The following is a 72,089-nucleotide window of genomic DNA, read 5'->3' as shown; positions in this document are numbered from 1 at the left end:
AAGTTTCCCATTCTTCTTTGGGACTATTACAATTGGTGACAACCAATTCGTATGTTCTATCTCATAGATGAAATCCGCAGCAAATTAGTTTATCGATTTCCTCCTTTACAACAACTGCCGCATATTTAGGATTCATCTGGTACGGTTTTTGCCTAGTTGATCTTGATCCGTCCATGATTGGGATTGTATGTTGCACCACCTCAGGTGGTACACCCTTCATCGCTTTGTAGTTCCAAGCGAAACAATCCTTAAACTCTTTAAGGAGAGCGACAAGCTCATTTTCTTCAAACGAAGTCAAGTCCTTGTGGCGATATAAACAAGTTTGGTTTCATCCCCTGGTTTTGCAATAGCAACTTCCTTGACTTTAGCTCGCCGTTGTATGATGTGGACAACCCATCTTCCTTAACTCTTTTTGCTGTCCCAGTCGAACCACCTTTCATTCATCAATTGTGTAGGTTTTGAAATGGTTTGGTACTGAAAGCACATATGGTTTATCCTCATTCTCACTTATTATTTTAGCCATAACTTTCATGGCCTCTCGCTCAGCTTCTTGCAAAGCTTTGTTTCTTTTTGGGTGCCCAGCTTTTGTAAGCTTAGGCATTTCCAGTTCTTGAAGGACGACTTTCTCCCTATGTTTCCCTTCAAGGGATATCTTACTCAATTCCTCACCCCAATCTTTAGAAAACTCATCGTGTGTACCTTAGTAGCTTCGAGGTGTCTCAGCCCACTGGGCATCCGTAGTTTTTCTTCGTAGAAGGGCATTTCGTCGAGCGATATATCGTTTCTACTTTCGCCATCTTCTAAGGCGTTGGGCGATGGTACGGCCTTGTGATCCAATCCCTTCTATGCTAAAGACCTCCTCTTTTAATTACTCATCAATGGTTTGCCAATTGACCATATAGACAGAGGTAGTGGGAACAATTCCAAATTCCACATATTGGGTTCCTCGGGGTTGCATCACATCTATGGTAGCTAGCACATGCATCGAATTTTCACTGAAATTTGAAGGAGGAAGTGATGCATACATTTCCGTTCCTCTTCCTCTTTGGAAATTTGCATCGTGGACTGGCATATTTATACGGATGTGGTCCGCTCGGTTGTGACCGATGAATCATTACCAAACAGTTGCCCTTTCCATAGGGTGTGCTCTCCATGTTCTCAAATCTATCTTTAAAATTTGGGAATCCCTGCAAAATGCCCAATCGTGCACCAATTTGGATTCCCTCATGAAGGGTCTCCCCAATATTATCTCATATAAGTCTGGTTGGCATAGAAAGTCCATTACTACAAATGTATGATGGTAGCGAAACATAAAGAGTTTGAGTCTCGCATTCTCTAAAAGCCCAATGGGCCATGAAGATGTTCCATTTGCCATTTTAACGATAAGATCTGCTCTTTTTAGATCGGGTTTTTTTCCATTTTTCCCAACATCGTTTTGTGATGATGCTAACCCCTACCCCACCATCCAAGATAGCCAGTGCCTGGTATCCGTTATGATGAATTGGGATCATAGCATTAGTGTTGTCGCTTTCATAATAATGCCCCAATTGATTAACCGGTATCTTGACAACTCTGGTTATTCTTTCCTTGTGTGTTTTAAGGTTCTTTCTTCCAGAGGTGACAGAACATCCTCTATAGTGTCGATTGGCCTTAGTTCGCCCTCTACCCATTCCTTTATGTCTACCCATAATGTTGGTGAATTGTGTGGCAGTTGTCCCAATGGCATTTTCACAGAAGTGGACAGTACAGCCGTGAGGCTGCCTATGTCTCTAGGTTCTCTGGCAATTGAGAGTTCCTTCCATGTGTGCGTCTCATATAGGGAATGGATGGATGGACTCATCCTACGCATCTACCTCAAACATTCTTGACATCATGTTTCCTTGAGATCCCTCTTCCGTCTCCTCTGGAATTGGAGTAGGTACGTCTAATTCCCTTGTTTGTTTGTTTCTTGGATACATTGTATCCCTGACCCGGTTAGCCCCCGTAACTTGGCTTCGTGAAGTCATTGACACTCTTCTACTAGGGCCTAGCTTCTTCGAGCTTCCTCACCTCCTCTTCGGCATTTGGGTATTCACCGACTCCTTTAGGAGTTCATGGTCTTTTCACTTGCATCTCTTGGTCAGGCTCATTTGGTTTGACCGCTTGATCCCTCTCTTCTCTTGATTGAGTGGATCTAATGTCGATTGTATCTTCTTCAAATCCATCTTGAATTGTGACCCTGGTGTCACCCTTGTCCACTTTTTCACCCTCCTTGTCCTACAGTTCTGGACATGGTTGCATCTACTGGGTTCTTCCCTTTGTCCCCCGATTGGGCTTAGGTTCGTGTCACGACATTGAGTGGCATGATGTTTCGAGGTTGCACACTAATGGTGTGGACGGTGGCCTGGTTAGAAGTGGAAGTCGACTCGAACCACTTGAGCGGTATGGACAATCTTTGATCAAATGATCAATCCCACATTTAGTACAAGTAAGTACTGGCATGTCATTGGGGGTGCAGTCAATTGTTGAGGTTGGTGTGTATGAACCACATTCTTGTTTGGACATTTGGTGATTCAATGCGGTCCACCGCATTGAATGTTTTGGTTGCGGTCCATCACAACCAAAACATTGTAGCGGTCCTCTCCTCATATTTAAGTTTATGTCCTTACCCTTCCACTGTACCGTGGTTTGAAACACAGGTACTAGCATGTTATTATGTAAGACATAAAATTCTGGTGCAATCTCTGCAACTTCCTCATAGTACTCACAACTGATTTCTACTTCTCACACCATATCCATAGCTTCTGATGGCTCGTCAATCAATACTTGGTTTATTTTAACGTGTGGTGGTTGTGGTGGTAGAACAGGTGGCAGAAAAGGTGAAGTGTCATGTACCCGAAACATATAGGAAGAGTTGGGCTCTCTTGCAGCTCTGCAGTGATTTGCACAGGTGGTGCTGGTATGGCCAATGGAGCTCTAGGTGCCAGCAACAACTGTGCTACTATTTGGAACCTTGGATATCTGCACATGGAGGTGTCATGATTCCCTAATTTTACACAGTGCACACAATAGAGTAATGGCCTTGCTCTAATTGTGGGCATTCGGTGTGGTAGTGTGATTCAATCAGCACATAGAGTAATGGCCTTGCTCTTAATTATGGGCATTCGGTGTGGTAGTGTGATTCAATCAGCACATAGAGCACCATACCAATTCTCTATGAGGGTAAAGATGAGTATGCCCATGCCTAAATGTTTCTCTTCCATCCTTTACCTTCAATTTTTCCAGTATTGCATTACTGAGTTCATCCACAGTCATGTTACCGACTTTCTTGCTCCAAGTTCCAATCTCTTGGTGACTTGAAACTTGCAAAGTCATTGTTGTCGAAGATATTTTGACATCTTTTGGTTGTGGCAATTTGAGCAAATTGTCTTCATATTCAATCGCCAGCTTACAACATGCATCCAGAGTAGCCGGTCGGGCTAATACCAGATAATCATGCATCTTGTGGTCTTAGACTCCTCTCCGGAAGCAAGGCAATAAAACTAATCATCAATTAGCCTCTCCCGTAGTTTGCACCGTGAATTCAAATGCTTTAGCCGAGACACATAGTCTCACATCGACTCCATTTCCTTTTATTTGATGTTGTGCAGTTGTGCTACAGGACTCCATCTGTCGCCGCTTCTGGCAAAGCTTGGCACAAACACATTCTTGAGCCGCGTGAAATTAACCTTATCTTCAGGTTTAAGGTTTCAGAACCATTGATTCGCTTTTCCTTCTAGGGTGAGTGAGAAAGCATGAATCTTGGTTAACTTACTGACCTGCAGGTTTTGCATGTGGACTCAAAGATCTCTACATGTTGAATCGGATCCCCATCCCCATAGAATTTTTGAATGAGCTTTGAAATAATGTGTGGCTTCATTTGGGAGGGCGGGATTCTAGAGCAGTGCCTAGTTCCTTGACCATTCCTTGGCCCATCTCCACAGTCATATTCAACAGATCCGTCCTTGTGGTGGCTACATTAAGATTTATGGTTGGATCCGCCCTTGGTCCTCGAGGAGCTACTTCCTCCCTACCTAGACCTAGTCCTCTTCCTACGTTGGCTCTTCTAGGCATTTCTGGTCTATAGGACGGTTGGCCACTTCATTATGGAATGGCTTATCATTAGTCCCCTTCGTACGCCTTTGTAGAATTAAGAGCTCTATGTCTTGTAAGAATGTGGGATGATTGATCATTGTTATGGCTCACCCTAATCCCCCTTGAAACACATCCAACAAGAGATTACCTGGTGAACTACAACTGTTGTGAGGATCTTTCCAATGGCCGAGCTCATAACCCACCTTGAGGTCTCCAAGCTCTACAACTCCTTGAGAAGCAATTCCATCGCACCTCCCGTGAGCGTTGTCACATGGCCACGTTGCACTACAAGTACTCGTCCCTCCTCTCACCTCACTTCACTCACACACATTCACTAGCATGCATTAGGGAGAGATATTAGCAAGAGGATTAGCAAGAGCAAGACTCGTTAGGGAGAGAGATTATTACTCACTTAAATTGTGGCCGACCAGGCAATTTAGGCTCATAAGAGGTCTAATGCTATTACAATGACTACTGTCATAATACATCCATGAAGTACATCACTTAGGACTTCATCCTAACTTGTTACCACACGCTCTTGAAGCGAGCATCGCCATAAATACTTTGTCACACCATTATGGGCACCCGTCCAAGTTATAGCTTTGGACACCATTGCTTCATATCTTGAATGTGTGACCCTTTGGTGTATGTATCGTGACTCCTTTATGTAAGATAATAGCGGTAGATCTTGTTAATCCTAGAATTGGGTTAACAATCATCTACTCTATGTCCTTCTTGGTGTATAGGCAGTCTTCCACTTCACCCGCTTCTCTTGGTGTAGATTATCCCCTTCATCTAGGGTTACAAACCCTTCCTCCGCTCTTGGCTCTTCATTGATGGGTTCTAAGTTTGGAATTTCTCCCTCACTCTTGCCTATGACTATTTTCGGCTCTTTGCCACACATGATTGAAACAAGTTCATAGTTCCCATCTCCTTTTGTTCGGCTCTAGCCCTTCGAGTATTGAGCTCTTGTTTCCTTAAGCTCTACTTCAAACCTTTTCAGATCTAATTCTACTTCCTCTGAGGTTGGGAAGAATACTTGACCTGTCCTGGCTGCGGTTTCCATGTCTCTTCTCATTCAGGGGGTGCTAGTGTTTGATAACCTCAAATTTGAAGGTTGGATAGGTACTTCTTATCTTGGACCAAATCCAGCGCTGGTTGACGGACCCATGCCCGTAGATTGTGCCTCTTTATCGTTGCTGGTTTGGAGACCAAAAAATCCTCGGCCTATATCAATGATACCACTGGATCTAGCAGGGGAGGATGGTTTCTCCTCTTCCCCAAATCCAGAGTATTGCAGTCCTTCTTCCCTGGATTCTCCACTACTCGTCTTGACAGTAGCTAGATTCCTTAACTCAATTGAGTGCTTATTGAGTGGCCTGAACTCACACTCTTTTGATAGGAAGATCCTGGGTGATTTGATGCACTATCGTCAGGAGTGAGGTCGTCTTTGATGAGCTTTCCAGACCTCAAGTACATACGAATATGATTTGATAAGCTATTTTGCAACCACAATTAAATTTTGGTAAGATATTTTCGACTTGTTTTCTGAGGCCGTGAGATTACAGAGAATAGTTCATGGCGTGAACAATTTTATGCACTTTAACGTATTCAAAATTTTTGCTTCGGACTCAAAAATCCACATTACCTTATTATAATTTTTAATGGTCTCGAGAACTTCCTTAACCCTAATCTGACAATACCAAGGTCGTGAGTTAGATTTGATTAAGGCATGAAACTGCAGAAATAGTTGTAAACTAAAAATGGTTCACGTCGTGAGATGCTCTGAATCAGTTCACATCGTGAAGTGTAAATCATTCACGTCATGAACGTTTTCTGCTAATTCACGGTTCTTAATTTTGTCAGACCTATGGTGTCAGAGGTGTGAGAATAAGGCTACCTATTTTTCAGAGGTGTGAGAATAAGGCTACCTATTTTTAGTAAGGTAATCCCGTGAATTGTGGCGATGATGCCAAGAGCGTTCACACTGTGAAGTTGCAGAAAACGTTTCATGTCGTGAAATGGTCTCCTGTAGTTTCACGTGAAAAATTTCCACGTCTACTGAGATGAGTTTGGGTGCAAAATACCTTTCCAGATGCTTCCAAAATGATTGTGCCATGCATAAAGAATGTAATACGAGTTTAAGACACAATCAATGGCTCCTTATTTTTGTGATTTTTATAATTTTTTGCAAGGAAAGAAAAACATAACATCACCTTGCTCATTTACGTTAACAATTCTGGTGATACAAACATCAAAATTAACTAGAAAAAATAGTGGAGCTGTCTTCCAAAACCACTCCACCACACAACTACACAACAAAAAACAACTAATTTCTCATAATTTTTCACTTCCACTCTAATCTTATCCATTGTGTAAGTAGGCCACTCGTGCCTTGTTATGCACCTGGTAAGGTGTAGCAACCGCATCCCAAGTGTGCTTCACAATTTTATAGGAGCAAATATGAGGAATAATGCTCCACTAATACATGTGCATGTGCATCCTTTCCATCCCACTCGACTTGTTTGGATGTGGGAGGTATGGAAGCGGATGCCACAGTTACATCAGAACTTGTATCACCATCCAAAGTGCCTGTGCATCCTTTCCATCCCACTTGACTTGTTTGCATGTGGGAGGTACAGAAGCGGATTCTTTGATACCGGGAGTGCGGATGCCTTCCGGAATCGACCTTTGGTGGTTTGCAAAGTGGCAGACCTAGCACGAGACCCTGGCTATGTATGCATACATGAGGTTTCTCTCTCCGAGCGGGAGGCAGTCGCTATGGGACACAGCCACCACTGGCACCTGGTTCGAGACTCTTACAGCACACCGGGTGGGCAGATTTGTAGCCGCTCAGATGGGGATTACTCTCCCTCCAAGCCACTTGCGAAGGACCGCCGTATGGTTGAGACAGCCTCCACCTCAGCAGGTCATGCATGAGGATCATCTCATGGAATGTACAGGGCCTTAGCGGTGCACACTATGTACGTTATCGTGGTTGCTTCAGGCAGGAGCTTCAGAGATGCCTGGTTGGGGGAAGAATTGATATTCTAATGATGCAGGAGCACCATTTGAGTGAGAGCATGATTCGAAGATATGGTTCGATGATGCCTGGTAGTTGGGACACATTTTGATCTGCAGGTTTTGGCCCCTTGGGTGGGCACGGAGGAGTATGTATGGTCATTGCAGATGTATGGCGGCGGCAGGCCATTGTGGATCGCGGGATCATTGTGCCTGGTAGAGCGCAGTATGTTACTCTGAGGATCCACGATCAGCACTTTGGTGTGCTCAATGTCTATGCGCCCAATCATGCTAGTGCCAGAGCAGAGTTCTGAACCCTTGTTATACAGATGCATTGCCCGAGGCCGCACATTGGTGTGTCGGGGGAGACTTCAACATAATTGAGGACTCATATCGCTATCCAAAGTACATGTACTATGCTATTGTGCCTCAATGCTAATAACAACATTCCAAAGCCCTTTGACAACCAATACATGGTGCATTATATAGGACCACAATAGGTAGTTTGTCCCATCAAGCTTATCCTAAGTGGAAAGCATCCCAAATACATCACTATAGCTTGCCATTCAGCTTGCAAATAAATCTCCGACACAAAATGCAAATATCTCAACTACTTGCAGGTACTTTCAATGCCTACTAAATGTAACCAAATGGCTACCAGTAGATCATTAATGATAATGAAAACCTACAAAGTGTATGAAAAATTATAGTGTGTAAATGATACGAATACCAAATCGATGATAATGTTAACAAGCTGTTGAAGATGAACTCCCCTTCTTAATTGGAAGGAACTATGACATACTGCAGTCCCTGCTACACATAGAATCAGAGAGACTTATTCCCAACAGCAACCCCTTATGGCCCTCTTGCTTTTTCCCTTTGTGCTGAGAGAGAGAGAGAGAGAGAGAGAGAGAGAGAGAGAGAGAGAGAGAGAGAGAGAGAGTTATATTAACGTCTTTAGAAGACCTAAAGGGTCTATGAGACCAAAATGATATGTACTAGTGTCCATGAAATCTCGTCATGGATGAAATAAGAAAAAGCAACAGTAAACTAAAATTGAAAACTGAAAGCTGAAAGCTAAGATTTTTGACTTTAAGATTATACAAGATGAAAAATGTAGATCCTATCCACACACACACACACACACACACACACACACACACACACACACACAGAGGCCTTTGCCCATCTGCTCTACAAGGCTCCAAGAGAAGAAGCCCACATGCATGGGGAGAAAAATATGAGATATTATTTTATTGCCAAATAAAGGCCTTCAGTTCTCATTTTCAGCTTACTAAAGTTAACAATTATAAGGCTCATACTAAAATAAAGTCGTAAAACCAAATGTTCCTCTTACGTATTTCTAGGTAAGAACTAATTAAAAACACTATGGGTGCTTATTTTATAGGAAAAGGAAAGCCCTTTCCTATGTTAGGCACAACCCATGGCATTAAGGAGAGGGTACCATCTTTTTTCATCCACAAGAAATCTATTTTAAATCTAAATGATGTAGCTAAATAAGAGTCATGGGGATGTCCCCATGGGTGTAGTTATTAGGGCACCATGATAGCCACTATTTCTACATAACATGTAGCCAAATAAGAGTCGTGGCACCCATGGGGATGTCCCCATGGGTGTAGTTATTAGGGCACCATGATAGCCACTATTTCTACATAACATGTAGCCAAATAAGAGTCGGGGATGTCCCCATGGGTGTAGTTATTAGGGCACCATGATAGCCACTATTTCTACATAACATGTAGCCAAATAAGAGTCGTGGCACCCATGGGGATGTCCCCATGGGTGTAGTTATTAGGGCACCATGATAGCCAATTTCTACATAACATGTTTTTCTTTATATCATTAGAGATTTCCCGTTGGGTTTATTAACCAAAGCACACACAATGATCATTGTGCCCATATAACAAGTTTTTCATTGGAAATGTCATGTGATACCCAATGCATATATGAGACATTCCATATTTTGTGGTAAAAAGATTCTAGCTTTACACTAATACTTTCCCTTTATGAATGTTGTTGATCTCCATGATAAAAAAATAAATGCACAAATGTGCCATCCCCACGGATTTTTTAGTGTCTTCTTCCATGTTTTTCATTTTACTCGCTTACCTTGTCGAAATCCTTCCACACATCATCATTTGCATAGATATTAGACATATCCACATAAGATGTACCATTTTTTTCATTCAGTTATGCTACATGTTCAAAAGCTTGTGATAAAAGCTCCACATTGCCCCAATTTTGACAAGCTCCCAACAACAACGTGGAGCTTGTGTACAACAAAGTGCTGTTTTCACAAGATCGGAATGGAAAGGCATCTTCTTGATCATTACTACTACGTTTTCTAAGTGGATTGCACGATGACCAAGGAGATCAGCCAAGTAAGTGTTGTGCTTTAAAGCAAGGATGATGTGCCATAATCACTCATGGCCACAAAGTACCTCTAGACCTTGTCCATTAGACCTACATGATTGCATGCTAAAAAACAATGATAAATGTGATTGGATTTGGCTTTATACTAGATGGGGATAACATTTATCTAAGCATGTAACTTTGTCTATGGCTTCTAAGCTACCACAAGATTTCAAGGTGCAGATAACATATCTCGCATTGCTTGCATCTATTCAAGACAATTTAGTGGATATTTCCTCACCCAGATTCAACCATATAGAAAGGTTATCTTAATTAAAAGATAACCTTCACTCAAACATTATAAATGTGCAATAAGATGGAAACACACAAACATTATAAATGTACAACAAGACAGAAACACAAAAGGTTAACGTTGAGGGATAAAGCATTTTATTCATATTGAAGACAACATATACAAAGTAAACACTATGCAAGAAGAGGAATCCAAAAAACCTTTCCATAAAAAAATGAAACAAGAATGTGAAAGCTAGTAAACACTATGCAAAAAGAGGAATCGGAAAAACCTTTTCATAAAAAATTAAACAAGAATGTGAAATCTAATATATTAGAAAATCTTGAACACAACCATCCTCTCCCACACAAAAACACACTTCTCAAAGTAGTCTTCATCAACATGAACACCTTTATTATTAGATATGTTTATAAGGTTTCTCCTTGAGCCAGGCTACCCATAATCATGATGTTCTTCCAACTCTTCATTCGCATCTTCAACATGGGTAACTCTTTGTCACCAAAATCTCTATCGAAGAGGTGTGTCCATGAAGAAAGTTTGTTAACTTTATGCCATCCCAAAAGAAGCTGCTCTCTCTCTTAATATCCCTTCCATTCTTGGCCTTGGGAATGATCCATGAGTGCATGGTAATACTTCCAAGCCTATTCTTAATGTAGTTGTCAATGTTAAAATAGGTCCTCTCAAGTAAAGTAACAATTGTTAAACACACGGTATTCTTGAGGTCGGCCTAGCCATAACATGCATAGAGTTGTTAGCCATTATGAACAAAAAAAGAAGTGTAGCCATAGAGTTGTTAGCCATTATGAACAAAAAAAGAAGTGTAGCTTACAGGAGATCCTTCATACAAAAAAGGGCAATGCAACTTATAGATATCCTTCATATAGTACCCAACCATTCCTTCAAATGTATGCATACGGTACATTACTAATTGTCCATGTGGTTTATAGATGTCCCATGTCATGTATCCCTTTAGAAGTTTACCTATAACTTTTAATGATATGGCTCTTAATTTCACTATACCATTTGAAAGTGAAAATGGTGCAAAGTTCCTCCCTTCTTAAAGAGAATAAACCCTTTATACATTCCATCTTGAGATAAACTTCTTTATGGAGATGTCAAGTAGCTTTGTCTTTTTCTTTAAGAAATGTGAAGTGCTCTTCAAAGAAGAGAAAACTCTCATTTAACTTTGAAAGATTAGATTAGGCATACTATTGACAACAAGTGCTTTAGAAATGTGGAGTGCTCTTCAAAGAAGAGAAAACGCTCATTTAACTTTGAAAGATTAGATTAGGCATACTATTGACATACAAGTGCTTTAGAAGAACCTCCTAAAAGAAAAGTAAGCCAAAAATAAACATTAGAATGTTTGTGTAACACAAAAGAAGAGGGTAGATTATAAAGAACAACTTAGTATTTAGAAAAATTCTATTTAATCGAGACAGGAGGGGGATGCAAAAAACCAAAGGGCAAGCCTTCTTCCATGCAAGTTATGAAGATTAGAATCACCTTCAAGAGGTGTGATCATCCTCGGATAATTTGGCACAAGTGGATGCTTTCCACGAATTTTGGAGCATTCCATAGTAGTACGTGAAGTGTCTATCTGCTCGTAATAATGACACAACAAAGATGGACAAGGAGAAGAAGGACTAACTTTGATATTTGAGTTGGTGATATTTACCAGTGGACATCTTTATGCCACATACAGTATAATAATGATTATCAAACAAGTACGTGACATCTTTATGTCACATACTTGAAAGCTAGTGTATAATGATGATTATCAAACAAGAAAACACAAAAAGCTTATTAAATACACTTCAAGAGCTAAATTAATATATGAAAGGCATTACCATCACATGTAACACCTGTTTTGGCTGGGAAGAAGCATGGACACAAAGTAGGCTACTCGTAAACGTTCCAATATATCCATTGACAACTATGTGTAGAGATGCAATAAGGAAGAAGCATGAACAAAGAGTAGGCTACTCGTAAACATTTTAATTAATCCATTGACAACTATGTGCGGAGGTGCAATAAGGAAGGCTTGGAAATTTGCCTGGAAGTTCTACATGCAACAAGGGAAACCAAATGCAAGCCCATGCTAGTTTATTTTGAAGTGGACAATAACCTTATCTAACAATAACCTTCAAAGGTTAGCTATGGTTGTTATTTATTATCCAAAGTATTAATTAAATTGAGAAAAAACAGCATTTTGGGTGTTTATTATAATGCCTATTCACATAGAACGCTCATTTATGCACATTTCATTAATAAGGGATATTGCCCCAATTAATTAATGGAACAAGATTCACAAGACATTAGTATAAGCGAAGGTCAAGAGAGCGGTGAGCGGGAAAACTTGTAAGATCCATACGACAAACACTATTAACCCTAGGGCTATCGGCTGCAAGCCTCGGTCATCGCGCCGCCCACCCCACTTAGGAGTCTGAGTTGCAGTAACAGTTGGTGCATGCCGGCAGAGAGGATCCGATATTCTCCTTATGGCAAGCACACCCACGTCGCCTCCAGACTGGCACTGGCACAAACAAATGAACACCTCATTGGTCAGCATGCCACGGATCTAAATCCATTCGATCTTGCTACAACGCTTGTACCGATGCCATCATCTTTTAACACAAACCCTTAGAACCCTATGGCCCACTTTCGTTCTTATACTAACACATTGTCCTTCGGAGCAGTGGACGCAATGGTCACGCACAGAGCCTTCAGAATGATGTTGCTGCAGACCTCCGCACCACAAAGGCGACGCCCTCTACCCCCAAGAAGGTCTTCACCGCGCGAGTCACTCTCCCTATGCACCGTATTTATCTCGAGTTCAAACAAGCCACGGAGTGTAGGGCTTACCTGTATTTCACTGGGCGCATCCCGTCAGAGGAGGAGTTTAAACGATGGTTTGCCACAGTTTTCCAAGGTAAAGTTGCACTGGCTTGCTTTCACTTTGCTGGAAAAGGCTTCTTGCAGGTCCTAGTGGAATCAGGGGCATAAAGAGAGAGGATATGTGCAGTGGTCCCGTGCTACAATGGCAACTTGGTACACATCATCCCTTGGTACCCTGCCTTCAAACTTGAGCATGTTCTGCAAAACAAATGGCCGGTGTGGATTAGCTTTCCTAACCTGCCATATTACCTATGGATGGGAGGTCCCCACGGTGATGGGAGTTCTAGGCAAAGTGCTCTACACCCCTCCATTGGAACACAATGAAGGCCGAGGGCCAAGGCGGTCCTACATTCTCTAGGACAGAAGAAACGACATCTCGGATGTCCGGTGTGGATTAGCTTTCCTAACCTGCCATATTACCTATGGATGGAGGTCCCCACGGTGATGGGAGTTCTAGGCAAAGTGCTCTACACCCCTCCATCCATATTACCTATGGATGGAGGTCCCCACGGTGATGGGAGTTCTAGGCAAAGTGCTCTACACCCCTCCATTGGAACACAATGAAGGCCGAGGGCCAAGGCGGTCCTACATTCTCTAGGACAGAAGAAACGACATCTCGGATGTCCTGGCTCTTACAACATTGGAAGGCATCAAGTTCAATATCTTTGTATAGTTCAATACGTTCCCGGACTCTTGCCATACAAGTGCAAACAAGCCGGACTCTTGCCATACAAGTGCAAACAAGCCGGACACTTTGTCAAGGATTGTTCGCAACCTAGCTGTGGTACTAGCTCCAATGCTAGTGTGAGGAATCTAAGAAGAGTGACGACACGTCTCCAATCCCCTCTCATATAGCTCCAACACATGCGACCCCGATCCCAGTGGTAATATTGTTGAGGAAGGAGACCGAGAGCGGCCTTAGGACCAAGGTTCTGGCGTGGCAGGTAAGAACACCCCAACCCGTCCCCCTCTGTAACCTAGAAACCTAACATCCCCCCACAGGGCCAGAGGGGTTGCTCAAGAAAGAAGCTCATGCTAAAGGACAAAGTCTCATTCTGGGCAATAAGTATGATGCTTTGGCAGCCCTTGAGCTGATTTAGATGGACATGTCTCAAGATGAATAACATGACTCTACACACACATATAAAAATTATCTCCTAGAACATTCGGGAGATGTGTTCTAGTCAAAAGAGACGAGAGGTTTTAGACCAGTTCGATGCAATTGAACGCTGACATATTATGTTTGCAGGAACGGAAAACTGGCGGGCAACCACCCCCTCAATCTCGAGAGGGGTGGAACTTCTTTCTACACTAACACTCCGTGCACTCGAGCTGGTGGTACGATAATTCTCCTTAGAGCGAGATGGTCGTGCACGGAGGTGTTCATAGAAGAAAATGGTCATGCTCTAATTTTATAGGTAACTAATGGCTTCTATTCAGTTCACTCTGTGTAATGTTTACACTCCTAATGATTCTGCAGAGAGGGCAACTCTATGGGAAAGACTGGGCACATCACTGGAAGGGGTGGATGCAATCATGATAGGAGAATTCAATGTGGTTGAGACCGTAGAGGATCAGTCTCATCCGAGGAATGATACATGCCTAGCAGAAAGAGACACATGGAGAACATGCAATCAGAAATGCAATTGGGTCGATGCCAAGACCATATGCAGAACTGTAGATGCAGGCAGATACACGTGGACCAACAAGTAAATGGGGCAAGACTCGAGAGCGACTCGATTGGATATATGCTATGCCTCTAATGGAGGCTGGTGGGCGGTGCTGCCATGGGACCTATGCACCCTCCTTGATCGAGGATGCTCAGATCATTCCCCCATCATGGTCTCCTTTGATATGCCGACCTCTGCTCCATGCAAGAATCCTCCTCCCCCCTTCAAACTGAATATCTCTCACTTGGGGAAACCTCAGTTTGATGTGGGAGTGGTTAAAGGGTGGGAGGCTCTCTCTTTACTATCCATTAGTGGAGCCACATCCGTTCTCGAGAATGGATACTCGGAGCGACTGGATAACTTTTTGCTAAGAATATCCACTTCAATTGATTGATCATCCCTCATAGTGTTGAATAGCCTGTTCACACAGAGGATGAGTTAAGGTATGCTGCCAGCAAAATGGGCAAAGAAAAGACCTCGGGTCCGGACGGCCTGCCCATAGAATTTTATTGGCACTTCTGGCAGCTTATCAAGGTTGACTTATGTGCTATGATTAATGAAGCTTACCAAAGAGAGGAGCTGTCACGTAGGCTGTAATGCCTGTGACCGACGGCAGACCGGATGGCTATATCCGGGGTTCAGTGGGAGAGGACGCCCGTGCGGAGTCATGGGCGGCCAGGCTAGTGTGGACGGCAGGTCACACACTATATAGCCTGGGGGATGAGGGGCAATCCTCATTCTTCCTCTATGGCTGGGTGGTGAGCCAGAGGCCGTCCCCTCTTGTGGTAGTGCCCGTAGCGACGTTACGGGAATGTAACACTGGTATCAGAGCGTTCTTATATTAGTAAGAAGCAATCTAATTGGGAAGAGTACTTGCCCTTATTGGAGTTTGCCTATAACAGCTCCAAACACTTAGCGACTGGATTTACACCATTCATGTTAATGTATGGATTCCAGCCAAGATCTCCGATGGCTGTAGGCCTAGAAAAGGAGAAGATTCAATCTGTCAAGGATTCCCTTGAAGATATGAATGATATGCTCAAAGCTGCACGCAAGAGCATTCGTAGCGCACAGGATCGCGCTAAAACATTTGCCTATAAAGGACGCAGACAAGTGACCTTTGCAGAAGGTGACTTTGTATTTTTAAAGGTTCCTGCGCAGTCAGCAACCATGAAAACGGGAAAGTGTAATACTTTCTCCTAGATATTGCGGTCCTTTCAAGGTCCTTAAGAAGATTGGGGACGTAGCCTACAAACTTGAGTTACCGGAGAGTTCTCAAGTTCATCCTATCTTCCATGTTAGTAAACTGAAGAAATCAGTTCACGGGTTAGAGAACGTAGTTTCTCTAGATATTTTGGTAGAATTGATCACTCCACCAAAGATACCACATGAACCGGAAAGGATTCTTGGGTATCGAGACAGACAAACCCGCGGAAAGTGTACCAGGAGGTACTTGTTAAATGGATAGATAGTGATGAGGAGGTAGCTACCTGGGAATGCCGTAGTGCAATTTCCAAAAGGTTTCCCCAGTTTGTTTTCGAGGACGAAAACTCTTCTTAAGGGGGGGGGTAATGTCACGTAGGCTGTAATGCCTGTGACCGACGGCAGACCGGATGGCCATGTCCGGGGTTCAGTGGGAGAGGACGCCCGTGCGGAGTCATGGGCGGCCAGGCTAGTGTGGACGGCAGGTCACACACTATATAGCCTGGGGGATGAGGGGCAATCCTCATTCTTCCTCTATGGCTGGGTGGTGAGCCAGAGGCCGTCCCCTCTTGTGGTAATGCCCGTAGCGGCGTTACGGGAATGTAACAGGAGCTCTCCCCTGAGGTGAATCGGGGACACATAAAACTCATCCCAAAGAGAGCTCATAGGTTGACAATAGGGGACTGGCGGCCACTCACCATGCTTAACACCTCATATAAGGTGTTCGCGGCGGCCATAGCTCTCAGGATAAAATTTATACTTCCTAGAGTGGTTGATCCTAATCAATTTATACTTCCTAGAGTGGTTGACCCTAATCAATTTAGGTTCGTGCACGGCCGACAAATCCATGAGGCAATTCTTAATGTTCAATGTGGAATTGACTATGCACTTTCTCTCAACCAACCATACATGCTTCTCAATCTTGATCTAGATAAAGCATATGATAGGGTCAGACGGGACTTCATGTTGGCAGCCAGTTTTGGAAAAGATGGGATTTGGATGAACCCTGATTGGGATGGTTCGTTCTTTGCTGATGAATGCCAATGTAGAAGTCATAATCAATGGAATGGCAATAGGGGAGTATGCATTACAAAGATCTGTCAGGTAGGGTTTCCCTCTTGCCCCACTTCTTTTTTCCACAGTTACTGAGTCACTGCTGGCTAATGTTTGCTACTTTCAAGAGAGAGGTCTAATTAAAGGCCTTCCTCTCTCGGAAGGGGACAAGGAGATGACCACCTAATTATTCGTTGATGACGACAGTTCTATTTTGGTGTATGAAGAAACTAACATTGATGCGTTCCTGCAGGTAGTTGTTGGGCTCGGTGACCAGTACTGGAGATAAACAACTATGGAATCTCAAATATGACTTCAAATGGATTCCCCATGGCACCCCTCTCAGGCTACTGGGATGTCCTATCAGCAAAGACATCAATAACAAGCAAAGGTTCAATTGGTTTTTCTCGCGATTACAAGAAGGTAAAATGGTACACTGGAGCAAGGCCTCCCTATCATTCACTGGGCGTCTGGTGATACTTAAGCATGTACTGTCATCCTACACGACATATCTTGCCTCTTATTGTGCTTCCTACAAGACAAACTGGGGCAAGATCAACAAACTCTTCCAAGACTTCCTCTGGAACAGAGCAGAGGGAAAGAGCTGGTACTCAAATTTCATGGGCACAAGTCTGCTCCCCTAAACAGAAAGGAGGGTTGGGAATCACTAATCTTCAAGTGAGCTCTCAAACCCTCATGCTGCTGAAATGGCTACAGAGGATTGAAACAAGGCGCCCATGGGGAGTAATCACCAGATATTTCATTCAGAATGCTTCTGGCCTCCCTGGGTGATGGCTAAACCTGTCTTGGAAGCAAAGGATCACCTCAAGAGGCAAGTGCACGGTCAAACAATCAATGCTAGTGAATGGCCTTGTGACTGGGTTGCAAGACCTATTCACTAGGCTATAGTGGAATGGCCAACAGCCTCTTACTACAGACGATGGGGCACTGGGCGAAAGCATCTGGTGGTCGATGTGCAACATTGACAATGGCAAGCCACAAGCACTGTGAGGGATGTTAATCAGACTTAAAAACTGCACAAAAAGGGAGTGCAGACATGGAATGATTTATGGGACAGCAAAACTGCCCAATGGATGGAATGGAACTTTATAGCCCATCGGTTTAGTCTTACTCCGCCTGCTCTTGCTACCCTACAAGCTATTTGCAGAAGCTCTCTCATTCCCCTGGCCAACTGCATTGATTCTCAAGGCTGAAAATTGGCTTGCCATCTGGGCCACTAAGAAGGGCAAACCATTGCCTGAGCTGAAAGGAGGTGACCTGTATACGCCATAGGCGCACTTGTATAGCAGCTTGGCTCATCGATGGAAATGCCTGAGCTCTATAGCAACCTGGGCCTGTCGCACTATAGCTGTATGGTCAGAAACATCTTCCCTGCGGGTTAATGTATTTCTCTGGAGACTCCTGCATCTCAAGCTCCCTATACAAGAGACAGAATCTCTAGCCAGGCATCTATCTCGCTGATGTATCCGTTTTGCCACGCCATAATGAGGTCCCATTTCATATATTATGGGCATGCCCAACCACTCAAGCTTTATGGAGAGGCACAAAGAAGTGGTTGGACAGCAGGGGCACACAACATCAATTTACTTGGAAGCATGCGTTGCTGGGGGACACCACAATGGTTAACCTGGCACTAGCCAGTATCTGGCCTTGCATCCACTATGCAGTGTTGTAGCATATATGGCTCACATGAAATCAGATCGTCTTTCGATGGTGCCCTCATATGCAGCGCCCATAATGGAAGGAAGAGAGATTGGTAGCTGAACTGAGAATTCTCACTGCGGAGCTCCTGGGCTCAGCCAAGCGGTTAGTCCTCAGATCATCACAAGCGACACATTATCTTATCTTTTTTTGTAACTAACCGGTCGTAATAATAAAATTACCTTTCCTCTTAAAAAAAGACATTAGCATAATAATTATAGTTCAAAAACGCTTTTCAAGGGTAAGGTTAAAAGAAGAATTTGAGAGAATTTCACCACAAGAAAACCCTTTTTAAGGTTAAGGCTAAAAGAATTTGAAAGACAAAAATAAGTTCAGTCGGGGACACCCTATTTATCGTGATTTCCACTATAAGGTATTTTATTGGTGTTCTTTTTTTGATCCACTCCTGCGCAGGAACTTGGAAGAAGCCTGAGCTCGCGTCGTTTGTCGCGGCTGCGTCTTCAGTCAGGTGTGGACCTGATTTTTCTTTTCTTTTCTTTTCTTTCAGTTACAATCAGGATTAGGGTTCCCTATGGAACGTTTACGCCTTATAAGAGAGGCTTAGGGTTTAGGGCCTGCTTGGAAGTTTTGGGGCCTCATATGAATCTATGGCAAAGCGTCTTGAATTCAGGGTTAAGCTGTGTTTCAATCTGCTTGGTGCCTTTTTTTATTTTCTGTGCTGCTACATCCTTCTTGTTGAGCACATATTACTATGCCAAATCATCTTTCTTCATTTGATCTATAAATTTGGATGAGTTGCTTATACGTTCTCCTTTAAAATACAGCCTACTAAGCCTGTTTTAGGCAACAGGGCCCTTTGGCTACTGGATATGCTCCAAGGGGCTCCTGTTAATACCATGGACTTTTTTATTCCGCTTTCTCTAATTTATATAAGAGTCCTTGCAGAATGTTAGGAGCTTTTTCTTTCGCTTTCCAGAATTTTATTTGAAGTTCTGGCCTTTATTGCAATGAGTTTCTAATCAGAGGACAAAAGCTACTGGCCGACAGCAATTATGGCCGACTTGCATCCATGGATCCTATATAAGAAATGTTGGAGGAGAATGACTCAAACACAAGAGCTTGCAGCCAAGGAAGTGCAGAGGAGATAGAGAAGAGTGAGAGAGAGAGAACTCACACAATGCTCAAGAATATCTTGATGTCTTATTGAGGCTCAAGGGAGACCTCGTATTTATAGAAATACAAGGGTACAGTTAGGGTTAGGTCTAATATGGGCGGGCGCCCAACTTATGGGGCGCCCGGCGGACCAAATACAAAGAATGCCGTTACAAGGCCCAAATGGGGGCCAAATGTACAAGTAAATATATGGCCGCGAAGCTCTCGAAAAGAGCTACACGATGATCAAGGTCCGGAGGCGAAACTGGGACTTTATACCCAACAACCTCCCACTTAAAGGGCCAGTGAAGCTCCTCTAAGTGAAGCTATGTAACTCCCACCCGCTGTAGACACATATCAAGGTGTGCTTTTGGCAAACTTTTGGTGAGAGCATTTGCAGGGTTCTCATGAGTGCCAATCTTGACCAAACTGACCAAACCATCATCTAGCACCTGTCTGATGAAGTGGTACCGTACATCAATGTGTTTGGTACGAGCATGAAACATGGCATTCTTAGCCAGGTATATGGCACTCTGGCTATCACAACCAAGGACCGGAGCCCTCTCTGGCAATCCAAACTCTGTGACAAGGCGTGCTAACCAAATGGCCTCCTTAGAAGCCTCTGTGACGGAGATGTACTCGGCCTCAGTAGTAGAAAGTGCTACTATCCTCTGGAGTCTAGAGCACCAAGAAACAACACCACCTGCAAGAGTATAGATGTACCCACTAGTAGACTTGCGGGTATCAGAATCACCTGCCATGTCTGAATCACAATAACCCTGCACCTCAAGTGGACCTTTACCATACATAAGGCATTTCTTATGTGTCCCCTTCAAGTACCTCAAAATAGACTTTATAGCATCCCAATGTGCTTTGCCCGGGTTGGACATAAAACGATTGACTACTCCCACTGAATGAGCAATGTCTGGCCGTGTAGCAACCATAGCATACATAAGTTATCCACAAGCAGAAGCATAAGGGATCCCACGCATAGTACTGGCTGCATCATCATCTTTTGGGCAATCATCCTTGGATAGTTTAACATAGGGCTGCAATGGAGCACCCAAAGGCTTAGAATCAGCCATGTTAAATCTATCAAGGACTTTCTGGATATACTTCTCCTGCGAGAACTTCTGTGCTCTGTCCCGTCTAATCCGAAGACCCAAAATATGTTCAGCTGAACCCAAGTCCTTCATAGCAAAGGCTGACTTCAGCTGGTCCTTAAGAGCTTCCAAAACGCTCTTATTCTTCCCGGCAAGAAGCATGTCATCAACATACAGCACAAGTATCACTGGGCTGCCATCTGCATCAGTTTTAGTATACAAACAATGATCTGCATGGCTACGATTAAACTTCTGGTTAAGCATGAAAGCATCAAACTTTTTGTACCACTGCCTCGGGGCTTGTTTCAGCCCATAGAGACTACGCTTCAGCTTACAAACCAGATGTTCTTTGCCAGGAATGACAAAGCCTTCAGGCTGCTTCATATACAGCTCTTCATCTAAATCACCCTGTAAGAAAGCTGTCTTTACATCCATCTGATACAGTTCTAAATCCAAAACAGCAGTGAGAGCAAACAAAACACGAAGGGTGGTCATTTTGACCACAGGAGAGAAGACCTCCTGAAAATCAATCCCTTCCTTCTGAGCATAGCCCTTAGCAACAAGGCGGGCTTTATACTTAGGCTGGCCGTCAACTGTCTTGACTTTGTACACCCACTTGTTAGGAATAGCCTTCCTTCCTTTGGGCAACTCAACCAAGTCCCAAGTGTCATTTGCATGTAGAGACTTAATCTCCTCCTGCATAGCATGCTCCCACTTGTTTCGGAGTTCACAAGACTTAGCCTCTTTGAAAGTAAGAGGCTCACCCTCATCTGTAAGCAAAACATGTTGCAAAGAGGGATCAGAACGCTGAGGTTCCCTCCGAAAACGAGTAGACCTCCGTACCCAATGATCATTGGCTGGTTGGGGGTCAATATCGGGAGGAATCATAATTTCAGCATCAAAAGGCTGCGGGTTTTCACGAACAGCCTGATTTTCAGCATATAGTGGTTGCTGCCCTACACCTCCAGGAGCATGAAGCGGCTGTCCAACCTCTTCTGGCTCAAATATCACGGACTCATTATGTTCAGCCCTTGTGAAGCATCCTGGGGCTCATTTTCAGCATCAATGGGTGGCTGCCCTTGCTGAAATTTGACCTTTTTCTGATCACCATGAGAGGCACAAACATTACGGAGCAGCTTTGCCTCATAAAATACAACATCCCGGCTGCGAACCACTTTGTTGGTTGATGGCAACCACACACGGTAGCCCATCTCACCTTCATCACCGTAGCCAACGAAGGTGCCCTTCTCGGACTTAGCATCAAGCTTGTTCCGGTCTTCCTTGCGGATATGCACATATGCATCACAACCAAAGATGCGTAAGTGGTCATATGAGGACGGTTTGCCAGACCAAACCTCCTCAGGGATTCCACCTTTCAAAGCTGTGTGTGGAGATCGATTGCAAACATGGCAATTTTCAAGGCTTCTCCCCAAAAATCCTGAGAGAGATTAGCTGTGGACAGCATGCATCGAACTCTTTCACACAGTGTACGATTATACCTTTCAGCCACACCATTTGAAGAGGGGCTATAGGGGGGTGTAAGTTCCCTCTTAATGCCATTATCATCACAAAATTTCTGAAATTTAGTACTAACAAACTCACCCCCATTGTCAGTGCGTAAGCATTTAATCTTCACTCCAGTTTGAGTATGAACAAATGCATGAAACTTTTGAAATGCAGCAAAAGCATCATTTTTAGATTTCAACAAAGTGATCCATACTTTTCGTGAGTGATCATCCACAAAAGACACAAAGTACTTTGAACCACCTTTAGATTTAATGGGCATGCTGCATACATCAGAGTGGACCAAGTCCAACTTTTCAGCCTTGCGAGAGGCACGAGAGGAGTAAGAACTCCTATTCTGTTTCCCATACAAGCAATCATTACAAAAATCAAGCTTGCTTTCTTTTGCATCAAACTTGTTCAAGGAGGACAAAATGGAGAGACCCTTTTGGCTCATGTGGCCAAGTCTCTTATGCCAAAGCTCCATGTGGGAGCGTACCTCTGCAAAAGCAATAAACTTACCAGACAAAGCCTGACCATGAAGGCTATATAATGTTCCTTTCTTGCATCCTTTTGTAATCAGCCTTGTGCCTTAGGTCAATTTCCATGTGCCATTTCCAAATATGGCCGTGTATCCCAAGGCATCAAGCTGGCCCACAGACAGGAGACTGGTTTTCAAACCAGGCACATACCTCACATTTGGCAGCACAAACTCACTACCATCCTGCAAAGCCAAATTCACGGTGCCCATGCCTTCAATATTGCAAGCATGATCATTCCCCAAGAACACCTTTCCTCGGGAGCCTGCAGTGAAAGTTGCAAAACACTCCTTGATAGGAGTTACATGAAAAGAGGCACCCGTGTTAATAATCCAAGTCTGTGAAAGCACATCAGATTCATACATCAAGGCATGAATAACATCTGGTTCTGTGACATGCAAGTTATGAACATCAAGAGCATTAGCAGAAAAAACACATAGCACATCATCTGAGTCAGACAGTTCCTCTATGACAACACCAGAGGCCACATTGGCCTTGCTCTTGTCCTTTTCGAACTCTTCTGCTTTGCTGGAATTACTCTCTTTGCTGGAATTACTCTCTTTTTCCTTCTTTTTGTCATTTGAATGACTGGATTTCTTCTTCCGGTCTTGCTCCATCTTGTAAAACTTGCAATCTGGCTTCTTGTGGCCTTTACGACCACACTGGTAGCATGTAACATCAGACTGCTGGCCCTTGCTCTTGCTTCTACCCTTTGAATTGGTAGTAGTATTTCCCCGCTTGGTCGTCCTCCCTCGTGAGACATTTGCAGAACCGCTAGTCTCTGAGGTCTTCCTCCGGATATCTTCATTGAGAATAGCACCCGTGACTCCATCAAAAGTTAGGTTGGGATTTGTCCCAAGTGACACCACAAGTGTCTCCCAAGAGTCAGGCAAAGTAGTGAGCAAAAAGATAGCTTTCAACTTATCATCAAAAGCAGGCAATCCAGAATCCTGCATCTGATTAAGCACCCCTGTGAAAGCAGTAATATGCTCTACTGCATTCTTAGAATCATCAAGTTGCATATTCATGAGTTTCCTGATGAGATGTACCTGGTTCACTGGCGTGGTGATCTCATAGGTGCTTCTCAGCTTCTCCCAGACGGCATAGGCTGTTGTCAGCCCTTTGAGGTCAACAAGAACCTCATCAGCAACAGCCATCTGGAGATAGGCAACGGCCTTTCTGTTCAGGATTCCCCATTCATCATCTGTCATAGCAGCGGGTTTGAACTGCTCAAGTGCAGTATCACATTCCCGCAGATAGAGGATATTCTGAATCCTCACCTTCCAAAGATCAAACCCAGTGCCTGCAAACTTCTTAATCTCTAGTAGACCCTTAAGATCACTTGTAGACGCCATGACTTATCAAACTGACACTTCAGAAAGTAAGCAATAGCAAGATGTTATGTACCAGATACGGGTTGACAGTAGGATGCTCGTAGATTGATGAAACAACTTCAAGTGAAGAAGACGGCGGAAGAGAATCACCGGATGTCGATGTAAACCCGAGGGGCAGCCGGAGATACTGCAAAAGAGGACCGGGGCAGCTCTATATTGATGCTGAAGTGAATCCGGGGCAGTATGTTGCTGTCTTTGGGGCTGCTCGTAGTTCCTGGCTGCTGGAGGCAGCGTCGGCTGCTGCTAGTGGCCGTGGGGCTGCTGGCTGCAGCCCGGGCTGCTTGCTGGTGGCCGTGGGGCTGCTGGCTGCAGCCCTAGCTGCTGCTGGTGGCCGTGGGGCTGCTGCTGATGGCAGCCGTACAGGAGGCAGCCGTACAGCAGGGAGAGGAAAAACAGCAGACGCTGCTGATTGCAGCAGCACAGCAGCAGAAACGCAGCAAAGGGGGCAGCAGGGGAGAGGAAAACGCAGCAGAAGGGCAGCGTAGAGTGGAGCAGAAAACGCAGGAGAGGGGAAGAGCAAGAAAAACGCAAAACAGGCTCCTGCGTTAAAAAAAAACAGAGCAGCACTCTGAAAGAAAAAAAAAACGCACCAGATTGATGATAGAAGGGAGGTGTTTGACGCGAAAAACGCAGACAATCCCGTAGTCAAGTGGTGGAAGACACCTCTAACTCCATAGCTTTTGCATACTGCTTCCCTCCATAGCTCTGATACCAGTTGTTGGAGGAGAATGACTCAAACACAAGAGCTTGCAGCCAAGGAAGTGCAGAGGAGATAGAGAAGAGTGAGAGAGAGAGAACTCACACAATGCTCAAGAATATCTTGATGTCTTATTGAGGCTCAAGGGAGACCTCGTATTTATAGAGATACAAGGGTAAAGTTAGGGTTAGGTCTAATATGGGCGGGCGCCCAACTTATGGGGCGCTCGGCGGACCAAATACAAAGAATGCCGTTACAAGGCCCAAATGGGGGCCAAATGTACAAGTAAATATATGGCCGCGAAGCTCTCGAAAAGAGCTACGCGATGATCAAGGTCCGGAGGCGAAACTGGGACTTTATACCCAACAAGAAATGCTAAGCTTTTGTATCGTTTATCTGATTCTGTCACATATGCGGAAGCTCCGGGAGTCTTCTTTTAGCCCCTAACACCATCCTGGAACAACCTGATGCAAAATGCAAGCAAGGGAGAGAGAGAGAGGGAGTCTTCTTTTAACCCCTAACACCATCTTGGAACAACCTGATGCAAAATACAGGAGGACTTTGTCATTGCCTTAGCCTCTGACTTGGGGATAGTTGTATCTGGTTCCGTCCGTTTATCAGCAGGTTCTCCTCGAGTACAGCTTTTTGCTTCTTTTGACATTCCGGACTCTATACTTGTTACAGGCAGAGGATCTTGTCGTTTTACACAGCGCCTCCTCGTCATTGGCAGACCTGGTCAGTGTCTTCGGTGCCATGAGATGGGGCATCTGGCTGGGCAGTGTCCCACTCTCCCGTCGCCACGTCAGCAGCGTCCTACCACTGATCAGCATCGTGCCCAGCCGGAGCATAAGGGGAAGACTCCAGTGCAGCCAGATGTTCCTTCATCGAGTCGTCCACCACCCCTTTCTGCTCCTGCTCCTCCAGTTGATGAGTGGAGGCCCGTTCAGCGCCATCATAGTTTCCAGCAGAGGGAGCGGCGTGTTCCTCCAGTTCCGCCTGCTCGGCAGATCCCTCCGGCTAGACCTCTTTCACCGGCACTCTCTTCAGTCCAGGGCACTCAGTTTTCTGTAGAGCAGGGTCAGCAGACTCCACCTGCAGTGACAGGTCTTCAGACCTCTCACTTCCCTCCGCTACCTTCGCCACGGGCTTCCCAGCGGTCGGCCCAGCCGGCTGCCATGCAGGTTGATGCCCCACCCCCTGCTTCTCTGGCTCTTCCTGCGCCCATGGTTTCCATTCTGCCCCCATCGCGTCCTCTTCCACCTCCACCACCTCCTCCACTGCCTTCTAGAGTGTCTCGAGCATTTCTAGACTTCAGTCCGCCAGCTTGGGGTGCAGCGCGTGCAGAATGCAGCGGCCATGGCTTAGGCCCTTTCTTGATCAGACTCTATGTCTTACAGCCATCAGCGAGAGCAAGTGCTGGCATGCAGTTTGTTGGGGGCACTTCAGGTCCGATGCACTCTTTTGTCTTACCCTTCGGAGGCTCCGAGGTTTGGTCAGAAGAGAGTGTGTTACAGTTTGTTCGCTCCCATACTTTGTCCCAGTTGCAGGGTTGGCTTGGTGCACGTCTTGACGTTGACTGGCTCACTTCTTTGTTCCCACGCTGCTGTGGCGCGTTAGAGTGGTTGGATGCTGAGTCTTGCTTCTACTTGCCGGTGGTTATATGTTTACAGGACTCCTTCTCGATGCCATCCTCTATGCAGATTTGGGGCATCAAGAGGGTGGCTTCAGCCTTGCGATGTACATGCTCTTTCATGGGATGTATTGCTTCGGTCGACTTGTTGGTTGTACACTATTGTGGTTGCCTTATACCTATGGTTTGGGGTCCTCCGGTTCCTTGCTCGTGGGTGTTTGATTTGGATATACAGCTTTTTTCCTCCACCTTGGTGCTATGCATATCCTCTCTTGGAATGTTAATGGTTTATGTACTTTGAGGATAGTTGGGAACAGAGCTTCCCGACTAAAGCGAGAGATTACTAGCGCCACTTCGCCATCTGTAGACATCTTGCTGCTATAGGAGCATAAGCTGGCGCATCCCTTTGGTCACCTCCTGGGCTTTGGGTCCAGCTCTTACTGGTCGCCGTCCATTGGGGACTCCGGTCACAGTTGTGGTGTTTGCATTTCTGTTAGCTCATCCTTTGTGGCTTCGGTACTTCGGCATGGTATTCTGGTACCTGGTAGGGCGATGTATGTGATTGTGAGGATTGCGGATACTCGGATTGGCTTCTTGTCGATTTATGCCCCGACTCTTGCCAGAGCTCGTTCAGCTTTCTGGAGCCTCTTAGTGGATGCATTGTGTCCTTTGCTTTCTTCGGTGGATTCATGGGTTGTTGGAGGTGACTTTAACAACATTGAGTCTACCCGCGACTACCAGGTAGAGGTCGCCCCATGCTGATGATACTTTGCTTATGGTCCGTTATGCCATTGCAGTCCTTGATGTGACGCGTTCAGTTCTCGATGTTTATTGCTTGGCCAGTGGTGCTCGCATTAACTGGCACAAGTCATATGGTATGCTGGTTGGCTCAGAGGATGTTCCGACTTGGGGTGTGGCAGAGGGGTTTACATGGTTGCAGCAAGGTCAGTCTTGTCGCTATCTGGGTTTTCAGGTTGGGCTGGATATCACTCCCCAGCAGCAGTTTGCGCCGGTTTTGCAGTCGCTTCGCAGGAAGCTCTGCCACTGGTCTTCCCAGCACTTGTCTCTTGCATGGCGGGTCCTTGTGGCCAATCGGGTACTGTTGGCATCTGTTTGGTACATTGCTTCCTGTTGGATGCTTCATACGGGAGTGATGCGGCAGGTTCGCCGCCTGATTCGCAACTTCCTGTGGAGTGGCCACGATGGCACTGTTGACACTAGAGCTAGAGTCCGTTGGGAGACGATTATCCGGCCCATTGCAGAGGGGGGCCTCGGCATTATTGATCCAGAGATGCAGTGTCGTGCTTTGCTTACCAAGTTCATTGTCCGCGCCTTGTTTCCGGGCAATGAAACTTGGAAGCTACTTTTCAGATCGGTTTTGCACACAGTGACCCCGCAGTTGGGAACCCGCGATGGTCATACTTGGGCTGCGAGTATACGCTATATTTTTTCAGATTCTCCTCTGCATACAGCTCATTTGTCACCCTTCATGCGCTCCATTTTACAGATATGGATCTCCATGAGACAGGGCATGCATAGACGTCCTCCTGCCTCTCTGCCAGAGATTGAGCGTCAGCCCTTGATCTGGAATCCCCATGTGTTGGATACTGAGGGTCGCCAACTTGGCCAGAGGACACACATAGACTGGGCGTCATGGGATAGCGGCCCGGCTGCTTCGATGCATGCTTGGTCACAGACACGGCAACTTCTGGCAGATTTTATTGGGGAGGAGTTCTCCATAGGCAGGGGTATTCTGCCTCGGATTGCAGAGATTGATGCAGCTATTCCAGAGCTTTGGGATCGTGCCATTCGGGGTTTACATGAGATGCCTGAGCACTCAGGATGGTTATGCATGTTTGGTGCTGAGGGTACACCCTCTCTTGTTTGGAGCTCCCATTGTTATTGGCCTATGCTTTTTATCCCTATGGGCATGCCAGATGCTTTCGGCCACGTCAGATTACAGTTTCATGGTTTGGGTAGCCTAGAGGAGTTGCGACAGTCCGACTGGACTCCCATCCGTGTTGTAGGCTCTTACAGGAAAAGACGGGAGGTGGACCCGTCTTTTCACATTGGTATGGTTGCCCATTGGCGATTATGGATCTGGGAGGGACGGCCTCTTTCGCAGCTGACTTGGGACCTCGGGGAATGGGAGTGGCCTGCTGTGGAGACCGGCGCTAGGCATACTTCCTTTTTCGGGTATACTGTTCGGATTGGGAGACACTGCTTGCTTCGACGACAGTTACATAGACCTACGCGTTTCAGCACTTGGCTACATGCAGGTCTCTCTCATGCTTTCCTGACACAGTACTGGGCATCTATTTGGAGGCTGAGGATTGCTCGGCGGATCACTCTCTTTTTTTGGTTGACTGCTCATGCTGGTCTTGCCGTCGGCACTTGGGGTGCCTTGATGGGCCATGATCCCATATGTATATGCTGTGATCATCAGGTTCAGAAGTCTCAGGCCCACTGCCTCTGGTCGTGTCCAGTGGCTTCCTCTGTTTGGCGAGCAGTGGCTCTACTACTCAGCAGAGCTGGTCGGCATGCAGGTTCCCTCAGTTGGGGATCTGTGTTATGGCTCCTTCCTTGGCCGGGACCACATGTGTTCTTTGAGGGTGAGGGCACCGATGCTGTGCTCATGCTTACGGCGACGGGGTATTGGCGGGGGTACCTTAGTATGATTCCGCCAGACGCCTTGCTGATGGAGCATTGGCATAGGGATGATGTTTTTATGGTGATTGCTGCGATTGCGATGTGGAACATTTGGAGAGCTCGTTGTCTCCATGTCCTTAGTCACACGCGGCAATCGACACGTGATACTCTAGTCTTGATTTGGCTCGATCTTATCCGTGCATTGCGCTCCATGTATGATGATTCCTGTCGGCCTTCACAGACAGCTCAGGACAGACACCAGGCCTTCATTCGACGATGGGGGCGCACGGGTCTCTTCTTCAGGATTGTTGGAGGACATGCTAGATTACACTCCCCCACAGTGGTTCATATTGCACACATCACATCATCCACCGTGATGTAGCACTGACCGCTCACAGGCTACACGCCTCTCACTGCACAGTTTGTATGCCCCCTCAGTAGGCCACCACTGGCACTTCGGGGAATTTTTCATACTCAGTAATATAGCTCTGTGTTTCCTCAAGAAAAAGAAAAAGAGAGAGAGATAGTTGAGTTTCAGTATATTCATATAGTATAAAAAGGTGTACATGTCGAGCCTTTGGCTGCCCCTCAAAAGGTTATTTGACCCAAAAGAGTCCTACTCTATCAATCCTACTCCCTAGAGGAGTGAATGCCTACACAATGAGTAAATTGTGCCTTATATAGGCCTTGGAAGTCCTTATGGACTGGCCGACTTGCTGTCGGTTAGGTCCTTGGACAAATAATCGTCCTTAGCTCTGGAGCTGACATAAGCATACTCCTTTTTATATGCTGGCCGACAACCACTTGGTTCCTCCACAAGTCATCCCTGCCCACAGTAGCTGCACAAGCTCCTATATCTAGTTCTGAATTGGTTTTGCAAGGAAATAGCCCTAGGAATGAGCATGCCCGTCTTGCACATGACATCCCCCTCTGCTAAACTTGATTGACGGGATTTCAACTTCTGTACCTGGATGATTGTCATCATCCCTTTGTCTTTTCCTGGACTCCCAAACCTATCATCATTTCCTTCGTGGCAACCTTTTCACTGAAAACCCTGCCCGGTCTCCAAATCCAAGTCCAAATCTGGTGAAGATTTGGGCATTTGTTCCATCTTGTTTCCTAGCTTTTCATGCCCTACCCTTGAACACTTTTTGTGGTCTTCTGTTCCTGAGTATTGAGTTTGGCACTCTCACTCCATCCCTTGGAGGATCATCCTCCCTTGGAACTGTTGCGTGAAGGCTGAAAGCCTTTCTTGGTATGTCACAAGTGGCACCCGACTCACAGGACTGCCATTCCCCTTGGGTTTGTGGAACACCCTCCTTGGACTATGTACCTTCATTTGGTACTAAATCAGTGTTAAGTCTTGCTGGAGCCAAGCCCTTGAAGAACATGCTTGCATGTTGAATTTTTGACTTCTCAGTGAAGTCTTTATCACTAATGGCAATATACAATTGTGCTATAAAAGTAATTGTTGTCACCATTTGGCTGTCTAAGTGGTCTTCCCCTATTTCGTGCCAAGGTATGGGAGGCCAGGAAGCTTCATGTCGGTTACATGCGCGGAAGCTTTGTCTCTTCTTTCGGCCCTGAATACCTTTTATAGGAACACATAGATGCAACCATGTAGAAGTAATAAGGAGAAAAGGCAAAGTATTCACCTAATTCTATGTATATTAATAGTACCAAAAGTATTTATGTATATACAAAGCTGGAGGTGATGGGCACGCCCAAAAAGGTTGTCTTGACTCAAAAGTCCTAGTCTATGATCAAATCCCCAAGCTAGGAAATCTGTCATGTGCATGCTCATTCCCAGGGCTATTTCCTTGAAGGGCAATAGATAAAGAACCAGTTTAGAACCAGATACATGAGCTTTTGCAACTAGTGTGGGCAGGGAAGACTTGTGGAGGAACTAGGTGGTTGTCGACCAGAACATAAAAGGAGCATGCTTGTGTCGGCTGCAACTAAGGATGATTATTTGTCTAGGGACGTGGTCGATATCAGGTCGGTCAGTCCATAAGGATTTCCAAGGCATATATAAGGCACAATTTTCTCATTGTGTAGGCATTCACTCCTCTAGGGAGGGGCAGCCAAGGGCTTGCCAAGACATGTACACCTTTTTGTACTATATGAATATACTAAAACTCAGCTCTCTGTCCATCTCTCTTGCTTGTGTTTTGCATCGGGTTGTTCCAAGATGGTGTTTAGGGCCGAAAGAAGACTCCTAGAGCTTCCGCATGCGACATTGGTATAGCGCATCAGGCTCAAACATCATGGTATGCCTAAGTCCATTGTGGGGCATAGAGATCCTAGGACGACAAGTCTCTTTTGGAGGGCTCTCTTTGAGAATATGGGCACTAAGTTGGACTTTTCGTGGGCATATCATCCCCAAATAGATGGCCAGAGCAAGGTTGCAAATTTGCCTACAACAACACAGCGCATACCTTTACGAGAAAGGCCTTGTTTGAGATTGTGAATTTGCCAATGATCATGGAATGCAAGGCGGAATACAACTTAAATGTTTTGCTTGATCACTTTAAAAGGTCCATTGTACTTGGTAGAGAGCTTAGGACATGCTCCCACTTTCCTTGGCCTCTTATGGAGCCTTGCTTTCTCAAATTCCAACAATACTCCTTGATGTTCACCTCTCTTCTATGCTTATCGGCAGCCCTCTGATGCTTATTTTGAGAGCAAGCAATGGCTGTCCACACTTGTGTAAAGGCAACATCAAGATTCATTGGTTGCAAAAATCTCATCCTTAGTATGTAGGAGGGGTGTGAGGACCACTCTGCCATTAACAATGCCTTTCATGTGAGTCTTTTGTGAAAGTACATGGGGCTAGGTCTGGTAGAGCCTTCCACAGAAGATCCGCTAGATGTTGATGAGCTAGAGGAGATCCTCTAGCCTGAGTAGATTATTTTTCACAAGGAGAGAAAGCTTGCTTTTCTAGAAGATACCTTGTGAAGTTCAAAAACTACATGCCTATTGATACGAAGTGGGTTGATGAGGATTACCCACAGCTCTTGCAAGCATATCTAGAGACTTTTGAGTTGAGGTCAACTATTTAGAAGCCGGGGGGATGTCACCATTTGGCTGCCCAAGTGGTCATTTCTTGTTTCGTGCCACTGTATGAGAGGCCAGACAACTTCATGTGCCGGCCAGGATGTGGACCCGAGTGTTGGGGCTCCCAGTTCCGGGCTTCCCAATGAGCCAGTTCCGTGCTCAAGTAGACCTACGATTTACAGGTTCTATGAATGAGAGATTTATCCATTGCTGCATGCTTGAAATTGTTTTTGCATGACATGTTTTCGTGTGAATGCTTGCCATGACATGTCTTGTTCACAGGTAGGGGACACCTGCCCGCGGGGACCATGCGTGTGCTTGTGTTATGTGAACAAGTGGTAAGTATTAGTTTCTAACCTTTTATAGTTTTAGAAAGGTTTTATAACCTTATGTGTTCGCATCTCATTAAAAACCCAGATGCTCAACCTATTCTTTGCTCAGGGCTCAACTTATAGCTATTGTGTCCTTAAGCCTTAATCCAATCGTGTAGCTCATTGAATGAGCCCATTTTTGACCACCTTAATCAAAGGGGATTTGCCACATGCCATTATGCCCTTGGACCCCATTTGCAAAAAACTCCACGTCCCTCTCCCTCTGTGCAAAGCTAGTTGACTTCTCTTGGTTCTCTCAAGCTGCCCATCGTTTTTGATCATTCCAAGAGCTACAAGCATCCATTTACATTCTGAGACTATATCTATGATCCCCATCATGATCTTCATCATCTTTGTTGCTGCCTAGTACTATGCTCGGAGGTGACGATCGGTGCCTGTTTGTGGAGAACTAGCATGCTAGCTAGCCGTGGGATTGAGAGCCAAGTTCAAGTATGAGAGCGTGTGTGAGCGTGTGGTCTCGAAATGAAAGTGTTAGCGTTCATTCACATATGTCGAAGGTTTGACTGAGGCCGCGTGGCTACGACACTTTTCTACACCGAGCTTATGCTTTGGTTCACTAAGCGGTGATGTGTTCTCTATTCACGATACGGTGCCCAAGAAGCGTTCACACCTAGCCAGGTGCATTACACAACTAGTAAACTTTGTTGTGAAAGGGGGTTACATCAACACAACATGCAAGTGGTACATCCATCTAGGTATAGTTGGGTACAACCACAACTAGCATAGCATATTTACGACAAGAAGTACAAACGCCACGTCTGTGTATGGATGTACGGATTGTGTACGGAATTACACACATCAAGTTTAGGCATCAGGCTGCATGCGGGAGAGAGAGGAGTTGGCACTGCTGAACGAAAATCTCCCATGCGCACACAAATGGGATTTCGCGTGTATTTTCTATTGTTTCACGCTTTGTTTTTACCTGCTTTGCCCCAAATTATTAGTCTAAGGCTTCAATCCATAATGTATGTGTAATGTCCAAGCTGTCCCGGGTGCTCAAATAATAAATATAAGTGTGAATCTGTCACGTGCATCCCGCACTTGGATGCCATGTGGACATATTTGCACAAGCAAGTGCAGGACCTGGAGTGGAAACTCGTCCCTTGTGAGCCCTTATTCCGGGACATGTCAGCTAGGGTTCGACTCTAAGCATCCAAGGTCAGGTGTATGAGTCCCATACATGGTCTTGATCAGGTGTGTAAGTCTTGCACATGGAAGAGTGTGAGTCTGTATTGTGAGTCACCCTATGGAATAATGGCAGGTGTTCTTGGTATTCGGCTTGTAGCCAGATGCTAGGCACCTGAGAAGAACATGTAGTTGCATGTAAGTTTGCATGGACTACAGGGTGGAACCCTACACTTTGGGCCATGTGGGGCAGCCCATGGACCATGGCTTTGGCCCACGAAGCCCTAGTGCATGTGTGGCCAACCCCTTACAGGGCACAAGGCCTAGTCGGGCAGCCCTACCAATGGTTGGGCATCATGGCAGCCACCAAAAGGGGCTGCACAGCCAGTCGGCCAGCCCCTAGAGGCTGCACAGCCAGGTGGCCAGGCCAAGCAAGGCCAGCAGCAAGGCGGTCAGACGATGGGCTGCTTGGACAGCAGCAAGACCCAAGCGGCTAGCACATGGGCAAAAAGGCGCACATATAAAGAGCATAAAAACAGGCCAAAAGGCAGGCTGACCCCTGCTGAAGTCCACCGACCAGCATATGTGACACTATATAAGCATGGGCTTAGTCAAGGCTTTATTTATCTCATAATTCACAAAGTGCTGAAGTGTTCCAAGGGCAAGGACATCCAAAGGGAGCATAACGCAAAGGTGAACTTGAAGGTCAAGAACCGGATCATCTTCAGGCTGAAGGTTTACAACCAAGGGAAGATCTACAGATTTGAGTCTTTTTCTCATCATTCAATAAAGCAAATACACCATCCTTGGTGGGGGCCCTGCAAAGGGTATTTGGGACCCGATCGGGTGTACCGTGTCTTTATTGTGATTCTCCTCTCTTACTTGAGCGGCAATGCTTCTAGGCACATTTCCAGGAGCCCAAGACGAAGGGCTGGCTTTTTGACACCCTCGTCACACTAGCCTTGATGTATGGAGCAGCTTTCTGGGGGCCAGATTTATCCGATCCCGTATGATCCGCAGCAAACCATCAGTACCACACCAGATTATCCAGGCAGAGTTTGCTGCAGCCCCGATGGTAGTGGAGGCACTCTTCCAGACAGTCACGTACCTTCATCGCATCAGTCACATGGATCCCCATAGGTACCCGAGGCTTGCCCTGGAGTCCTCCAGATAGCTAGCACGTGAGGGACACTCTAGAGTATGGTATGCACTAGTTTCCACTTGGTTCTCAGTATATGGGCTTTGCATGGACCGCCTACCCCCCCTTCAGTACAGTTTGGACTCCCCTTTTTTCTGGTTGTCTCATGAGGATACCAACCAGGTTATTCGGTCAGATCTTCTTAGCCTCTACACACATTGCACATATGGATCACACCCCCGGAGCTCCCCACGAAGATGCACTTTTACAGAGACCACTTTCTCACACTCACTGAGGATGGATTCATCCAGCAACTGGGCTACTTGAGTGTTCACATGTCCCATGCCATGCGGATTGCGCTCGGCCAGATACGGGTTTCTTCCCACCGCCTCAGAGTGGAGACATGAGCGCATCTTCCCGGGAAGCTCGTACGGACACCCAGAGAGGAGAGGATCTGCCGAGTATGCCACATAGGTTGAGACGGAGGAGCATTACATATGCCGCTGCCAAGTAAACTATGAGATCCGCGGGAGGTTTCACTGTCTATTTCGTGAGGGATTCGGTCCACTCTCCAGGATCATTGACTTCCAGGACTAGCGTTGCTTGGGCCTCTTCCTGCTTGAGCTCCGCAGACACAGGGACACCTTCTTGAGACACAAGCCCAGCCACCCCGCCTCCTCCCTCGGCAGAACCATCACCAGTTTCTTCCGGACCCAGGAGGTGGAGGACGCCGGCATAGTGGATCTTGTGGACCCTCCTTGAGCTGCTCTGGACCAACCTCACCTGAGAGGAGTTACCTCGGACCGAGCCTCTACACTCCAGCGTGCCCGACGCCCTCGACCCCCCTGTCGGCCACGATCACCTCATCTGCTCCAGATCCAGGACATGCTCCACCGCCATCGAGCTTTCTTTCCACGTGACATAGCTGAGGGAGACCTCTCGGCCATACTCGTCAACCCCATCTTGACATTTTGGAGAGTGGTATACCATCTACTCGGAGCTGATGTTGCTTCCATGTTTTTATGTTCTTAGTATTCCATGACGAGTTTCCATGGATAGTATTGTATCACCCCAGTGAGATAGCTATATTTATGTTTTCATTCTGTTTTATTTTCCATTCCATGATGAGATATGCCATGGACATTATTGTACACTTTGGTCTCATAGGCCCATTGGGTCTTTAGTAGACCCTTAATATATCTTTCTTTCTTTCTTTCTCTTGCACTCTTACCCACTGTGCGATCGTCAGGAACCAGGGTGCTGAATATTCATTATCTAAAGCATAATCGTGTTTGTAAGCTTTCGCATATCACAGAAGCCTTTTAAAAACTCATGAGGGGCCCAAAAATTATAAATTGCCCGGCGTTCGTTAATAAACTAGTCCATCCTCATAATAATGATGTGAACACACGTAAATAACTAGTATTAAGCTTGTTTTCCACACACTTGGCCCTCCAATCGATTCATTGACATGTCGTACACACGTCCCGCCTAGACCAAAGCTTGAGTCTTGTCCTTGGTGCTTAGAATGACCTCCAGGTTTCCCGAAATTGGATAACCTCCCATACCGAAAGCTTGTCTAAGAGTCCATACATCCTCATAAATCAGTAAAATATTGATTTATATTATTTCGTAAATGGCTCATGGACCAATCACCAAACTAAAAAAAATTCAATCTCAAGAGTCAAGACTCAAGAGTCAAGCAGCAATCCCCAAGTGTCAACCCTCATCATCCATTCTGATTCTTGAAGATCCTCCACATCCTCAATCTCATCTCTCTCCTTCCTAGATCTATTTGACTTAGTGTCAAAGGAGACGATGCCTCAACATCGGTAGGATCAATTTCTACGTCTGCTACTGCCACTCTCGTAGATGCACCATCTGTAGATACATGTGCTTGTGTGACATGAGCTGGTGCCATCATCTCCTCGCATCCAATGCGGCTTATTGCCCTTATCGCTATCTTCGAATGAGGGGTACACACAATCAGAAAGGACAATGCACATTGTATAAAGAGCTTGGTTAACTCATTTTTTTGAATCCTTGCTCTTATGGTTGCCCTCTTAAGGCTGTGGCTACCGTCAGGGGCGACCGACAAAGATGTCCTCTGAGCTCGAGGAGTGGAGCTAGACTCAACTCCCAGTGTTCATACGTACTTCTAGGTGTATTTGCTTGGCTTTGCGTAGTATACTATGTAGGCATCCTCTATGTCCATGCCTGCAATGGCATCATCAGGCTGAATTCCTTTCACGTCTTCGATCTCTCTCCTCCATTGCTAAAGAGAGGGTAAAATAGGTGGTGGAACCTATGGATATGGTCCAATCCCTTCCCCTTTTAAACTCAAGAAATGGGCCTTCACACGGATAAGGGAACCACATGATATGTTCGTGCAAAAATTACATTTCCATCTGACTGTGTAAGAACTTCCATATTTACCTTGAGGAGTGATGTGAGCCCACATGGCATCTTTGTAGCGCGGCATTGTGAAGAGACGTAGAAAATTTGGGCAGCTTGGCAAAAATGTCCAAATTTCAAAATCTAAAATTTTCAGATTGCAAGCAAAAAAATCAAGGTACCAACCTTGAAAATAGGGTGGAGGAGTCTCAGGCAGAAGAAGCAGGGCAAATTCCAAGAAAAAAAGCAACATGTGTAGGAGCAAGTACAGGGAGCGTCGTTTTCGAGTGCTATGCAGGTACGTTTTTTTTGGGCAGTTGTAGTGGTTGCTTTCTTGATGAGACGTGTTTTAAAGGTTTAAAAAAAAGCCGTGAAAAAAACTTGGAAAAAACATTTCAAACGTTTGCTACGAGTAGGATTTATAGCAAACACATTTTTTGGCAACTATGATCTCTTGTGACATACCTCTTGGAGCCGTGGCGTGGTTAGTAATTGACTCAGAGAGTGTTGTGATGCCCCATATCATCTCTGATGGTACAGCTGAATTTTGTTGGCATGTGAGAAGATGTGTTTGGGGGATAGCGAAATCTAGCAAAGAAGTGATCTTTAGGGCCTTTAAGTTAGCTTAGATGCTTGGTGATGGACAAAGAATATATAGAATTAGATTGCTCCATTTCTAGCGTGGTAATGCACTTAGAGCACGGTGAGGTATCTGTGAACAATTTTTAGCAAATTTTTTCATTTTGATATCAATAATGCAAATATTCTACAAAGAGCAAGGGGAGGAGTGATGTTGGTGAGTGTGGATGATTCTATGGATCTCTTGTAAGTTCTCTCCTCAATTATGATCTAAATGCTTCAATGTACGAAAATCTTGATCATAAAGGAATGCGTATCCTTGTAACTTCCTTTGTGGTAGAGCATGCAGAGCCTCAAGGAGTTCATTGTGAAAGGCTCGCCCAATGCCTTTTTCATTTAATTTGGATTCTGTAACATAGCTACGAGAATGGCCGAAATGGTGTCCCTACATATATAGGAAACCATGTTTCCCCTTTGCTTGCAGCCTGAAAGACGTTTCTGTTAGGGAAACATTTCTAAGGTGGGAAATGGCAAGGGAAATAGGGGAAATTGGTGTTTACCCTTCATAACCCCCAATTTAGGGTAGTAATAGCTTCTCCTATTTCTTCTCCTCACTAAATCCCCTTTCCCCCAATCTTCAATCATATCCTATCTTAATTTTTTCTTCTCCCCCCTTTTTACATTGTCCTTGCTAACATGGCTTTAGGCTTCCTAAAATTAATGTTTCCGTTCTCGTTTCCATCCCCGTTTGTCGTAACTATGTTATGTGATGATGTGTTTAGTGTGTCCCGATATGATATTTTGAGCATCTTATGCTGTTGCGTGAATGTAAGCATGGGTATACAAGAATTCATTCAAATTTTGAAGTAGGTTTAAGATAGTTAACACCCTTGCAGCAGTGTGCAATTTTTGGTAGCTTAACATGGTACGATAATCTAGTTTCAAGTTGATGGGTCTAGATTCATTTGTTTAATTTTTTTTACTTTGATGCAGTTTTCCAAATCTTCCTACCGAGCTGATACAGTACAAGGAACATGGTATTAATTTTTTTTTTTGGACTTATTTTCAATTCTAGAGAATTGGTTGAAATCAAGAAAGGTCCTTCCATGTAAATTTGCGTGTGTTTTAAAAGTTCTCTACTTAAGTGCTGTAGCTTATTGATTTTATTTTGTTATGCGTGTGTTGTTTTTGCTCCCGAATAATTTTAATGGTCATCTTTTGCATTGCTTTCTTTATTTTAGTGTGCTTGTATTTCAAGAGTCCCTCGGTAAGTGCAAGAAAGATATCTAGATCCACTCATCATAGGGAGTAGCTCCTAGACATGGGAAGTTTGCCATGACACAGCCATGAAAGCTTGGGCCATAAGTTCCAAGAAAGATGATGTGTATAATGATCAAAAGATATGAAAGTATATCAAAAGCGTACAAAGTACATAGGCCATGTGCCTTTTATAGTGCCCTAGTCCCACATGGATAAAGATGCCCTAAGCCCCATATGCCTAGGCCCAAGCCCCATGTGCATGTGCATACTAAAATTCCTTCATTATAGGAAGTTCCACAGAAAGTCCCTTAGTAAGTCCCTCAGTAAATCTTCAAAAGAATAAAGGAATTTCAACACATCCACAAATATCATTGACAAATGGACCTGATTTCAAGCCATTAACACTACAAATAGAAGAGGCATCCCCTTAAGTATCTCTTGCTTGGCAACCTCGTGTGCATCCATAAATGGAACTAGTGATGTTCCACTCTTTGGCCAATGGTCAATGGAAGGATGTGTATTAGCTTCCCACTCTGGTTGCGCCTAAGCAGGTAACCGTGGTCATGTAAAATTCTCTTATTGGTTTTGTGCGTCTCCCTTTAAACTTGAACGAAGATGTTGTAAAAGGTAGCTCCACCACAGTGTGGGGGGGCTAGAAAACAAGAATCAAGGTGAATTCAGGGCATGGATCCTCTCAAAGATATTTTATACTAAGTTGACTTTTGAATTGTCTCCAAGCACTCTAGCTTTGATTCTTGAGGCATATGTGAAACAAGACAAATGAGAACACTAATGGTAGTCAGACTCCTCCATCTTTTGCAATCCTTGACCCTTAATTTCTTATTAGTATTAAGGAAGGGGTAGCTCCAAGCAACCCATTTTACTGCCTTTTTGTTGCCATATGAATTGAAGCAACCACACCAAGTCCACCATAGGCCATTGACAATTATTGTCATATGCGGAAGCTCTTGGAGTCTTCTTTCAACCCTAAACACCATCCTGGAACAACCTGATGCAAAATGCAAGCAAGAGAGATGGAGAGAAGAGAGAGAGATAGCTAAGTTTTAGTATGTTCATACAATACAAAAAGGCGTACATCATGGCAAGCCTTTGGCTTGCCCTCAAAAGGTGGTAATCACCTAATCTAGGCCTATTCTAATGACTCAGCCCATGAAGGATTGAATGATCATTAAGGAGCCAAGCGAGTGCTATTTATAGGCTTGGAAAACACTTGTGGGCTGGCCGGCTTGCTGTTGGCCAGGTCCCTGGACAAATCCCCCTCTTGCTGCAGTCGACATAGATATGCAGCTTCCTGGTTGATTCCACAGTCTTCTTGCCCATGCCTTTTTGCTGTAGCTCCAGAATATGGTTCCAAAACTGGCTCTTTATCTGTCGTCCTCTAGGAAATAGCCTTGGGAATGAGCATGCTCATGTCTTGCACATGACATCCCCCTCTACTAAACTTGATGACGGGATTCCAACTTCTGTTCTTGGATGATTGTCATCATCCCCTTTGTCTCTGTTGGCGCGTATATGTGCATATTTCATGCTGTATCTGGCCAGATTTATGAGGCCATGCATTCATCTTATTTTAGATATTTTTCTGCTATTTTTTAGACATTATTTTAGTATTTTTTGCATAGTCGACCAGCCCACTGTTTTTATACTGGCCGACCAGCTCTTGTCCAACCTATAAATAGGTGGCTTGGGTTAGCATCATTAGCACATCATTATTTAGCTATTGCTGTTGGTTGTATGCACCTACGGGCAGCCCTCGTGCTCTACTTCAGCGGATAACAAGTTTTCTACTTCAGTTCTTTTGCACATGTGCTTCTTTGCAAGATCTATTTGCTGTTTTTTCTGTTTTACAGCCATTCTTGCATGGTATCTGAGCCCAGTGTTGCAAAGGGACCTGCGTTTTCTACATCTACTGCTGCACGCAAAGATTCACTGCATCTTCATATACAAAGGAGCTGCATTTTCCACTGAGGAGCTGCGTTTTTTTTCTGCTGTGGACCCGCGTTTTCCATTGAGGAGCTGCGTTTTCCCCTGAGGAGCTGCGTTTTCCACAGAGGTGCTGCGTTTTCAGCCTGAGATCTGCGTTTTCAGATCTCAGTCCCGTATTTTGGTGCTACAACAGGGTTTTAACCCAGGGGAGTCATTTCTTACCTCTCTTTTTGGTTTCCCACCCTCCCATCCCTTCTTCTCCTTTCTTTCTCTTTGCTGCACTCAGCTTTTGAGGAGGAGTTTGTTGATTTTTTGATCAGCTCTGTTGAAGAGGAGGATTCTGCTGTGTTATCGGAGATATGGCTTCTGGTCATAGTCATTCTTCTCACTCGGGGATTCTCTTTTCTTCTCCCCAATCCCAAGCCCCAAATTCACAGGGTTCTTCTTCCCAGCTTCTTGTTTCTCTACCTTATTCCTGGATTCCTGTTTCTTTTCCTTCCATATTCCCCGCCACCACCACTTCTCTTGTTACTCCCCTCCCACAAACCCTCATCCCAATCCCTTCCCATGTGCCATCCTATTAACCCCCTTAAGTGAGTGATTCCATGAAGCTGACTCCTTCCAACTACCATACTTGGTCGTTTTATACGCAATTGCTTCTTGAAGGAGCAGGTGTGTGGCCCTCTGTCACCATGTAAACCGGCCTTCAGAAAGCAAAGGGCGGTGAAACAAACACTCGCACATAAAACACTTCAACACCATTGAGGACCTAGAAAAGGAAAACAAACAGGGGGAGCTAGAGTGCTCCTGCAAATAGTACACGGACACCGATTGGCCCCAAATCGCAGTGGCACCCCTTGCGGTATTTCTTTAATTGATTTTAAGAGCTTTGATTACAATATAAGGCTGGGAACTCAGCCGTCCCAGTAGATCTCCTGAAGCCTGCAAAGAACCTGCATCTGGCTTCTGATCCACACGGCATCCACAAACAAGTCCAGCCATTGTTCACATCGAAAGACTCTCTCACATTGAGTCTGCATACAGAAGCTTTCTCCCATGATCAAGGCTGCCACATCCATCCATAGCCTCTCACACTATGAACAGCATCACACCCTGACACATCCAGTGCTCCTGTATCACAACACAGACTCCCAAACTGTCTCTCAAAAGAGAACTCGCATCACAGCACAGCATACAATACAGTTGACACACCTGTACAAACCCTCTCTACCATCCAAGGGTACTATCCATCTCTGTCATGGATTTCCTGTCCCTTGTCCTATCAGTAGCAAGGCTGTACCATACATGTGTCCACTCCTGTACCTTCTTCCTGCATGTGACCTATCTCCTGGAGAAACCCAAAAACATGTTTCCTCGTCGAGAAACCGACGACCTGTTTCCACATGAAACCCTTAGGCCTGTTTCCCGTACATCTAGTTGCATGTTCCCTCATGAAACATCTGGCAACATAGAGATGCCCATAACTGTAGGTCCCACTGTTCCTTTCTAGCAGGAAGAAAACAATCTGCTCCATGAGCACGCAGCCATGCGAGCTTGCATCACTCCCATGCCAAGAAACATATTCAAGTGACGTGTACTTGCAGCCAGAAACCCAAGTACATAGCTGAATTTGCAGCCAAATAAAAACAGCCCATAAACTGTCCCAAAACAGTCCCGAATCCAAAGCAAAGAGAAGCTGAAAGTTCCATCAGATGAACGCCATCTACATGATGTCTATGTTCATGAAAAACCAGCCCTTGTTCACCTTTGTGTCAAGAAAAACCAGCCCTTGTCTTCTGCAAAAACACGCCCCCTCCAAAAAGCACCAGTGCTATTGGGTGTTTCATAGCAAGCAAGGGAGGGAAAAAGAGAGTTAAGGCGCATGTGCAGTCCCACTGCTTTCACCCAAAAAGCAAGCACAAGAAGACACTCAGCTGTGCCTATAGTCCCTGTAGCGCAGCCCGCCAGCAGTTCCTTCCTGCTGTCCGTACAGGCCTGCAGCTACCACCTGTACCAGCCGCCAGCCAATCTGCAGTCCAGCCCACCTGTTGGCATGGGAAAGAGAGAGGGCACACCCAGCTCTGTGCGCCTGCTGTCCTGCAGCCGCCTGCAAGGGAAAATCCCTGCTGACCAGTCTGCCTCCTTCTCCTGCAGTTGTACCTGCTCACAGATGCTGTAGCCAAGCTGTGAATCCAAGAAGAGAACCAGCCAGCCATGTATTCTCAGGCGACCAGCCCTCCTCAGCGAAAAAGCACACACGTCCACAAGAGATAGGCGCCTCTTTTTGCGTGCCAGCCCCTCTTTCTCCCAAAAAGCACACGTGGCCCCAAAATAGCCTAAGGGCCACAATTATCCCCAAAAAGGGGTTCTTTTATAATTTTAAAGGTTTTTAAACCTTTGTCCCCTCCAAAATCCTTTGTCCCCATGAGTTATGAGAGAGAACTTTAATCACTTGGCCCCCTTCACACTTTTGGGGTTGTCCACACATGGGCTTCCTCTTTCACTCCAACCTGATGCCATTCACACTGTCCACCATGTCCCCGTGCACACCTGCATCTTGTCCAGAGAAAAACACAGGGTCGTGACATACCCCCCTCTTGAAATGGCAAGCGTCCTCGATTGCACTCAATGGCACAGTAAAGCATCTTATGAGCAAAGACACCCCATATGGCAAAAACAATGGCCTTCCAATGCATCTGGGTGATAAAATAATCATCCTGCACAATAAGCCACACTGTCTTCTTGCTTGTTCCTTCAGAACCTACAGCAAAAGTCTAAAACCAAATGGAAACACGTTACCTGTGTTAGCCAAAAACAAAACCATGCATCATTCTACATATGACACAGATATGCATGACACACATATGCATTCGCAAACAATATGCTCCTCAAAATGCTCTACCTACTCCAAAGTAACAGTCTAAGGGCTGCTCGCAAGCCTTACGCCCATGGACATCCCGCAGGACCCACGACTGATGGTACAACATGAGCATATGAAAGCACTCAATGCATCCAAACACTACATCCACTAAGTACTTTCCCACATATGTTTCATGGCCATCCCGCAGGAGTTAATGGTGCATCCATGAACATAATAAAGCACTTGATGTATCATACCAACATACATGCAGCACATGACACAATGCAGAGTATTTCCCAATGTATTCTCAGTGGTACCAGGATCCAATGGCACCAGAATACAAAAATACCTCTACCTCAAAAAGTGTATGCATACATGCACAAACAGAGTTCGATCCATATTTCCATGAACCAAACCAACTCTAGGACTGCTCGCAAGACTTATGCCCTCCATAGAGTTATCCATAGTTGCAGTAGTTCAAGGTGCGCGCGACTGCCAACTTTACCATCTCATGTGACTAGTACACAATATCATAGAAGTCCCATAAGCAGATGTACTGTCAGCCTCAGTACCTTCGGGTGAATACAAAGATGTCACCAAGCGACTCCTAGATAACAAATGAGCTTGTCTGTAACAAGGGAGCGGAGGTGCTACCCCCCTCTTGAGCATCAGGCAATGCTCCAGACCCATGCTCTGCTGAACCTGAATGAGCCACAATAAGAGTCGGCTCTAACTCAAAGGCATCAAGATAAAGCTGCAAATCCTGAGGTGAATCTGCTAAGTCACCCTCCTCCATCCACTTCGCATCCATCAGTGAACCTCCTCCATCCACTTCGTATCCATCAGTGAACAGCTCTTGAACTTCACAGGATAGCGACGGGAAACCTTACCCTGTACCTTTCTTTCCTTATGTGCCAGTATATGCGCAGGAATAAGAACCTCGTCAAGTTCCTCCACTTCCATCTAAGCCTCATCTGATACATCCTCAGGCACCCAAAACCTGCTTGCACTCCACCCAAGTGGTAAGCACAAGTCCTCGATGAAGCATAGTAGATCACCACTGCTAAACATAGAAAGAAACTGTCTTCCGAACCCATGAAGCCTCTATGAAGATACCACCGGTGACAAACTATCGAAAGCCATAGCCTTCAACGCATCTCCTGCACCATAACACTTCAACTGCTTCTTGTTCCTGGCCGACTACTTCTTGTCCTTGGTGTCTTTTCTCCTGAGCTTCATCTTCAGCTCTTGCTCTTCACCTCATATAGGCAAAGACACAAAATCCTGTACTGTGTCCTGCACTTCCTTTTCACTTTCCTCATGTTGAAGCTTTTGATGTGACTCTCATGAGACAACCACGAGCTCGTCCCCTTGGGAAAGTTGGCGATTGTCCCAACCAAAGCAACCACGGACTCGCCCACTTGAGAAAGTCGACGATGTGTCCCGGCAAACGGAACCTTGTAAACCGGCCTTCAGAAAGCAAAGGGCGGTGAAACAAACACTCGCACATAAAACACTTCAACACCATTGAGGACCTAGAAAAGGAAAACAAACAGGGGGAGCTAGAGTGCTCCTGCAAATAGTACACGGACACCGATTGGCCCCAAATCGCAGTGGCGCCCCTTGCGGTATTTCTTTAATTGATTTTAAGAGCTTTGATTACAATATAAGGCTGGGAACTCAGCCGTCCCAGTAGATCTCCTGAAGCCTGCAAAGAACCTGCATCTGGCTTCTGATCCACACGGCATCCACAAACAAGTCCAGCCATTGTTCACATCGAAAGACTCTCTCACATTGAGTCTGCATACAGAAGCTTTCTCCCATGATCAAGGCTGCCACATCCATCCATAGCCTCTCACACTATGAACAGCATCACACCCTGACACATCCAGTGCTCCTGTATCACAACACAGACTCCCAAACTGTCTCTCAAAAGAGAACTCGCATCACAGCACAGCATACAATACAGTTGACACACCTGTACAAACCCTCTCTACCATCCAAGGGTACTATCCATCTCTGTCATGGATTTCCTGTCCCTTGTCCTATCAGTAGCAAGGCTGTACCATACATGTGTCCACTCCTGTACCTTCTTCCTGCATGTGACCTATCTCCTGGAGAAACCCAAAAACATGTTTCCTCGTCGAGAAACCGACGACCTGTTTCCACATGAAACCCTTAGGCCTGTTTCCCGTACATCTAGTTGCCTGTTCCCTCATGAAACATCTGGCAACATAGAGATGCCCATAACTGTAGGTCCCACTGTTCCTTTCTAGCAGGAAGAAAACAATCTGCTCCATGAGCACGCAGCCATGCGAGCTTGCATCACTCCCATGCCAAGAAACATATTCAAGTGACGTGTACTTGCAGCCAGAAACCCAAGTACATAGCTGAATTTGCAGCCAAATAAAAACAGCCCATAAACTGTCCCAAAACAGTCCCGAATCCAAAGCAAAGAGAAGCTGAAAGTTCCATCAGATGAACGCCATCTACATGATGTCTATGTTCATGAAAAACCAGCCCTTGTTCACCTTTGTGTCAAGAAAAACCAGCCCTTGTCTTCTGCAAAAACACGCCCCCTCCAAAAAGCACCAGTGCTATTGGGTGTTTCATAGCAAGCAAGGGAGGGAAAAAGAGAGTTAAGGCGCATGTGCAGTCCCACTGCTTTCACCCAAAAAGCAAGCACAAGAAGACACTCAGCTGTGCCTATAGTCCCTGTAGCGCAGCCCGCCAGCAGTTCCTTCCTGCTGTCCGTACAGGCCTGCAGCTACCACCTGTACCAGCCGCCAGCCAATCTGCAGTCCAGCCCACCTGTTGGCATGGGAAAGAGAGAGGGCACACCCAGCTCTGTGCGCCTGCTGTCCTGCAGCCGCCTGCAAGGGAAAATCCCTGCTGACCAGTCTGCCTCCTTCTCCTGCAGCTGTACCTGCTCACAGATGCTGTAGCCAAGCTGTGAATCCAAGAAGAGAACCAGCCAGCCATGTATTCTCAGGCGACCAGCCCTCCTCAGCGAAAAAGCACACACGTCCACAAGAGATAGGCGCCTCTTTCTGCGTGCCAGCCCCTCTTTCTCCCAAAAAGCACACGTGGCCCCAAAATAGCCTAAGGGCCACAATTATCCCCAAAAAGGGGTTCTTTTATAATTTTAAAGGTTTTTAAACCTTTGTCCCCTCCAAAATCCTTTGTCCCCATGAGTTATGAGAGAGAACTTTAATCACTTGGCCCCCTTCACACTTTTGGGGTTGTCCACACATGGGCTTCCTCTTTCACTCCAACCTGATGCCATTCACACTGTCCACCATGTCCCCGTGCACACCTGCATCTTGTCCAGAGAAAAACACAGGGTCGTGACACACCACTCCTCACTTGGTGGATCCCACGTTTCGTGGAGTTCTGGATGCACGGGTCCGTCTCATCATCATCCATTGTATGACACTATCTATTCAGGCACAATTCATATCTTCTCGGAGTGATGCCAGTCAGATGTGGAATGAGATTCAGAGGAGGTTCGGGAGAGTATCTTTCGTGAAGATCGCTAAGTTGGAGGCGGATCTTGAGAAGATTACCATCAGTGACTCAGATAATATCATTGATAAGATTGGGGAATTCACAAGGATCCAGAGGCAGCTTGAGGAGTATGGGAGCTCGATCAACAACCCGATCCATAAACTGTTTGGTAAGCTTCCATCATCCTTTGACTCTTTCAAAGATCACATCTACTTCCGTGAGTCTCTCCTCCCTTTTGAGGAAATCGTGAGTTATCTCCACGACAAGTGCATGCTTCGCGGAAAAGGCAAGTCAGAGTTTGCTTTTGTTGCCTCTAACAAGGGCAAGGACAAAGGCAAAGGTGGAAAAGAAAACTCCAACAACAAGCTGAAAGTCACCACAAAGTCATCTTCTGACGACGACAATTCTGACAGCAACAAGGATCAAGAGGCAGCTTGAGGAGTATGGGAGCTCGATCAACAACCCAATCCATAAACTGCTTGGTAAGCTTCCATCATCCTTTGACTCTTTCAAAGATCACATCTACTTCCGTGAGTCTCTTCCCCCTTGTGAGGAAATCGTGAGTTATCTCCACGACAAGTGCATGCTTCGCGGAAAAGGCAAGTCAGAGTTTGCTTTTGTCGCCTCTAACAAGGGCAAGGACAAAGGCAAAGGCGGAAAAGGGAACTCCAACAACAAGCAGAAAGTCACCACAAAGTCATCTTCTGACGATGACAATTTTGACAGCAACAAGGGTTCCAGGATGGAGGAATCTTGTGAGTTTTGTGGCCGACTTGGTCATTTTGAGGCAAAATGTTTTGGTAGCTAAAGCCAAAGCTAAAGCCAAAGCTAAAGCAAAACAGGAGTCCTCCTCCGATGGCTTAGACACTTCACCCACGACAGATGGTTCAGATACTTCGCCAATGACAGAGGAGGGTACGAAGTCTCATGCTAAGATAGCTTTTCTTGCTGTCTATGATCCTCCTGTTCTTTCATCTTCACAGGAGCAAGATGAGTCCATCCTGGTGGTCACAGAGGAGACTTCTGATTCAGAAGTCAATGCCCTATCCGCAACAGAGGATTATTTACAGGAGTTTCTAATAGAGACCTTATCAGTTTCTCTAATCCCTTTGGATGAGTATCTCCCTTCCCTTGTGTTGTTTCATGCTGATGCCATTATTGCAGATTTTCTCGTCTCTTTCAGAGGAGGATAGTGGTTCTTCTACTGGGCCGGTGGATGATTTTGCTGAGATATCCTCACATATTCTCGAGCTTCCTACTTTGGCAGTTGCTTCTCCTTCCTATGTTTCAGAGGAGGCATCTTCCACTATCTTGGAGCCTGTCCCTACTTTGAACTTGACAACTTCTACTATCACTGATGATTAGTTTGTTCCAATCGTTGTTTCATTTCCTTCTTCTTTAGAGGAGAAGTCTACTTCGGTCCCGATATTTGTTGTTGCAGATGCAGAGGAGGTACCATCTATGGTTCCATCTCGTGAGGGCTTCTCTCTTTAGATTGATCCTATTGTTTCGTCTTCGATATCTTCTCGATCTTCTCGGGGCTTCTTCTGAAGACCTTCTCAGTATTCAGATGTACCATATCTTCGCAAGCTTTGTGCCTTTTATGAGGAGGTTGTTCCTTCAGACTCTTTGGAGGTTTTCCTTCAGCGTGCTGGAGTCGGTCCGCCCATTTGGCGCTGAAGAGGAGGTGTTGGCATTATCATCTCCAGATTGGGCATATATGTGATATTTCATGCTGTATCTAGCTAGATTTATGAGGCCATGCATTCATCTTATTTTAGATAATTTTTTGCTATTTTTGTCTATTTTTTAGACATTATTTTAGTATTTTTTGCATAGTCGGCCAGGCCAGTCCACTGTTTTTATACTGGCCGACCAGCTCTTGTTCAACCTATAAATAGGTGGCTTGGGTTAGCATCATTAGCACATCATTATTCAGCTATTGTTGTTGGTTGTATGCACCTACGGGCAGCCCTCGTGCTCTACTTCAGTAGATAACAAGTTTTCTACTTCAGTTCTTTTGCACATGTGCTTCTTTGCAAGATCTATTTGCTGTTTTTTCTATTTTACAGCCATTCTTTCAGTCTCTTCCCGGATTCCCCAACTTGTCATCCTTCCCTTCTTGGCAACCTTTTCACTAAAAACCCTGCCCGGTCTCCAAATCCACTCCAAATCTGCAAATCTAATGAAGATCTATACATCTGTTCCATCCCATCCCCTAGCCTTTCATGCCGTCGGGGGACCCCCGAACACTTTCTATGGTCTTTTGTTCCTGAGTATTGGCACACTTACTCCACCTCTTGGAGAATCATCCTCCCTTGGAACCGTTGCCTGAAAACCTTTCTTGGTGTGCCCCTAGTGGCACCTGACTGCCATTCCCCTTGGGTCTTGGGTCTTGGGTCTTGTGGAACACCACCAACCAACCTCCTGGGAACTTATTCCATGTGTTGTGTTACTCTCTTTGAGCATGCACATGTCTTGCACATGACAATTATCCCATCTTGTTGGAGACATTTATAGTAGATCTGCTTGGCCCAGGGGCTAAGGGTTGGGCACCTTTTTAGCTCAATATGAATACATTGAGTGATTTTTATGACAAAATTTTGGGCTTGCAAAAGGATGGGGCAGTTTTATATCTATTAAAGCAAAGCTAGTGCTAATAATCAGTCATTTTGAGTTGGATATGTAAGTCTCAGCCTTGGATCAGCGGTTAGCAGTTACAAATTTCAATGACTAGATGGTGTTTTTTGCGTTTTTCAACCGTGTAACTGCTATATCCAGTGAATGCAAGCGAAGTGACCTTCATAGATTTAAACCTTTTCCATATCTCAGTGGCTTTGGGGTCAAGTTTCTCTTGCATCCAAACTTCTAGAAATGCTTTTCTTGTAGATGAAAGTTTTGCAATAGGTAATGCACAAGCCTACCATTAGGATCCTTGGGCAAGCATATTCTTTCTTTGATCTGTTTTGTCTTTCGAGCTTGACACTGTCTGGTTATAGGATGATCCTTTTTAGTCCATAATCAATAAAGCGATTATGTGTAAAGAGACTTTGAGTCACAATCTTGACATTGCCTCGCAATTAAAATAAGAACCCGCCTTTGGGAATATTATCGTTGTTCTATCTTTTTGCTTGGAATGTCAAATCCCATGTTGTAGCATCATTTTGGGAATTCCTTATCAAAATTTGCTTCCTTACGTTATATGTGAGGTTGAGTAGTTTTATGTCGCTCGGTATTGAAGAATCATGAAGTCTTTCTTTGATATATGATCCTGATTCTCTTGAGTTTCCATGTCAAAGGTATTCAAGTATCCGATGAATTTGTTTGAAGCATGTAAGACATCCATTGACATGTTGGAGAGTCCATCTTTTAAGTATTGTGAAGAAAGTCCTTCGGAAATTCTTTGATCACCTACTTGTATTGGCTTCAAGTCTTCAATGGATCCATTTATTGGTGAATCATCATCTTCATTTAATGAATCAAAAACTTATCAATTCCATCCATTTGGTCTTTGAAAGTCACGCTATCAATAAATGATCACTCGCTATTAGTACGAAATTGCTGTTGGATTATATCATTTCGAGAGGGTCTATATCATCTCCAGAGGGTCTACATCACCTTTTCATGCTTGTACTGGTCATTTTATTAGATCCTGCATTGGCTATTTTAGCAGATATTATTCAGCATTTTTCTACCATTTTTAGGCATTTTTAAAGCATTTTATGCTACTGGTCTGTCTGACAGTAGGTCGACTAGCACTCTGGGGGAGTATATTGAAAAGATGCAGGGGAGAAGAGAGCTTGAGCTCTTGCAAGCACACACACACACTCACAGAACCCTAATAGAGAACACACAAGGTGAGAGGCTGAAATCTCTTCTTCTTCTTCACTCAGCACTCAACACACCATATACAAAGATAAGAGTACTCATAATATGAAAGGTACTCAACCAATACATACACGGGTTCTCTATAGTGTGAACCCGACTAAATGAGCTGGCGCTATAACTATGCCAGTCTCTAGAATGGCTGTCACACAGCCTGTCATCCCACTGGCCGCATATCACCCAAGATCTCACCAACCATGCCAGTGGTGTAAGTGGGGCCTATCCCCCAGGCGGGTCATCAGTGTCCACCACCTCACTGGATGAGCTCGATATCTCAACACTCCCCCTTGAGCTCAACTCCATCTCATGTACACCAAGCGAAGCCCTGAATCTGCGGAGCTTCTCTGTACCCAATGCTTTGGTGAAGATGTCAGCTACCTGATCCTCTGTGCTGACATAAACAAGATCAAGGTCTCCTGCCAAGACCACCTCTCTGACGAAATGGTAGTGGACCTCTATATGCTTCGTGCGAGCATGAAATACTGGGTTCCTGGCCAACTGTATACTGCTAATGTTGTCACAGAAAATGACAACTTGTCTATCCACTGATAGATCCAAATCCGCAAGTAGCTTCCTCAACCAAGCTACCTCACATGCTGCCATAGCAGCTCCTCTGTACTCGGCCTCTGTACTGGATAGAGCAACCGTAGGCTGCTTCTTGCTGCTCCAAGTCACAGCAGCACTCCCCAAAGAAAACATGAATCCACTAGTAGATCTCCTATCTGAGATACTACCAGCCCAATCAGCATCTGTGTACCCATGTACACATATCTCTGTCCCAGTTTCATAGAATAGTCCACAATGCAAAGTAGACCTCACATACCTCAGTATGCGTCTCATTGCATCCAAATGCGGTTTCCGTGGAACCTGCATGAACTGACTCACCAACCCAACAGCATAGCTCAAATCTGGCCTGGTGATCATCATGTATATCAAGCTTCCTACTATGCGTCTATACATAGTAGGATCCTCCAAGATCTCTCCTGAATCTGCACTCAACTTGCCATTCTGATCCAATGGCACAGAAATAGGCTTACAGCCTGTCATACCATACTTGGACAACATGTCCAAGCCATACTGTCTCTGCAGTAATCCAATACCATGTGGTGACCTAATCACCTCAATGCCCAAGAAATATCTGAGCTCTCCTAGATCCTTCATCTTGAACTTCTGTCTAAGCAAGATCTTTACATCAAAGATCTCTGCATCATGGTCCCCCGTAATGATCAAGTCATCTACATAGATGACAATAAGCACAACCCCTCTATCACCATGTCTCACATACAGCGAGAAATCTGCATTGGCTACATGAAAGCCAATAGTGACAAGATATTCAGAAATCTTGTCAGACCATGCTCTTGGTGCTTGCTTTAAGCCATACAAGGCTTTCTTCAACCTGCAAACATGCTCGGGGTGACTCACATCCTCATAACCAGGTGGCTGCAACATATACAACTCTTCTTGCAAATCCCCATGCAAGAATGCATTCTTTACATCCATCTGATGTAAAGACCATTGCTTTGACGCAGCCACTGCTATCACAACTCTCACTGTTGCCATCTTGGCAACTGGGCTGAAAGTTTCCTCATAATCAATGCCATATGTCTGCGCATACCCTTTGGCTACCAATCTAGCCTTGTACCTGTTTATGCTTCCATCACTGTTATGTTTTACTTTGTACACCCACTTGCATCCAATGGCTTTCTTGCCTTCAGGCAATTGCACTAAATCCCAAGTCTCATTTCCATATAGTGCATCCATCTCCTCATCCATAGCTTTCTCCCAACACACATTTCCAACAGCCTTATCAATGCATGTGGGCTCAACAACCTGCACAACCTTTGCCATATATGCATAGTGATGTGCCACATAACCATCATAGGTAAATCTCTGCACAGGATTTTTCACTCTTCCAGATCTTCGCAGCTTTTCATTCATGGCTTCCATAGCCTTCTTTACACCAGGTGCTCTTATAGCTGGGATCCCAAGCTCCTCATCGAGGCTCATATATGAGCCACTAGACTCTCCATCAACGTGAGAATGCCCTGCAGAAATGTCAAGCATACCAAGGGGCTCAACCACTTTCTCTTTTCCTTTATGTGATGTACTAATCACATTTATAGGACTGGTATTATGACGCGGCCTGCCACTCCATGGTCTATCAACAGACCCACTATCTCCTGGTCCACTCAAAGACCGTGATTGCTGACCTGCATTTTGTGCAACCACACTTCCACTCACATCAGTCCCAACAGCTTCTTTTTCAGTAGCATACCAGCTGCTCATCTCATCAAAGACAACATCCCTGCTTACCCTCAACTCACGTGTAGCAGGGTTATAACACCTGTATCCCTTTTGCTCAAGGGAGTATCCAATAAACACACATTTTTTAGCTTTTGGATCCAGCTTAGTTCTCAGCTCATCTGGCACATGCACATATGCAATGCATCCAAAGACTTTCAGATGAGACAAATCTGGTTTTCTGTCAGTAAACCTCTCCTTTGGAGTTACATCATGTATGGCTGCAGTTGGAGTCCTGTTCATGATGTATACTGCTGTAGAAACAGCCTCAGCCCAATATCTATGCGGCATATTCTTCTCTTCCATCAATGCTCGCGCAATCTCAGCAATGTGCCTGTTTTTCCGCTCAGCAACTCCATTTTGCTGCGGAGTGTATCTGTATGTAAACTGTCTTCGAATACCATTCTTCTTCAAAAATTCAGAGAACTCATTGGAGAAGTACTCTCCCCCTCCATCTGACCTTAGGCACTTTACATATTTCCATGTTTGCTTTTCAACCAAAACTCTGAAATTCTGAAAGTGAGTGAACACCTCACTCTTCTCCTTCATGAAATATACCCACACTTTCCTTGTGTGGTCATCAATGAAAGTCACATAATACCTGCAGCCTCCCATAGATATGGTCTTCGTAGGATCCCATACATTTGAATGCACAACATCTAGTGCATTTCTGCTCACATATCTGTTACGTGAAAACACATGGTTTGTTTGCTTCCCAAATTGGCATGCTTCACATATTTTCTGCATACCTTCCACTTTAAATTTTGGCAGCCCTGTCACAATTCCTTTAGTCTGCATAGACTTCAATCTCTGCACATTCACATGTCCAATTCTTTTATGCCAAATGTCTGTGTCTGCAACAATTCCTGAACCGTTTGCAAACATCGCAGCACTCATTTCAGGCATGTCTACATTCAATGTAAACATTCTGCCCACTCTGTTGCCTTTTGCAACCAACTTGCACTTGTCTTTAAAGTCTTCAACATAACAACCATCAGGGTTAAACCGAACCTGTAAACCCTGCTCAATCATCTGGCCAACTGAAACCAGATTCTTTGTTATGTTCAGTACATGAAGTACATCTGCAAGGTACTTCACTTTGCCATCCTGCATAGACAATGGCACATCTCCAACATGGGCAATTGGATGAGCAGTGTCATCCCCTGTTTCCACAAAACCTGGTCTTTCCGGGTTTTTATCTCCTTGAACCACTCCCCATGACTTGTCATGTGGTTCGAAGCACCTGAATCCACATAACATACATTATCTTTTTGTGTTGCATCAACATTTTCAGACATGGCATTCACGACATGCTGCATAACAAACAACCTTTCATTATCCTCATTATTTCTGCTTGAGGATGCATAGTTGTTTTGCTGCACTTTTCCATTTTGCATGTCAGCCTGCTTCTTATAACATTCTGCCTGCACATGTCTAGGCTTACCACAATAATAGCATTCACGTGCATCATTATACTGCCTTTGCCAATTTCCACGGTCTCTTTGACTCCCCCTGCCTCTGAATTTGTCTCTTCCACCTGCGTGTTTTTGTTGTTGTTGTTGTGTATTTTGGGACTGTTGTTGTTGCTGCTGTTGTCCATAATTCTGATTACCTGTTCGGCCACCTCCTTGACCGCGTCTACGGCCTCCTCTACCTCGTCCTCTTCCTGAACTCGTGTAGAAGGCCTGTTGCTCTGAACTGTTTTTGCTTTGTGAAGATTGTTGGTCTTCACCCAAGCTCTTCTCTTCGATAATCAGCATAGACACCAAATCTGTAAAGTTGGGAATGTTTTCCCGAGTCTGAATAGACGTCTTGAACGCCTTGTATTGTGGCCCGAGACCACGTAGACAGACTTCCACCTTGTCATCATCATCTACTGACACACCAATAGATGCAAGGGATTCCACAATACCCTTTATCTTCAGCGCATAGTCATTCACAGACATGCTCTTTTTCTCCACAGTATGAAGTTCATTCTTCAACTGTATCTTACGTGCCTTGGTATTTGTTTCATAGAGCTTTACCAAGGTGTCTCACGCCTCCTTGGGGGACTTGGCATCCTGAATGTGCCCAATCATGGTACTTGTATACTAATGGAGAGCCAATACATAACCTTCCTGGCTCCTTGGTTCCAGTCTTTAAACTCTTTCACATCCGCAGCAGTCGGATTTATGTCCGGTATCTCCGGTGCCTCTTCATGCTCACCTTCTATGTAGTCCCAATAGCCCTTTCCCATCAGGAAATTCGTCAACCTGAACCTCCAAGCATGGAAGTTATTCTTATCAAGCTTCTCAGCCACAATCTGGGTTATCCCATCATTTGACATCTTTCCAAACACACAATTTTACCAGAAACAGCACTCTGGTTTTTCTGCACAAACTGCTGTATTTTCTGCAGCGGTACTGTAGTACTCTCAAATGTCACAACCAGTGACTTCAATGTGCATACATTCACCCAATGGCAACTGTAGATCTCTTTGCAGCACCCACAGTGTCTACACAGTCAATCTGTCTTCTTGCAGTTCTTATAACAGAGTTTTGCAGAGAATCAATGACTTACCCGCAGTGCTCGAAATCGCCTGCTTTCTGAAAAACGGAGGTCCAGATGCGCCCGAAACGCGTTTTCGGCCCAGAAAACTGGGTCCAATAGGACAGTATAGTTGCCCTATAGCTTTACTCCCGCGAAGAAAGCTCCTCAATCAGAGATCGTTTGCCGGTGCCTCCCGTAGAGCTCTCGACAAGGGTGTAGTCACCAACACAAATAGGGAAGAGTAGTTAAAGCTCTTACCCTCGTACTGCTTCCTGTGGTTCTCTTGCTTGCAGCTCAGCCCTTAGCACGAACCTAGCTCTGATACCATGAAAAGATGCAGGGGAGAAGAGAGCTTGAGCTCTTGCAAGCACACACACACACTCACAGAACCCTAATAGAGAACACACAAGGTGAGAGGCTAAAATCTCTTCTTCTTCTTCACTCAACACTCAACACACCATATACAAAGATAAGAGTACTCATAATATGAAAGGTACTCAACCAATACATACACGGGGTCTCTATAGTGTGAACCCGACTAAATGAGCTGGCGCTATAACTATGCCAGTCTCTAGAATGGCTGTCACACAGCCTGTCATCCCACTGGCCGCATATCACCCAAGATCTCACCAACCATGCCAGTGGTGTAAGTGGGGCCTATCCCCTAGGCGGGTCATCAATGTCCACCACCTCACTGGATGAGCTCGATATCTCAACATATATAAGGGCTGACCCCCCTTTCCCCCATTTCATCTCATTCTTTTGCATCTTGTTGAGGTCATTAGCAGCTGCTTCTGCTTCTTACCATTGTTTAGTACCTATGGGCTTCCCTCGTGCTCAGTTTTTAGTAATAAACATCAGTTTCCAGCATTTACAGGTCTTCTACCTGGGTCTACGTCTGTGTTTTCTATTTGCTTCACTTTCTTTCGTGGTATCAAAGAAAAACGCTGACCTATGAGCAGAAGAGAGCTGCGTGTTCTGTTTTGGAGTAGAGGCTTCGATAGTTTGCTGCATTTTCTGCAGATTTCAGCGTAGAAGCAATTTTTATGTTGATTGGATTGCTGAAGCCCTCTTCTAGGTGCTGAGGACAGGGATCTACGGCTTGGAGACATCTTCCTTCTTCCTCTCCTTTCAGTTTCCCACTCTCCCTCCCTTTCTTCTTGCTGTGCACAGCCTGAGAGGAGGATTTGCTGATTTTTTCAGCCCTTTCTTCAGAGAAGGTTTCTCGTCGTCAGAGGACATGGCTTCATGAGGTTTCTCTACTGCTGCTCCTTCTCTTCTTGATTCTCCAACACCATCACAGCCTGGATCCCCTGCTTCCGCTCCATAGGTGGTTCCTATTCCCAATCTTCCTCTCTGAGTTTCTCTCATCTAGGTCTTGCTCCCAGCCCTACCCATATACTGTCCTACAATCCTCCCCAAGTCAGTGACTCCATGAAGCTTACAGCAACCAACTATCATACTTGGTCTTTCTACACTCAGTTGTTGTTGGAAGGAGTCGGTGTGTGGATGACTATCTCCACACCTCACTCGGTGGACCCTTCTTTGAGAAGCATATTGGATGCTCGGGCTCGTCTTATCATCATCCATTGCATGACTCCATCTATACAGGCACAGTTTGTCTCTACTCGGAGTAATGCTCATCAGACGTGGATAGAGATCCAGAGGAGGTATGGGAGAGTTTCGACAGTGAAGATTGCCAAATTGGAGCCAGATCTGGAGAAGCTTACAATCACTGAGTCAGATAACTTGATTGAGAAGATTGGAGAGTTCACTTGCCTGTTTTATTTGATTCTTTCAGGGATAATATTTATTTCCGCGATCCTCTTCCTCCTTTTGAGGAAGTTGTGAGTTATCTCCACAACAAGTGCATGCTTCACGGAAAAGGCAAGTCGGAGTTTGCTTTTGTTACCTCTGACAAGGATAAAGGCAAAGGTGGAAAAGGGAACTCCAACAACAACAACAACAACAACAACAAAAACAAAGGCAAAGGCAAGGGTAAACAAGATTCTAAGGAATCCAAGGACCAAAACAATGCATGTGATTATTGTGGCAGGTCGGATCATACTGAGGCTTGCTGCTTTGCTGGTCGTGATGATTCTTGATCAGCCAAAGCCAAGTATAAAGCCCAGGATGCTTCTAAAGCATCTAACAAGGACAACACCAAAGATAAAGGCAAAGTTTCAGAGGAGGGATCTGCCAAAGTTGCATACATGGCAGTCACTGATTCATCCACTTCTTCACATGATGCACTCCTCTTGATCACAGATATGACTTCTTCTGAAGAGGTTAGTGACACACTTGAAGCGGTGGAATGGGTTGGTGATAGTGGTGCTTCTGCCCATATGACCAATCAGGCCCATATCTTGGAGGACTACCAGACTCTGTCTTCTTCAGTTCACATTGGCGACAACTCTTCACTTCCTGTTACCGGTGTTGGTAATGTTTCTTTGGGTTCCTCTGCCACCTTACATGATGTTCTTCATGTACCACGGATTTCCAAAAATCTGTTTTTAGTATACAAAGCTTCTCAGAAGGAATTGGTGTGTACTTTGATGATGAGGTCATCGAAGTAATCGACAGGAAGACTCTCTCGGTTGTTGCCAATGGAGTCCATGATGGAGGTCTCTACAAGATCACCAATTTTGCTTCTAAGATCCCTCGCATTGATTTCCATATTCATCAACTTTTCTCCCCCTTGATGGCAGCTTTGGTTTCTGAGGCAGATACTTCTTTGTGGCATTCTCGCTTTGGTCATGTACCCATTGCTGCCTTACAGAAGTTCTATTCTAAGCAAGTTGTCAGCGGACTATCTCAGCTCAGGTCTCTCTCACACATCTGCTCATCTTGCATGATGGGCAAGCATCATCGAGATGCATTTCCAGAGGAGGCCACTCATCGAGCAACCCGAAGACCGGAGCTTATACATGCAGATCTTGCAGGACCTATGGAGGTTGAGTCTCTTGGAGAGGCTCAATATTTTCGTCTACTTGTGGATGATTTCACTCGCAAAGTCTGGGTATGTTTTCTGGCTCGCAAGTCAAATGCTTTTACCAGTTTCAAGACTTGGATCGCGATGGTGGAAAATCAGTCTGGGGTAGTGTTTCATTCTTCCTGTCTGATAATGGTGGCAAGTTTTTACCATTTGATGACTTCCTTGCTTCGAAGGGCATTCATCGATAGAGTATAGTTCCTTACACTCCTTAGCAGAATGGAGTTGTGGAACGAAAGAACCGGACCGTCGAAGAGATGGCTCGTGCTTTGTTGCATCATGCAGGTGTCCCTCCTGCTTTCTGGGGTGAAGTTGTGGCTACCTCAGTTTATCTCATTAACCGCTCTCTCACAAAAGCGGTTGAGGGGATGACTCTGGAGGAGGCTTTTATAGGACACAAGCCTTCTGTTTCTCATCTACGTGTTTTCGGTTGTGTTGCTTATGTGCATGTCCCAGATAAGAAAAGGACCACACTCGCATCGAAGTCAAAGAGGATGATCTTCACAGGCTACAGTCTTAGATTGAAAGGGTACCTTTTTTGGGATCTGGAAGTTGATGACATCATCATTTCCCGTGATGCTCGGTTTGATAAGAGCTTGTTTGGCATTGATTCCTCTCCATCTGATGCATCTTCCGACTTTTTGGATGATCCATTCCCGACAGATGCAAGTGATCTTATACCTCTTCCACATCCAGCTCCTCCTCTTCCTCCTCCTCTCTCTGTTGCAACCCCGGCGCCAACTGCTACTTTACAGGTTCTCGTTCCTGTTGCACCAGCTTCTGCATCTCCCAATCCCTCTACGAGTCGTGCTTTGACTCCGGGAGTACCCTCACTAGTGCTTATTTCATCACCATTTCCACCAGCATCGGATGAGTCCTCTACTGTAGCTGGATCTTCTTCTTCACGCTTTGAGAGGAAGGCTGGCCTACCTCGGTGGGTTTAGCAACTCTTTAGAGATTCTAGTCTCACTGATGCACAACTCCATAATCAGATCTCTACCACCACCCCTTGATCTCACCGTTCATCTCAGGCTTCCACATCTCATCACACAGTGAATTATGCTCTCATGAGTTCTCTCCAGGAGATCGACGAGCGTGAGAGTCCAGAAGAGGCTCTTCTTTCACAGCCGCAGTGGCGGCAAGCCATGGAAGCAGAGATGGCCTCTATTGAGAGGAATAATGCTTGGTCTTTGGTGCCATGGCCTTTACATCGTCGTGTTATTGGTGTGAGATGGATTTTCAAAGTCAAGTTTCATGCAGATGGTACTTTGGACAAGTACAAAGCCCGCCTTGTTGCTCGAGGATATGCTCAGAAGGCAGGTGAAGACTTTGATGAGACATTTGCTCCTACAGCCAGGTATACTACCATCAGGATTGTTTTGGCTCTGGCTGCACACTTCAGATGGCCCGTGTTCGAGATGGATGTCAGATCTGCTTTTCTGAATGGAGATTTAGAGGAGGAAGTTTATGTTGAGCAGCCTCCTGGTTTTGTGATTCAAGGACAAGACACCCATGTGTATCTTCTGCAGAAGGCTCTTTATGGTCTCAAACAGGCACCCCGTGCTTGGTATCAGAAGATTGATGCCTTCTTGTTATCTCTTGGCTTTGAGAGGGCATATGCTGACAACAATCTCTATGTGCTTCTTTCTGATGGAGATATTTGTGTCATTGTTTTGTATGTTGATGACCTCATTCTTTTTGGCTTAGGGTTCGTCACACAGGTTCAATCCAAACTTTCAGAGGTATTTGAGATGACTGATCTTGGCCTTCTACATTATTTTCTTGGGCTGGAGGTTTGGCAGAAAGATGACTATATCTTCATTTCTCAGCAGAAGTATGTGAAGAAGCTGCTCTCATTTTATGGGTTGTGAGATTGTACACCTCTTTCTTGTCCCATGGATCCCAATGCCAAGTTATCCAAGGAGAATGATACACCCTTGGTGGATTCCACAGAGTACCGGCAGATTGTTGGCTCATTGCTTTACCTAGCCAACACCCGTCTAGACATCTCCTGTGCTATGAGTGTCCTTAGCCAGTTCTCATCAGCCGCTCGAAGGTCTCATTGGCAAGAAGCTTTGATAGTTCCTCGTTATCTTTGAGGTACTTAAGATTATGGCATCACCTACTCCAGTGGTGTTGTTTTGGCTGGCTTCATAGATTCTGATTGGGCAGGCTGTATTGATAGTCGGAGGTCTACATCTGGATATTGCTTCATGCTTGGTTCTAGATTGGTTTCTTGGAAGTCTCAAAAGCAGAGGACTGTTTCTACTTCTTCCAACGAGGCTGAGTGTAAATCCTACCTTCTCTCCTCCACTGAGGCACTGTGGATTCATGAGATTCTGGAGCATTTGTGTTCTGCTGACACTTCCTATATTCTCGGATTCTGAGAGTGCTATTGCTCTAGCATAGAATCTTGTGATATGGGGACGATCCAAGCATATGGAAGTGCATTATCATTTTGTACACGACTGGATCAAGACTGATCTCACCATGGATGGAAAGTATATCAGTTGGACATAAAGATTGCCTTTCTTAATGGGGATCTACATGAGGAAGTTTATGTGAGTCAGCCCATTGGATTTATGATACCAAGTCACGAAGACAAAGTGTGCAAGTTACGGAAGCCTTTGTATGGTCCCAAACAAGCTCCATGAGCTTGGTTTTTATAATTGAACTATCATTTGTGCAAGCTTTACTAATCTATTTTAATGGTTTTACTTATCTGTTGTAATGGTTTATCTTATTGTTTGGTTTTATTGCTGAATTATTATATTTTTTTGGCTGGCTAGTATTGCATCTCTCTGATTTGTTGCCGGAAGTTTAAATGTACTTGCAGGTTCGATTGGATCCTGATCCTTTTTTGAATGAGCTCACTAAGCTATATGAGCAACATCGAGAGAAGGGCTCAGTATGGGTTACACTCAAACGTGGTATGTATCTTCAAATCTCCCAGATTGTAATACTACTAGCTGCTTTATTTGTTTTGTATAGTGCAAAGGTCTACATTTCATGGGCTTGCAAGAGTTTCTGATGGGTTGTGGATCAACCTTTCTAGAACCACAAAAAACTATTTAATTTTCTTTCCCCAAGAAAAGATCCTTCTATCAATAGAAAAAAGGATGTCTGCATGTGGACGGACTACAATTTTTCCAAGGAGACAAAGGAAAAAAGAAAGGGGATGAACCATTGGGATTTGGCCATTCTGGGAGTTGCCCAAAGGTGCCCAATTGATACTTCAATAAAAGCTATGGAGTACCAAGCTTTGTGGGCTGAAAGGAGATTTCCTAAGACAGATAGAGCTTGAGAAGATCCAGGATACTCAAAGTTGGGAGAGAGACTCCTTTTGAGCTAGTATATGCTCGTGATGAGGATTTCTTTGTTTGGTATTTAGCCGGAAAGGATTTCAATAATACGAAGGGGCTCATATTAGCCCAATGTCTAATCTAAAGGGTTTTTCAAACTACTTGGCCTAATTTTCATGTCCTTCTTGGCTTTCACACACAGTCTTATTTTCGCCCAATCAAGTAGTAATACAAGAGGAGGAATATAGAAAGGTCTATAGTTGATTATTTAGCAATCTATCAGGTTAATGCTACATAAAGGCTTCTAGAGACTTTTCACCATGCACAATACTCCATAACTTACACATGGGCTAATGTTTAGATGTTTAGATGAGATTTTATCTGGTATTATATCGATGTTATTTTACTATCCTGCAAGAAAGATTAGCCCAATGTTCTACACATTTATATAGAGTACCCCCTCTTTTTTTTGGTGATCCAATGAACCGGCTTCAACATCACTTTGCTTGATCATTGTATTCATTGCTTAGTTGCACTGGAAATCTAGTGATCATCCACAAGCTTGTTCTACAAATACTCCTTTTGGTAATAAAATACCTTGTTTGGGTTTTGGGGTGCGGGGGGAGGGGAGGGGGTGTGTTGTCGGCCCATATTCCTATTATAGTGTTGGTGCTCTTGTTATTTTCCTTTGTGCCTAAATGTGTGTTTAGTCAAGTGAATCCTTAAGTGTGCTCTGCGATCCGTTCTCCCCGTTACATGTATGGCTTGTTGCCCAATTGTATTATATAGACTGTACGATACAAACTGTGAAGGCCCACCACCCATACAACCTGTTTTCAACTGTTTTTCGATTATCTTCATGCTTGTCATGGTGTTTGGGGCTGTTCCGGCCTTGTTGATCGTGTGGAGAATCAGGCTGTCCCAGGTGAGGGCAGGCTGCGTGGGACAGGCATTAATAAAGCTTATGGAGAACTAGGCTGTTTCTTCTGTGGGAGATTGCAAGGGGATTGTGGGAAACAGGTCTGTGACTGTTTTTTTGGGAGAGCCAAGTTGTCTGATGGGCAATCCTGTGATGGAGCTGTTATCACTCTAGGGTTGCTGTTGGGGTATTTCCAGTTGTGCTAGGGCTTTCGATTACTTGCCTCAGTGGTATCTAGCAAGGAGATCTTGGAAGTTTAAAACATCAGCGTTGGCAAGTCTTGCTTGCTGATTGTATTCATTGCATAGTTGGTCTTGGAAATCTGGCGTGTAGGCTGGGATTTTCCTTGGACACGGTTTGTATGAATTGATACTTCTTTTGGGTAATAAAATACAAGTGACCGGGGGGCTGGTGCGTGCGTGCATGCGTGTGTGTTGAGTTTGATCCGTCTTTGACCTTTAGTGTGGTGCACTGAGATCTATTTTTATGTGGCTTATTCAATGTGGTTAATTGTATTGTTAATGTGAATGATTAAGATATCTGAGAGACACTGCCCATTACAGTAGATTTCCCATAATGTTTTTTGTTCAGTAACATAAGGTTTATGCCAGAAATAATCTTGAAAGGTTCTCAATTCTGAATCTTTGCCAGAAATAATCTTGAAAGGTAATCTGAAATATGTTGTATAAACAAACGGATAGCTTTCAGAGCCTTCATTGACTTGTAATAGAAAGTGAAACGATTGTACGCAAATTGTATTATGACCTTGTGGCGTTCTAGGGACACATGAGATAAAATCCGTAATAATGGACTTTGAAGTACCATTTGGTACTGGCACAAAGTGCAACAATTTAAGTCAACTTTGTCTTTTGGCAAACCAAACATGACTACATTTTCAAATTTAGAACTATTGTCAATTGAAGTCCCATGCTCTTGATGTACAAAAGCACTAGGCAAGCCCAGGTAGATGTTTTTCCCTGCCCTCTCGTATTATGCTGGACTGCTACCAGAACCGTATCCTTGCAACAAGCGTTTGGGAAGTAAAAGCAATATCCTTATTTGAACAAAAGAAGAATCATACGGCTTCGTGATTAAGGAGAGAGAGGGCTATAGTTAAGCTTCTTGAACAATTCATTGTGGGCAATAATCCTCAATGATTTATAGATGTGCACTTTTGATACTCTTAGCACTTTTGGTCAGTAGAACGTCAAACAAGTAATAGCCATTGTTTAAAAAAAAGGATTTTCTTTTGGGTATGTGTACCCGACGGTGGGCCCTTTATTTGTGATGTCGCAGCTGCTGCAGTGAACAGGGGTTGAAGTCATGACTTGCATGTTGGGACTTCGACATCCTAATCACAAGAATCCAGGGCAGGAGACGCTTCTAGTAGCGACTTAAATGTCTAGTGCTTTGTCTAGTCTTGTGCGCTACCTTCTGGTCTGATGGGCTAGACTCACCTTTCTGCTACTTAAAAGTATGTTATGAGGGGTCATGGGAATTTTTGGACAGAGCACTTCACTTTGTTGTTGCCTTTAATGCTCTCAAAGGGGGGGGAAGGCACATCAAGGTTACTATTATGTAATTCTATTAAGGGGGGTAGGCACATCAAGGTTACTATTATGCATGATGTAAAAGTTGTGCTTTTTAAAGTTCTAATAAAAAAATTTGACTTCTATTTATTAATCCCAAGATTTAATTATTTTTGTGTGTTGTGTAGCACCTGTGGACTGGAAAAAGAAGAGAAAGGCTGCGCTTGAATCTCAAGATGAGACAATTGAGTACCGTTGCCTTGTACGAGCAACCGATGGCAAAAGAAATATTAGTACAATGGTATGTTTTGCTAGACTCCTGCTGCTCACAGTAGTCCTTGTTGTAACCATGCATCAAAAGTATGTATAGTTTTCTAATGTGGAATTGATTGATGTCATGAACTAAAATGCTCAGAAAATGAAAACCTACCTCTAGCTTAGTCCAAATGATTTTTCCCCATCAAACTCTGGATCCACATTAAGCTTGCTAACTTTGCAGGTGCCATATGAATGCGCTTGATTGAGATGTGCAAGGGGCTGCTAAATATGCTATACCAGATCACCCCAATTGACTAGGACTAGCGGGAAATCTATTTTGTAACCTTTGCATTTTCCGTGTGACATGCCATCAGCTTGTGTGCAGGTCCCTAGTTCAAGTCAAGCAATGCCTTGACCACTCACATCGGACCCTAGGCAATGCAACTTGGTTTTTTGTGGCAGTGTTGTCCTCATGTGACTCGGTCTTGCCGAGTTTTTCCAGAGCTAGCTGAGCTTAACAAGGTTTTTTGAGGCTCAAGCAGCAACTCAAAATAAGAGCTCGGCAGCACTGATGAAGCAAGGTTGAACCCTTTCAGCCAGAGGAGGAAATGGAGGAGCTGCATGGAAGTTTTAAAACAGTTGAGACGTCCAGATGACAGTGGAGACTAGTGTACACTGAAGTGTGCCAGCAACTGCAAGCAACATAGTGTGTGTTGACGGTAGGGCCTTTTCTTGGAGAGGTGGTTGATTATCTCCGCATGAGGTAAGTTTTCACCACATGGCCTACCCTACACACGTATCGATGTTTGGCTAAGGCCCACACAGGTGGGCACCCTTGGATGTCCACGTATTGTTCAATTGGTCTTGGCTACATTACAAGAGTTCATACTATCAAGTTATAAGTTGATAAAACCTTATTAAAATAGGCCTGGTTCTGTACTTACTACCTGCAAAGCACATCAAGTTGTCTTGCCAAAGTAAGCCTCGTCAAAATCTGTAAGGTGGTTTTGCCATAATTCATCTCGTCTATAGCTGTCTAGTGTCCGTACTAAGGTCAAAAGTCATCCTTGATTTCAGGTAATGTGATTCTTGTCTAGAAGAGAAGGTGCCTTTTTTTTGGGGGGGGGGGGGGGGGGGTGAGGTTCAATAATCTGCATTGAGCATGCTTTGGCTTTTGCAGCTATCAGCCAAGGACCATCAGCGATTTCAAATGGCATATGCAACTGTGTTGAAAGCTCACATGGATGCTCTGAAGAAACGCGAGAAGAAAGATAAAAAGGAAAAGAAATCGGCAGCGATTGTGAAACAAACAACATGATAATGTTAGGCTTTGTAGATACTTTGTATGCACTTGTATAACTTTTTCTGAGGGGAGCCCACATTTAATAACAAGGAACAGCTCATGTTGCATGTGCACATTGGTTTCTCATGAAGCTTTCTCTTTACGTACGGGTGTTCCCCATGCATGACTTAATTTTCTATTTTACAAATATGACAGTAAATATGGCTTAACATGGGTGCTTTGATGCGTTTGTTACTTCAGTATATACAGACCCTGGTAGGTAGGTTTTCAGCCTCTGGCAGTGACAAGAAAATTTCGAGTGCACCTTCCAATTAGAACATGGTTTGCAGCATGTTGAAGGATTATGTTAGAACATTCTCCAATCGCACATTAAGTAGCTCCGTAGTTGGTGGAGGTATTTTAGTACGTTGAAATAGCTAGTTTTACAGGTTTATATCAACTTGGCAGAGTAATGTTGGCCTTGATTTTAAAACATTTTTCTAATTTGGATGGATACATGGCCATGAAAAGGGGGAGAAGATGGCCTCTCAAATGAAGCAGAAGCTTAAGTGCCTTGCAAGAGAACTGAGGGTGCCCTTGGACTGGCCTTGTAGAAATGGAGTTTGCACTTATGGGGTATTGGCTTGATGCCATGAGTAACGCTTATTTGTATTGGCCAAAAAAAAAAAACCAAAGTTGTGTTAATTAATGTCATCAAGGAAATTGGTCCGACTCAAAAAGTCCCAAATTAGATACTAATAATTTTTCAACCAAACTCCATGAATCTTGAGACGTGCTTGTAAGTTGAAAGCTTGTTTGCCATGCAATATTATATAAATTTATACAAGCATAGAAAATTATTGGAGGTATATTGCTCTGGTATTGTAGATTGAGTTATGGTAGGTAAGGAGATTTCCGATCAGTTGGAGAAAAGAAGTCATATTAACCATCTTCAAAAGACCAATGGGTCAATGAGACCAAAAGTGGTACAAGAATTGCTTGTACTGTTGGGACATGGATAAAGACTAACAAAACTCAAAAAGAACTCATACAAAGATATACTAGCTGAATGTCTCTCGTCCTCATCATGAGAGAGAGAGAGAAAAGAAAGAAAGATAGGAAGATTTCAAAAGATCGAACTCGGCCTATGAGACAAATCAGTGTACCTATGTGGGGTATCCTCTATCATCCCAACAAAATGAAAAAGTACTGAACTAAAAAGCTGAATTTGGGTGTGCAGTAAGTACAATGAGTGGGGGAGGGGATGGAGCTCTACTATATGCATGGAGTATACAATCATGATATGCAACCTAGCTAGCTCCATCTTGTACCATACTGGGGGTATAAAATGGTATACATCAATGAAGGGGGTGTCCACAGCTCCCTGAAGAACATGCTTGGGTCTACTCTGAAGCGAGCCAGTCGTTTCGCACCCTCTCTGTGAAACTGAGCTCTGATCTCTGTCATCTCTCTCTGATATACGCGTGGTGTTCGAAAGCCAGGTGTCCTTTGTCTCTTGCGGGCTCTAGAGTGTCTCTGCTCTCTGGAGAGTAATTCCCTGCTGTGTAGGGGCTGGGAGGGGTGGATCTTTGAAAAAATGTAGTAATTTGTGTCTGTCGTTTCTCCTCTGGAGCTGTCTGAGCTTGTGATGTCTCTCTGTGACGTATGTCTAGAATGAATCTCCCTAGTATGCGTTGGTCTGCTGCCTTGAAGATCTGGCATAGGGAATGTGGCTCTCTAAATAAAATGGGATATCTCTCTCTGATGGTCATATATGCTCTGCATCTGCATACATAATGCTCCTCACTCTCCACCTCATCTCTACACAATCTACATACCCTCTCCTCTCGGGGGATCCATGCTGCTCTGCCAGTCTCGATCTCCAATCGATGTGATGAGACTCTAAACTGACCAATAGCTACTCGGGAGCCGTGTGGTAAAAAGCCCTCCATGCATCTAGGCCTCTCTATAAATCCATCATGAGTGATACTCATGAAGTGATCTCTGTAGTACAGCATCTTCGGTGGAAGAGGCTGTGTAGGCGATATCCATGTCTCTCGTGTATAGAGCTGCCATAATTAGGATCCTCCTATGTCATTACAGAGGACATGCAACAGGAGGAGACAGGAGCCTCGCCATACACTTGTCTGTCAGAGGAGATTTTGCATTATTCTACACTAGGGGAAGTATTTCTTATGGGTGACTTCAATGCCCACACACAGAGCTGACAGTGTGAGGTGTATGACTATGATGACATGGAGATCCTCCACCATGTGGATCCAGAGGAGATAGGGGCTAGTCGGGCATCAGAGGACACTCGACCAGACAGAGGACATTATGGGGACCACTTACTAGAGTTGGGAGCCAGGCATCGTCTCGTTATTTATAACGGATGCTATAGTGGCCGGGATCAAGAGGGATAACATGCTTCCCACATGGAGGTCATACACGGACCGGAGGCACGGTGGTAGACTACATTATGGGGTCTTTCGAGGCATCAGAGCTTGTCACCTCATTCTCCATCCCACCTCGTCCTATTGGGGCAGATCATACATACTTGGCATTTTCACTAGCCGGATCACCAGTATCACCAGCCCCCCACATACCGACGCCACACACTACCATCTACTTCACACATGACAGGGCAGACATATACACTGGCAGAGTAGAGGATGGGCTCCTACTCATGGATCCCCTGGCACCTATGGATACCATTACAACCCAGCTGGCATCACTCCTACACGGCTGCATTACAGAGCTTCCCACATCGTGTCCACTCAGGAGAGCCTGCAAGATCTGGGACTATGCCCCAAAACAAATGGTATGATGACGAGTGCACAGCCCTATACTCACGGCTCCGCATACAGAGAGCCTTGGGAGCCATCACAGAGCAGGAGTCGAGGAGAGAGATGAAGAGACTTACTTGCCGCAAAAGGCACGGCTTCGCAGAGATACAAGATCTAGAGATCTTCCATTTCTTCATGAGTAGAGATAGCCCTATCTCATGGCGGCACTTTCAAAGAGCCCCGGACACTGACACCCATTGCAGACCCACAGACATGGCACACATATGCAGAGGGCCTATACCATGCCCCACAGCAACCACCTATACCTCACCCACAAGAGCCTCGACCTACCATAGCTAGCTTCTTTACCCACTCGATGGCAAAGGAAGCTATCCGCCACCTACACCATGGGCGGGCCGTCAACCATATGGGCCTACAGGGTGAGCATCTCATATATGCAGTAGATTCTTTGGCTCCTTTTCTTCCACACAGAGGGTTTGCCTGCGGAGTGGACGATGCACACCATTGTGCCGATCAACAAAACAGGGGATATGCTCGATCCGAGCAACTACAGGACGGTTATGGTTGGCCACGTGTTGGCCAAACTCTATGGTGTAGTGTTGGAGCAAGAGCTTAGCTTATATGCTGAGCGAGTCTCCAGGAGGTCTACAACAGCATCTACATGCACTCGATGATTTCTGCACATAGAGGGGTCTTACTATGAACCTTGGGAAAACCAAGGTTATGGTCTTTCATACATCGAGACAGGGCAGGAGTCAACTGACATTCACTCTCGCAGGACGCCAGGTGGAGGTGGTTACATCATACGTGTACCTAGGGGTTACCTTCTCTACAACAGCCACGTGCTTCACCATGGGTTCAGCAGCCAGAGCTAGATTGACACGAGGAGATGCAGCATTGGCTATGCTAGAGAGACAGTGCCACCACGCACATTTTCAAGTGCCCGGACGAAGGGGTGGCTATTTGACACATTAGTCACACTGGCACTGATGTATGGAGCAACGGTATGGGCGCCAGTCCTTGCTACCCATTGGTGGACATAGATAGAGAGACCACAGGCCCTCGTGATGGCCCCGAATGATACGCAGCAAACTGTCAGTACCTCATGACATTATCCGAGCTGAGTTTGCTGCGCCTCCTATGATGGTAGAGGCCATATTCCAGACTATATGCCTGCTAGACACATTGAGAGAGATGCCACAGGACATATTGTCATACAGAGCTTTTGAGGCATCTAGACAGCTGGCTGAGGCAGGAGACAGAGGATCATGGTATGCATAGGTCACACATTGGTTCTCATAGCATGGAACCCTGTCTTGTGAGAGCTGTAAGCTGATCCACATGTATCTGGGCTCTAGATCCTGTGCTACCACTCTCAGTCTCCCATGTAGCTCCTGTCTAAATAGAATTGCTACTCCCCCCGACCCTCTCGAGGTACCATGGCATGTGGTCCTCCTGTATGCTGACTCCCACTGGAATCCCTCTACTCGAGGTAGTCCTCTCTCTGGGCTCTAATGTGTCTCTGTCAGAAGTATGATGTCTCTCCTCACCATAACATGCTCCAGTCGTCCAGGCTGCACCCATAGTGAACCATTACAGTTCCATACTGCCATGTGTATCTCTGTCAGTGGCTTGGTCTGTGTCCCAGAGAGAGAGCAAAAATTTTGCAGCCTTGTGGTTCATTCATCTTTTCTCAAGCGATCGTATAGATTGTGCTCCAAAAGGTATTGGACTTATCTGCAAACCAATGTAGTGCAAAAGGCTAGGTTCCAAAGTTTGTGGTTCCTTAAGGTTGGTTACACATGTAGAACAAATTGTTTTACAAGTATTGTGTGACCATTAATTGTGCCATATGCTATGAGTTCATAAATGGTTGGTTGCCTTTAAATGTATCGTGGGCATATCTCCTAGATAATTAGTACATGATAGAGTAAGGTAATTACAGTGACATTTAAAATTAAAATAAATTAGAGAAGGGACTTTCAGGAGAGTAACATGTGGATGATTTGAAGGCCAAATAAAGATGGATAAGGTGCTTCCCAAAAGAATAGATTAGTGTAATATAGCGAGAGAAAGAGATGATCAACATGGGAGTAGTAGTTGGATATCGATGCTCCACCCTCACTCATGGTTGTATGGTTCCCAATTATGAGGAGCCGCTGTGTTGAGCAATTCGAGAGCGCTCATTCTCATATCACTTAAGAAGGTAGCCTACAAGACTAGATGGTTTAGAGATGGCTTCGATTAGATTTGGCATAATGCCGAATAGGCTATAGGCTATATTGGACCGTTATCTTACAATGGTTCATACATGGAGTGGATAGACTTTACTCTTGGACATCTTGGTTGACATTGTGAGGTCCAAATAAGGTCCAAGATGAGCTCGGGTGGTCGTGTAGCAGGTTCTAGTCCAACTTTGTAAGATTCCTCCCTCCGGCTTTTGAGGTTTGCAGGTGTAAGAACCTCCCTTTCTGATCTTATAATTATTTCCTTGTTTTTACCCTGTTTTAGCCTAGACAAAGAAAATGTCTAGAGAGAGGTAATTCAAAATTGAGATATTTTTGGATATAAAAATCCTCCTAGTGTCTAAAATGGTTTTCCTTGAAACAGAAATTCAAAAAGAACTTCCAATGTGCAATTGGAATTAATTAAAAATAGGTATAAAAGACCTTAGCTTAAGGATCCAGGATTTTTTAAAAATTTTGAATTATGCTCCAATTAAGGTTCCTATGGACCAATAAGATTAATCCAAATGTAGGGAGGAGATAAATTGAAGAATAAAAGAAAATCTCTCAAAAATGAGTAAATGCTCACATAAGATGAAGAGTTGACTAAGAACAAGGTTTATTAGTTAAAAAAGAAGAGATATTTAGAAGAAATGATGCATTTTTTATACCTCAATGTGGGGATCTCTCTTAATGAAGGAGACGCCTATTTCACATGTGTGGAGGAGTTTTAAACTAAAAAATAATGAGATATTTTCATCTCTCCTGTTTCAACTAGATCCAAAAAGTAAGCTAAACTGACCTAAA

General features: G+C 44.8%; 1 protein-coding gene across 1 annotated transcript; it reads left to right on the top strand.

Moving 5' to 3' along the window:
- Positions 1 to 18,699: 18,699 nt before the first annotated feature.
- Positions 18,700 to 66,384, top strand: LOC147622785 (Signal recognition particle, SRP9/SRP14 subunit). The gene is made up of 5 exons (XM_086822408.1): positions 18,700 to 18,835; positions 38,673 to 38,716; positions 61,797 to 61,890; positions 64,899 to 65,011; positions 66,149 to 66,384. The coding sequence occupies exons 2-5, from the start codon at positions 38,714 to 38,716 to the stop codon at positions 66,284 to 66,286; spliced, it is 348 nt and encodes a 115-aa protein (XP_086678534.1). The 5' UTR covers positions 18,700 to 18,835; positions 38,673 to 38,713; the 3' UTR covers positions 66,287 to 66,384.
- The last annotated feature ends 5,705 nt before the right edge of the window (positions 66,385 to 72,089 follow it).

The sequence above is a fragment of the Cibotium barometz genome, chromosome 28 (assembly GCF_041138505.1).
Source record: "Cibotium barometz isolate CiBa-2024 chromosome 28, ASM4113850v1, whole genome shotgun sequence".
Taxonomy (NCBI): Eukaryota; Viridiplantae; Streptophyta; class Polypodiopsida; order Cyatheales; family Cibotiaceae; genus Cibotium; species Cibotium barometz.
The sequence above is the reverse complement of the archived record's forward strand: the minus strand, read 5'-3'. Positions and strand labels throughout refer to the sequence as shown.

Excerpts from the sequence above, each read along its gene's own strand:
- LOC147622785 (XM_086822408.1), top strand. Across the intron at positions 61,891-64,898 it reads ATGGGTTACACTCAAACGTG|CACCTGTGGACTGGAAAAAG; the intron begins GTATGTATCTTC and ends TGTGTTGTGTAG. Across the intron at positions 65,012-66,148 it reads AAAGAAATATTAGTACAATG|CTATCAGCCAAGGACCATCA; the intron begins GTATGTTTTGCT and ends TGGCTTTTGCAG.